The sequence below is a fragment of the Trichomycterus rosablanca genome, chromosome 16 (assembly GCF_030014385.1).
Source record: "Trichomycterus rosablanca isolate fTriRos1 chromosome 16, fTriRos1.hap1, whole genome shotgun sequence".
In the NCBI taxonomy this organism is placed as follows: Eukaryota; Metazoa; Chordata; class Actinopteri; order Siluriformes; family Trichomycteridae; genus Trichomycterus; species Trichomycterus rosablanca.
Genome location: NC_086003.1, coordinates 1,778,698 through 1,839,645, shown reverse-complemented (window position 1 = coordinate 1,839,645; position 60,948 = coordinate 1,778,698). Strand labels below are relative to the sequence as shown.

The 60,948-nt window shown below is 43.7% G+C and overlaps 1 protein-coding gene and 1 pseudogene across 2 annotated transcripts; one reads left to right on the top strand and one right to left on the bottom strand.

Moving 5' to 3' along the window:
• Positions 1 to 858: 858 nt before the first annotated feature.
• LOC134330287 (synaptic vesicle glycoprotein 2C) lies at positions 859 to 26,230 on the bottom strand. 2 transcript variants are annotated; one of them, XM_063011345.1, is made up of 12 exons: positions 25,565 to 26,230; positions 16,977 to 17,157; positions 14,054 to 14,205; positions 6,875 to 7,008; positions 6,588 to 6,677; positions 6,362 to 6,472; positions 6,159 to 6,247; positions 5,509 to 5,673; positions 3,205 to 3,338; positions 2,276 to 2,479; positions 1,779 to 1,938; positions 859 to 1,052 (listed from the first exon to the last, which is right to left on the bottom strand). In XM_063011345.1, the coding sequence occupies exons 1-12, from the start codon at positions 26,148 to 26,150 to the stop codon at positions 869 to 871; spliced, it is 2,190 nt and encodes a 729-aa protein (XP_062867415.1). In that variant the 5' UTR covers positions 26,151 to 26,230; the 3' UTR covers positions 859 to 868. The 2 variants fall into 2 exon arrangements, with proteins under 2 accessions (XP_062867415.1, XP_062867417.1); XM_063011347.1 differs by lacking the exon at positions 2,276 to 2,479.
• A 31,858-nt stretch (positions 26,231 to 58,088) lies between these two features.
• LOC134330093 (ceramide transfer protein-like) overlaps positions 58,089 to 60,948 on the top strand; it is a 43,281-nt pseudogene continuing 40,421 nt past the window's right edge.

The window sequence follows — 60,948 nt, the reverse complement described above, 5'->3', positions numbered from 1 at the left end:
AGTCCACCAACCAAAAATATCCAACCAACAGCGCCCCGTGGGCAGCGTCCTGTGACCACCGATGAAGGTCTAGAAGATGACCGACTCAAACAGCAGCAATAGATGAGCGATCGTCTCTGACTTTACATCTACAAGGTGGACCGACTAGGTAGGAGTGTCTAATAGAGTGGACAGTGAGTGGACACGGTATTTAAAAACTCCAGCACAACACACACTAACACACCACCACCATGTCAGTGTCACTGCAGTGCTGAGAATGATCCACCACCTAAATAATACCTGCTCTGTGGTGGTCCTGTGGGGGTCCTGACCATTGAAGAACAGGGTGAAAGCAGACTAAAAAGGTATGTAGATAAACAGATGGACTACAGTCAGTAATTGTAGAACCATATAGAAGTGCTTCTATATGGTAAGTGGAGCTGATAAAATGGACAGTGAGTGTAGAAACAAGGAGGTGGTCATAATGTTATGGCTGATCGGTGTATATATAGTTTATAATCAGCTGCACTGATTTGCGTCAGAACACGAATCCTGACAATCCGATTTAAAATTCACACTTATTTACAGTAACGCACTGCAGTAACACATTATCACCACAGAGGTCCCCAAATCCTCAACAGTTCCATACTACAGCTTTAAGTTAAAAAAGAAATGATTCATTACATAAATAAATAAATAGTTAAATAAGTAAATAAATAAATACAGAAGTAAATAAATAAATCTAACAGTAAAAAGATCATAAATATTAGGACGGCGCCCCGTGTTCACGATGTAGCCTGTTACACCTGCCCCAACCTGGAGCATCCTCCTTGTTTCCTTGGCAACTCACTGGTTAAAAGTAAGAAATCAGAGGTCAAGAGGTCAGAGGTCACATTAGGACGTTGGAACGCGTGTCCGGGAGCCGAAGTCCCACAAGGCCACCGCCCACCAGCACACACGACGCCAGGAGAATAGGGACGGCCTTAGTGATGCCCACCAAGGAGCCGAAGATCAGGTTACCCAACACGGCCGCCAGCTTACACATGGCGTTACAAAAGCCGAACCCGGTGCCCCTGCAGGAGACAAACCAGGGAGCAGTTAGAAGTTATGCTGGTCTAAAACTAACATCAAACTGGTTATGCTGGTCTACCACTAATATCAAGCTGGTTATGCTGCTCTACCACTAATATCAAGCTGGTTATGCTGGTCTACCACTAATATCAAGCTGGTTATGTTGGTCTACTATCTTGAGCAAGCTAATTATGCTGGTCTACAACAAATATCAAGCTGGTTAAGCTGGTCTACCACTAACATCAAGCAGGTTATGCTGTTTTGCAACTAATATCAAGCTGGTTATGCTGGTCTACAACTAATATAAAGCTGGTTAAGCTGGTCAGCAACTAATATCAAGCTGGTTATGTTGGTCTACTATCTTGAGCAAGCTAATTATGCTGGTCTACCACTAATATCAAGCTGGTTATGCTGGTCTACCACTAATATCAAGCTGGTTATGCTGCTCTACTACTAATATCAAGCTGGTTATACTGCTCTACCACTAATATCAAGCTTGTTATGCTGGTCTACAACAAATATCAAGCTGGTTATGCTGGTCTACCACTAATATCAAGCTGGTTATGCTGGTCTACAACTAATATCAAGCTGGTTATACTGCTCTACCACTAATATCAAGCTGGTTATGCTGATTGACCAGCTTGATTCAGTTGGTAATGCTGGTCTAAAACTAAAACCAAGCTGGTTATGCTGGTCTTTGAATAAATTTAGGATGTGTACGCATGTACCTCCTATCAGTAGGGTAGAGCTCAGCCGTGACCACGTCCAGAGAGTTCCAGGCGGATATGCTGAGACCGTTATAGAGACAAAGCATGGCGATCATCATCGACTCACTGGTACCGAACCACAGGAAGAAACAGCTGATACCCGACAGCACCATCGAGCCTCCTACAGAACAATATAGAATAGATACAATTTTATCATGGAACTGGACACTGACACTCCAACATCAGTCAGGCTGCCCCTACTGGACACTTGTGGGCACTACAGATGTTTACCAATGCCTGGTCTGCTCAAAGTCAGCACACAATGAGCCTTATAATTGTGTTTATGTCCTTATGTGTGAAACATGCAGCCACATGTGGCTTTTCATGGGGTTTCCCAAACCCAAACCGCCCACATTTAGCCCACAGTGGGTCAACGGAGAAGGTATCAGCTCTACTATTATGTTCAATATAGATTAAAAACTACTTGCATGTAGAATTAAAAGTATTGATGGGCTTACCGAGCATGCTCAACCTCCCAACTTTATCCATCAGCAGAGCGGAGACGATGTTGCCTGGCAACACAGCCAGGGTACCCAAGAAGTTGATGAAGTACACCCAGTAAGCACTGTAGTCATCGTCGAAGGTGATCTGGCAGCCGGTCTTATTGTGTGCAAATGTGCTGTTTATCACAGACGTCCCGATCAGTTTGGAGTCGTCGATATCTGTGTGTGAGAGCGGGGATTCGTTATACAAACTTATGTCATTCATAAAAGCAGACTGATTAGTGGTCTAGTATCATATGCACTGAGCTACCACTGCCCGTCAGTGCCCTAAAAGTGTTGCAGGACTACCGGAAGGCAGCGGAAACAACAAACAAAGTAAACAGTAACTACACAAAACACAAACCTTTCAGAGGCTCAAAGGAATTTAGACCAATGATCAGATGAAAAAAACTATAAGCTATAGCTGTAATTACCTAATTATACATACATAATAACTCTATAATACTATATAACTATATACCACAACCACAATGAAGTATGGCGGCGGAAGCATCATGATATGGGGTTGCTAGTCTGCCGACAGTACGTTGTGACACAATGAATAAAACAAAGTGCACCGAATTATATGAGTTTATATATCTATTATATGAATTTCATTAGATAGCACTGCAGCCTTCACAGCAAGAAGGGTTCTGGGTTCGATTCCCCAGCCGGACGGCCAGGGTGTTCATGTGGGCTTTCTTCTGGGTGATCTGGTTTTCTCCCACAAGTCCAAAGACATGCAGTCGGGTTGATTGGTGCTATTAAAATGGCTAAAAGTGTGTGTGTGTGTGTTGTGATGGACTGGCGACCTGTCCGGGTTGTTTTTAACCTTTCGCCCAATGAATCAGACCCACTTCGACCCTGACCGGGATAAAGCAGCAGTAACACACACTGCTGTGTACCTGTATTATAGAGGAACGTATCCAGAAAGGTGCAGTTTTTGAAGTATGTCCCGACCGAAGTGACGTCCTCGAAGTAGCAGTTCTGAAAGACGGAGTTTTTGAAGGTAACCGATTTAAACTTCATACTGATGAACCTGGTGACAGAAAAAAAAAAAAAAAACAACGTACAATTTTAACCATTTTCTAACCATTGAAGTGCAACAGCGGTTCTTAAGACCTGGGTTTGAGTCCTGCCTTCAGTCACTGTCTGTGAGAAGTTTGGTATGTTCTGACCGAGCCTTCCACATCCCAAAACACACTGTTGATAGACTGATTGCTTTAAATTGCCTCTATGTGTGTGTGTGAGTGAAGATTTGAGTTCAAGATGCCCTGCAATTCATTGGTATTCTGTCCGGGGTGTATTTCTACCTCACAAGCCGTGTTTGCGGTTGGCGCTGGACTCCCTGTGCCACCAGGAAACCAAAAGAATATATAATACGTTTATAAATAATTCCTCTTCAATGCCTAACCTCAAAGATTCCGTTTTCATTGATTCTATTGGTTCTGCAATCTGCTCCTGCTGTCTCTACACAGTCTCTGATATAGCGTTTGATAGCATCTCAGAATCAGCGCGACATATTTCTGTAGGTTGTGTTTGGGACCCGCTACAGGATGAAGTATCGGGTGACTGATCAGGGCGAGCAGGAGAGGTGCAAACAGATGGAAAAGCAGAAACTCATGATGAACAACAGAGGAGGAAACCAGATAAGAGTTTTTAATATCCTGTTGTTGCATCAGGTACTGAGCCCTGTGGGACGCTACATTGCCACGGACTGTTTTGGTGGGGGGTGAGATTTAAAAAAAACATACACATTTTAAACTGTAATGCAGCACAAACACCCAAAAATCCACAGACACACCAAACACACATACAGCATTGATTTGAGCTTACTTACATGAAACCCGTGCTTGGATTAACATGCATGTCAAGTGTCATCATTACTACTGGAGGCTAAATATTTGACTTTATTTATAATTCATATTAATATGATATAAAATGATATGAGGGTAACATATGCTAGCTCACTTCTGCAAGATTTGAACCAGCTGTTTGGGCATCTACACAGACTTTATTTGCTGTGTCTGAGGGGGGAAAGACACTGAGAGTTTAACTTGGTCCAAAGCCTGAAGTAAAAAACTCCGCCAAATCAGGTACATCGTATCGAATCTCCCTGTTGCCCTGTTGTTCATATAGGGGTGGGGTATTAAGCCCGATACGGACTCCTCGTAAATGGTTGCGTCCGCACAGAGGCCGGGAGAGAGTGCGGATCAGGGTGTGTCTCTCCGTACACAAGGCTGATTCGCATATATGCACTCGCCTAGTGTGGGTGATAAAATGCATACGGCTGCTGCCCACGTGTCGGCGGGGGCGTGGGTCAGCTTCGTTCTCCTCAAATCAGAGCAGGGGTCGGCATCGGTGGAGAGGAAGCGGGACACAATGGGGCAATTGGAGGCTCTAAAAAGTCGGTGGGGAAAAGGGGAGAAAATGCATAAGCAAAATATATATAAAAAAGATAAAACTTTATTGATCCACTTGGGGAAACCACCATGAACCAGAATGATCCGCTGTGATGCAGCCAAAAGAAAAAGAGATGCATAAAATAAATAAAAATGAATTCATATTAACTATTAGTTATTTAATATTATCAATAATAATAATAAAATAAACACATTTTTGTGTTTACATGTGTCGCTTGTTTATATTCAGTTGATGTTTATTGGTGTAATGAGTTACTCCCACCACTAGAGGGTGCAGTACTGCCGTGTAGTACTGAGTAGTACAAAAAAGCTCGACACTGCTTGCTAACAGTATTTAATAGCTAATTTTTATAGTCACGTTTCCGATTAATATTTGTAAATAAAAACACAAATATTTGGTATCTGTTATAAAAAGTAAGTGGTTTTAGAATTTATGTAGCATTTAATTTCATCCTGACCTCTTGCCTAACATAAAAACTGCATTCTTGAAGCCAGAAATTAAAAATGAAAACCAAAATAAAATATATAAAATAATAATGAAATAAAAATGCTAACCCCATATAAAACCAAAATCACCAGCTTTTACTTCCATAAATCAGAATTTGAGTCAATAATCTGAATAAAAAATGTCATGTAACTATACAAAGTGCTCATTAACCACTAGCGTAAAAAGACTAGTTAATAACCGCATGTTATGGATCACATGTCAACACAAAACAAACTTTTACCAACATTTGAATGCCAGAGCTGACAAACAAGACTTGACCAAAAACGATAAATTATCACCTGTCGTTGATGAAGGCCCCGTTAGAATGCACCTGGTTCTCCAGTGTGAAGTTGAAGGTGAAGTCTTCGATGCGCTCGTTGTTGTGGATCTTCACCCTCGCCGCGTATTCGTCCGCCTGCAGGTGCTTTATAACATCAGGAAACCACACGGACAAACCGTAGAACCTGCACACAGAATATGAAGTCATGTTCTTATAACTGGGGATGTGGCTGTGTTTATGGTTTGTGAGGAGTGGATAAACTATTGGAGGAGTGTGTAGGGAGTGTGTATAGTCTGTGAGAAGTGTGTATAGTCTGTGAATAGTTTGTGTAGAGTGTGTATAGTGTGTGAGGAGTGTGTATAGTATGTGAGGAGTGTGTATAGTATGTGAGGAGTGTGTATAGTGTGTGAGGAGTGTGTATAGTATGTGAGGAGAGTGTATAGTGTGTGAGGAGTGTGTATAGTATGTGAGGAGAGTGTATAGTGTGTGAGGAGTGTGTATAGTCTGTGAATAGTTTGTGTAGAGTGTGTATAGTGTGTGAGGAGTGTGTATAGTCTGTGAATAGTTTGTGTAGAGTGTGTATAGTGTGTGAGGAGTGTGTATAGTCTGTGAATAGTTTGTGTAGAGTGTGTATAGTGTGTGAGGAGTGTGTAAAAGTGTGTTTCTTACCCAAAAGACAGAGAGAACCACACTATAGCCAATTTCATTGTGTTGTCTTTCACAGGATAATCCCAGCATCTCAAAAACGTTAACCAGATCTATAAAACACACACACACACACACACACACACACAAAATAGAGTCAGATCTGAAGGAATATTGTAGGAGTATGATGCGAGGTGCGTATAGAAAGAATAAGTAGGTGGACTCACTCCACGAAGTTCACTCCTAATCCTGAAGAGAACTTTAGCCGCAGGGTTCGCCGACTCCGACTGCATCTCTACAAACTCGTCCAACTGCTTTGGTATCTTTATTCGGTTCACCTGCGAGGACACAGACAAAGTTAAATAATAAAAACAAACACATCACAGAAAGGCCAGCCTGGTTCGTTTTTTCATCTTGTCGTCGTCTCCTTTATTAAGAGTTTTATTTACTCACGGTAAAGACTTTCTCAGGCTCTCCACGTGCACGCATATTGGTATCATGGATTTGTTTCAGCACCATCCATGCCTCATCATGCTTCCCCTTCTGCAGAACGGAGAAAACACAGACGCGCTTAGATATGCTTTCCAGATGGCGCCTGTTTCAGATTAGCATGGATAATTTAAGAGTTAGGAGCAACCCGTCATGTTATATCAAGAGGAAATGTTACAAATTCACTGACTGCTCACATATTTTACTGCGTACATCTAACAAATGAGCAGACCTTGTGTACCACCGCTTACCTCCAGGTAGAAACGTGGACTCTCGGGCATTAATGTGAGCGAGACGACTGCAGAGACGCACGGCAGGGCACAGACCACCACAAACACTCTCCAGCTGTGGAACTGATACGCAGAACCCATGCTGAAGCTCCATCCTGTACACACACACACACACACACACACACACATTAACACTTACATCTGATTACACATACCTCACATCCCACATCACCCCATCAAAATACAGCAGCTACAAGCCCGTCACTAGGAGTTATAAACTATCCACAATGGTGGTGACTAAAAGACCAAGGAACTTCATACTGCTCATTCATTTCTGCTTTACAACCTCTTTATCCTGTTTAGAGTCGCAGTGGGTACGATTCAGTGGATGAAAGGCAGGAAACCACAAACACATTCTCACACAAACACTAACACCTACAGGGGTTGGACAATGAAACTGAAACACCTGTCATTTTAGTGTGGGAGGTTTCATGGCTAAATTGGACCAGTCTGGTGGCCAATCTTCATTAATTGCACATTGCACCAGTAAGAGCAGAGTGTGAAGGTTCAATTAGCAGGGTAAGAGCACAGTTTTGCTCAAAATATTGCAATGCACACAACATTATGGGTGACATACCAGAGTACAAAAGAGGACAAATTGTTGGTGCACGTCTTGCTGGCGCATCTGTGACCAAGACAGCAAGTCTTTGTGATGTATCAAGAGCCACGGTATCCAGGGTAATGTCAGCATACCACCAAGAAGGACAAACCACATCCAACAGGATTAACTGTGGACGCAAGAGGAAGCTGTCTGAAAGGGATGTTCGGGTGCTAACCCGGATTGTATCCAAAAAACATAAAACCACGGCTGCCCAAATCACGGCAGAATTAAATGTGCACCTCAACTCTCCTGTTTCCACCAGAACTGTCCGTCGGGAGCTCCACAGGGTCGATATACACGGCCGGGCTGCTATAGCCAAACCTTTGGTCACTCGTGCCAATGCCAAACGTCGGTTTCAATGGTGCAAGGAGCGCAAATCTTGGGCTGTGGACAATGTGAAACATGTATTGTTCTCTGATGAGTCCACCTTTACTGTTTTCCCCACATCCGGGAGAGTTACGGTGTGGAGAAGCCCCAAAGAAGCGTACCACCCAGACTGTTGCATGCCCAGAGTGAAGCATGGGGGTGGATCAGTGATGGTTTGGGCTGCCATATCATGGCATTCCCTTGGCCCAATACTTGTGCTAGATGGGCGCGTCACTGCCAAGGACTACCGAACCATTCTGGAGGACCATGTGCATCCAATGGCGGTGCCGTGTATCAGGATGACAATGCACCAATACACACAGCAAGACTGGTGAAAGATTGGTTTGATGAACATGAAAGTGAAGTTGAACATCTCCCATGGCCTGCACAGTCACCAGATCTAAATATTATTGAGCCACTTTGGGGTGTTTTGGAGAAGCGAGTCAGGAAACGTTTTCCTCCACCAGCGTCACGTAGTGACCTGGCCACTATCCTGCAAGAAGAATGGCTTAAAATCCCTCTGACCACTGTGCAGGACTTGTATATGTCATTTCCAAGACGAATTGACGCTGTATTGGCCGCAAAAGGAGGCCCTACACCATACTAATAAATTATTGTGGTCTAAAACCAGGTGTTTCAGTTATTTTGTCCAACCCCTGTAGGTGGACCTTAGTAGCTCCAATTAACCTGTCTGCATGTCTTTGCATGTTTTTGGAATGTGGGAGGAAACTGGAGCACCTGGAGGAAACCTAAACAGACATGGGGAGAACATGCAAACTCCACACGGACCATTTCAACTAGGAATCGACTCCAGGATCTTCTTGCTGAGGCAACAGTGCTTTCCACCGTGCCACCGAGCCACCAAGCTGCCCATTTCATACTGTTCAGAATTGTATTTTTCATTACTGGTGCAGGGTGTCAAAGTGATGGCGCTGTTGCCTCACTGGGTTCTTTCTGTGTGGAGTTTGCATGTTCTCCCCGTGTCTGCGTGGGTTTCCTCCGGGAGCTCCGGTTTCCTCCCACAGTACAAAAACATGCAGTCAGGCCAACTAGAGCTAATAAAATTGCCTTAAGTGTGAGTGTGTCTGTTCCCATCCTGTGATAGACTAGCAACCTGTTTGAGTTGTTTCCTGCCTTACGGTCAATAAATCAGACCCACTGTGACCATGACCAGGATAAAGCGGTGGTAAAACAGACAATGAATGAATGAATGAATTATATGAGCGGGGTTAGTCAAGCAAGAACAAAACAAAACATTAATCCTGGTTCTTCTACTACTATCTACTTCTACTTCTATCTACTACTGAACCTGACAGACCATTTGCCGCAGCGCAGCGTCGCTCGTACCTACAGAGACAGAAGAGTCCATTGTTCATCCTGAACTGATAACACATCCCTGTATGCGCCAAACACCTCATCATTACAGATCACAACTCCCTGATAACAACCACAAAAACATTACAGAGAACGGATCACATTACCTGCTGTACTGTTATCTCCACCGGTCAGCCTGAGCGTGATCGGGTCAATACGTGGAACAGTGGACGTGTTCATTATACCTATAGAGCCGCGACGGCTGAGCAATTCTTCTGAGAATCATCATCATGGGTAAGAAATATTCCAAAAAGAGTCTGTTTACGTGTTTGAATACAAAACGCTTAACGTTAATGTGTGTAAAGTACCAGCGACCTACGTTAAGAGATTTTTTTATACTGTCGCCACCTCAATACATTTTAGTTAATTAATTAATTCATTGTCTGTTTTACCATTGCTTTATCCTGGTCAGGGCTGCAGTGAGTCCAATTCATCGGGCGAAAGGCAGGAAACACCACGGACAGGACGCCAGACATTCACACACTCACACTTTACTTTTACATTTACATTTTCAGCATTTAGCAGACGCCTTTATCCAAAGTAACTTACAGGACTGTGACAGTATACAGTCTGAGCAATTAAGAGTTAGGGGCCTTGCTCAAGGGCCCAACAGCAGCAACCTTCTGATCATTAGTTCAGTACCTTAACAGCTAGGCTACAACCTCTCCTACTTTAGTGACTCCAACCCTGACCAGGATAAAACAAAAGTACAAAACTGCAAGTCTTTGGACTTGGAGGAGAACATGCTAAATCCACACCTGGGGAATCGAACCCAGGTCCTTCTTGCTTTGAGGTGACAGCGCTAACCACTGTGCCACCATGTTGCCCTTAACCTGTCATTTAAAGAGCAAAAATACTGTCCACAACATGACCAACAGATTTGGATATTTAGCCAGCACAATGGCTTAATGGGTAGCACTGTCGCCTCACAGCAAGAAGGTCCTGGATTCGATCCCCAGGCAGGGCGGTCTGGGTCTTTCTGTGCGGAGTTTGCATGTTCTCCCCGTGTCTGCGTAAGTTTCTTCCCACAGTCCAAAAACATTCAGTCAGGTTAATTGGAGACACTGAATTGCCCTATAGGTGAATGTGTGTGTGTGTTTTCTGTGATGGACCCCCCCGGACCCTAATTGGAAAAGCGGTTAAGAAAGTGAGTGAGTGAGTGAAATATCCAAAGCAATTTACAACTGTGAAAGTATACTACGAAAGCAATTGAGGGTGAAAGGCCTCGCTCAGGGGCCCAGGCATAGCGAGCTACTGATTACTAGTCCAGTACCTTAACGGCTGGTCTATCAAATCCAGTCTGATCACTGATCTTCACTAATGTATTTGAATTGGGTTAAATTTGAGAATAATGAATGAATGCTTTATTTCTGCTGCACCCACTAGGTGTCGCCACAGCAGGTCATTGCAACCCTCCTATTTATCCAGTCTTGGGATCTGCACTAAGGGTGCACTGACGTGTGTCCCCCAAATTGCTGGGTCCTTGTACTGTATTTGTGCACCCAGTCTAGGATTCGAACCCCCGGAACTAAGTCACTGCTGATACCACCAGCGTGGCTCTTATCTTAACACCACACCAGCTCATAAGGAAATAATGAAAGCATAAATCAAGTAAATCCCCTCGTCCACGTGGCACTGACGCTCTGCTAATTATAAAATGATGTAAATTATATGCTACAGCACTTTTCGAAGAAGGTCTTGGTTCCAGATTGGTTCCAGCCCTCCTGCACACTTCAGTAGACATTAACTTGCAACTGTACGTGTGTGTGTGTGTGTGCCCACTCTCTCTCAGATGCCAGTTTAAGCCCTGTGGGTGTGTGTCAAGCTGCTGCTGTAGAAAATCTCATTACATGGATTAGCCGTATAATAGACCGAAGTGCACGGCTCGCTGCCTCGGCTACGACTAACGCCGATGCGGCGGGTGCAGCGCGACACCCGCACACACACACACACACACACACACATTAATCCACACTCAGATTTACACTACATTACAAACGATTAGTGCTTTAGAGCAGAAGAGGGTTAGAATACACACTCGTTGCAGCATGGCGCATTGCAACATAACAGCATTTAGATTCATACACTAAGTGCCCTGAACTATCTGGGGACCTTTTTAAATGCGTGGGTCCGGTCACTTCGGCCACGCCCGTTGCTCACAGATGCATAAAAGCAATGCGTGCACTCCACAAAGACAAGCATTCCATAGAAATGGCTTCGAGTTCTAATAATGCAGAGGTTTAGTGACTTACAATTATGACTGTATACAATTCGAGCAATTGAGGGTTAAGGGCCTCGCTCAGGGGCCCAACAGTGGCAACTTGGTGGTGATGGGGCTCGAACCAGCAACTGGCTACCACTGCCTGATACAATCATTCACTTTCACTAAGTACTTCATCCTAAATAAGACTGTCGTGGGTCAAACGGCACCAGAAAGTACTGGCCGCAAGGCAGAAACATCAACCGACCAATCCACCTTCTTCATTATCTTATGGGTTGAGAGGAATCTAAAGCATTCGAAAGGAAACACATGGTCATAGCAAGGTGCTCCTCTAAAAACAGATGCTCACAGACAAGACTGGACAGTATTAACTACTGACGGTGCTCACTACTGAGTTCCAGACTGCCTCTGAAGCAATATGGATCATTGGAAAGAATAGTATGAAGCACACCACTGCTGGACTCTGGCAGTATCTTTAGGCTCTGTGGTGCATTAGATAGCGCACTGGACTTCTAGGCTTACGTTTGAGGTCATTCAAAGGTTGTGGGTTCGATTCCCACCAAAGTCGCATGTTTGGTTAGAGTTTTGGGCTATCAATTGGAAGGTTGATGGTTTGAATCTTAGATCTTCAAAGCTGCCACTGTTGGGCCCATGAGCAAGGCTCCTAACCCTCTCAGCTCTTGCGCTCTGACCCCAGCTTCCAAAATTGGAAATGTACTGTATATTGGGTAGCAGGTAGTGTGGGTGCCACATAGCAACATGAGCCCTGGGGACCTGGGTTCACACCTTGCCTTTACCAGCTATGCCAATGTTCCTGCCCAAGTGTACGACAGCACCATATTCTAACCCAGATCTTCTATTTAACACACTGAAATAGACAAACGTATCGAATAGAAGTGGCGTCCGAATACTTTATGCCATGCAATGTACGTGCGTGACAACCTATACAATAGGACACACAAACACACACTCACACCAGCCCTCTATCTGCACCCCTCCCCAACCCCAAGTACGGGAGCATTGCGGCAGAACCACATTAACTCAAACACACACGCGCACACACACACACACACACACACACACACACACTGCCCTGAACGAGGTGTTCAAGCGCCGGCTAATCGATTGACCTCAATTATGAGTAGTTTACCAGGCGAAATTGACGGAAAGATTTCGGAATAAAGGTGTAGTTTAGCCCTCGAGGGAACATAAAATGTGGCGTGTGCAAACGCTACGGCACATTTACTCTTGCTGCAAGTACAAATACACTATGAGGCCAAAAGTATTCGGACACTTGGCCGTGAGCTTGCTGGACGTCCCGTTTATAAAATAAATGGTATTAAAACAGAGCGACCTCTGTGTGATCTACTCAGCTGTAACAACACAGCTTTGCAGTATGTCTGTGGGAATTTGTGTCTATTCAGAAGGGGTACAGTCATGCTGGAACAGGAAAGAGCCTTCCCTAAACCATTTTTGCAATGTTAAAAGCATATAATTTCCTTCTATATTGATTTATTACATCTGTTAGTAATTACTGTGGCTGAAACACACAAGAATTCACGAATTAGACTGAGTGTCCCGATACTTTTGTCCATATAGTGAACATGTGCACCAGCTAAAGTTAATTATCATCGTTAATCGTTAATTAGGAGGCCGCGGAACAAAGTTAAATGAGAGTATTAGACTTTCTACAGCACTAAATTAATCATGGACTTCACTGTTTGTACACAATAATAAAACGCTTTTATTTCCGCTCCCTCTCTTCTCATCTCCACACTTCCCCGCTACCGTCCTCGTCCGGCTTTGTGTTCCTTCATCCTTTAAAAATCCTTAACAGCACCAACATTAATCACGGTCACACTTCTTCCCCACACCCTCCTCTTCCTCTCTCCACGTTCCCGCTCTCTCACTTCTCTTCCTCCGCCTCTCGTTACCTTCGTTCTAAATATCCCGCTGCATCCTTCTCAGTCACCGTTCCTGTTTTCAAGGTCCGGTCGTTTAATCTCACAATAAGAAAGAGGTGACGCTAACCGACCCACGTTAACATTTCTACATCATCTATGTTTCTACGTTTTGCACACTTGGTTCACTTATTACGTTTCTTTTTATATTTGTAATTTTCTAATTTTCTACACTTTGCGTCATGCTTCCTCTCCACCAATGCCGATCCCCGCTCTGATTGAGGAGAACGAAGCTAACCCACACCCCCTCCGACACGTGAGCAGCATCTGTATGCATTTTATCACCGACACTTTGACGAGTGCAGTGCAGCTCAGCGTTGTGTACGGAGAGACACACCCTGATCAGCGCTCTTTTCTCATCTCTGTGCAGGCGCCATCATTCAGCCAGCAGAGGTCGTAATTACATTAGTTATGACAGGGAGACCCCATCCGGCTTAGTCCCGCCCATATCTGAACAACAGGCCAATCGTTGTTCATGTGGCTGCTCAGCCCAGCCCAGGTCTGTCATGAATTAGAAGGTGCTAGAACATCAGTCACACTGTCCACACTGTCGCCACAGGCTTCTTACAGGACATCGCACAAGAAAGTTCCGGTTGGCACACGCTTCTGTTACTCACCGTAGTGCGGGATGATGGCCCAGGCCATGGCCGAGGCATAAATGCCGCCTATCATCCAGAACATGCAGAGCCAGCTCAGGTGCTCGCCACGCTTCTCCCTCGCCAGGAACTCAGCAAAGTATGAGAACACGATGGGTACAGTGCCGCCGATCCTGCACAGATGCAGAGGAAACCCGAATAATCACAAACAGCAGAAGGCAACTTATACAGCAACAACTAGGGGGTCAACTTTATATAATAGCTAATTAACAACCCCCCTCCAAGGGGTCCACATATTGATTAGGAGGGAGGAGGGTCAGACCCGCCCCAGTCCGTCCCATAATTCAAACCATAAATTAACATTTCCCAAAAGTGCTTTGTCTCTATATCAACAGTTCATTGACCATCATGTTTTCTATAACATTATACTGTATAAGCTCATAACTGCCCATTTATCAGACACCATATGACCAAAAGTATTTGGACGCCTGACCATGAGCTTGTCGGATCTTTTCAGCTTTTCTGAGAAGCTCCTCACAAGGCTTTGAAGTACGTCTGTGGGAATTTGTGCCCATATAGTCAAAAGATGACAGCATTCGTATCGCCGGGCGCTGATGACAGTCAAGGAAGCCTCAGTAATGTGGTGCTGAGGTCAGGAGTTTCTTTATAGTGAATGCTGGAACAAGAAAGGACCTTCCCTAAACTGTTGCTGCACAGTTCGAAGCATATAATTTCCTTTATAGCACTGATTTATTGCACTTGTTAGCAACTGTTGTGGCTGAAACACATGAATTTAATAATTAGTAGAGGTGTCCCAATACTTTGTCCATATAGTGTGCTTGATCTCTTAATGTAATGACCAGTGTGTGTGACCCCTGCGTGTGACCCCTCTCCGTAGAGGGGTATTTAGGATGGATAAAGGGGGGACGAGGGGATCAGGGTGGGGGAAGCAGCTCTGCAGAAGATCAGCACTCCACAAGGACAAAGAACAGTGTGTTCATTCAATTAGCAATAAAACACACTGCTGTTCTTATCCCACTGCAACCTTCCCCCCCTCACACACCCGTCCCCGTCCCTGCGTCATCCCTCGTCTCTTTTTAACCAGCCTGCACCGAAATCTTTAACTCAACGTCTCAGGGCACAGTCAGGGCTGCTCTACCCTCTTGGCTTGGGCCCCCAAAACACAGGAACACAAGTCACAGGAAGCATAAAAGAGAAAGAGAAGGAAGGAAATAAAATAAAAATAAATGAGAGACATAAAGCTCCATGTTTGAAACTTTTTTACCTGGTGCAGACGCCCACAGCTGCAGTTTATGTGACGTGACTAAAGTACTACGGCGTACTGCGCCTCTTTTCCTCATAAATATGGAAATGAAGGGGTGCAGTGCTGAAAATAAGAACTCCACACAAAATAAGTGCAGATTGTCATAAATTCTGCTTCATATTTTGGTTATAAGCGGGTGGAGGAGTCTAAGAGACTTATAGTTCGGATTAAGCGCCATCTGATTTCCACCTTTTTGGACGCTGAAGGAAGCTTTAAGGGGAAGAAGATTTTCATGTGATGATGATGTGAAAGTAGCGGCGCATCAGTGGCTACGAGCTCAACCAGAAACATTTTTTGTTGACGGCAAAAAAGTGCAGAGACTGTTTGAAGAACCCTCATATTTAGGTGTCGCCACAGCAGACCTGGTCCACATGCCAGGCTTGGCACAGATTTAATACAACCCTTCTATTTCTATTAACCTTCTATTAGACAATCATGTCCATGCAGATGATTGACCGGCTGATAGCACGGCCGAGATTCGAACCCTGGACCCACAGATCTCAGTAGTAGTGGGCTAGCGACTGGTGTATTTTAGTATTTGCGCCACTCTTTACTAAAAGCTGGTCTGCACTGTTCCTCACTCCAGCCATGAAGCCCACTCTGGTACAGTCTGTCCTTGGTCGAGAAGGTTAACCATATTTAAGACAGGAAACGTACCATACCGTATTGTAGAGCCCAATAAAGAGGACATTAATAGGAGGCACCAGGCTGAATTTACACCATAAGCTACAGCTTTAGTAAGTAGATGCAGTGGGGGTGCAGATCTGCATTAAGCTTTATCACCTCTGTATATTTAGCAGCAGTTTAAATTTGGTCGCTCTCCGTACGCAGCCGGAGCGCGGTAACAGTAAACACGGCAGGTTTATGTGTGTGCGCGTGTATGTGTGTTTACTCCGAAGCACACAGACCCCATAGGGAGACAAAAAAGGCCCTTAATGCCAGTCTGAGGTCAAATTGAGGTGGAACTTTTGCCAAAAGTCAATCAAACCCTTAACTGCGCCCTGTGTGGTCGTAAAGAGCACTTTAGAATTAAGGCAGCTCTGGAGGGGGATGATTTAAGAGCGCCGGAGCCACACGGAGGCTCGCTTATTTCATCCTGCTGCAGGGAAAGAGAAGCGGCGGAACGAAACATAGAAAACAGAAACGATTCAGCACAACAGTGTTGGTTCACAGAGGTAACGAGGGGAGAGTCCCGTGACCACCGTCTCTGACTTTACATCTATAAGGTGGACCAGTGGACAGTGAGTGGACATGGTATTTAAAAACTCCAGCAGCGCTGCTGTGTCTGATCCACTCATACCAGCACAACACACACTAACACACCACCATCATGTCAGTGTCACTGCAGTGCTGAGAATCATCCACCACCTAAATAATACCTGCTCTGTAGTGGTCCTGTGGGGGTTCTGACCATTGAAGAACAGGGTGAAAGCAGGTTAACAAAGCATGTAGAGAAATGGATGGACTACAGTCAGTAATTGTAGAACTACAAAGTGCTTCTATATGGTAAGTGGAGCTGATAAAATGGACAGTGAGTGTAAAAACTAGGAGGTGGTTTTAATGTTATGGCTGATCAGTGTATATTAGAACTGTATATTAAGTATATTAAGAAGCACTGACCCGAACCCGGAGAGCATCCTGCAGAAGAGGAACGTGCTGTAACCCTGCACGAACGAGGACAGGAAGGCGAAGAAGCCGTTGACCGACATGCACACCAGCAGGCACTGTCTTCGGCCCACCTTATCCGACAGGCCGCCCCAAAAAAACGCTCCAAACATCATGCCCAGGTACACCACGCTACCTGCAGAGGAAACAATAAAGGGGTAAAGATTTAACCAGAAAAGATTGAAGGTAAACATCTAAAACAGAACAGTTTAGGGAATTTTGAGCTTGATGTTTAAAAATAAACAAACCACTGATGATTAAAATAAACTATATTGCTAAAAGTATTCACTCGTCTGCCTTCACACGCGTATGAACTTGAGTGACTCCCATTCTTAATCCGTAGGGTTTAATATGATGTCAGCCCACACTTTGCAGCTATAACAGCTTCAACTTTTCTAGGAAGGCTTTCCACAATGTTTAGGAGTGTGTTTATGGGAATTTTTGACCATTCTTCCAGAAGCGCATTTGTAAGGTGAGACACTGATGTTAGACGAGAAGGCCTGGCTCGCAGTCTCTGCTCTAATTCATCCCAAAGGTGTTCTATCGGTCAAGTTCTAGTCAAGTTCTTCCACACCAAACTGGCTCATCCGTGTCTTTATGGACCTTGTGCTTGGTGCACTGGTGCGCAGTCGTGTTGGAACAGGAAGGGGCCATCCCCAAACTGTTCCCACAAAGTTGGGAGCATGAAATTGTCCAAAATCTCTCGATATGCTGAAGCATTAATACACCTGTGGCCATGGAAGTGATTGGAACACCTGAATTCAATGATTTGGATGGGTAAGTGAATACTTTTGGCAGTATAGTGTAAGATGAACAGTTGGACAGAACCTTTGATGTCAGGTTACTGTGATGATGTCCATATCAGTGATTTTGGAGTATATTTCAGGAACCCTAAGGAATCAGCTCATCGCCTGGCATTATACGCACTCGTTTAGCAGCACTCACACCTACGGGCAGTTTAGGGTTTTATTTTCTATAACCACAGATGTACTGACTGCACCTTTAACTGTTGTGTGTGTGAGAACCGACGGTGCAAACTGAGGACGACATGATACACAGGTCCGGTGATTAATTGACTCTCTAATTCATTCGCTCGTTCTGTTACGTACCGGCTTCTGTTAAGAACCTCATCTGGTCTATAACACACACACACACACACACACACACAGCGGCACAAAACGCTGACTGTACAGGCTACGAGAGATTGAAACAGCAAATGTAGCAAAGTGTGTATTTTACTCCCGCTCGGAGAAATTATGGGTCATGTACGGTCGTCTCCTCCGCCGCGCTTTCACCGGTGTGTGCAGTTTTCTGAACGTCATGCATTACTCTGCACCAATCTGTTCCTCCTATAGACGCTTTTTGTAACCATGGTTCGAATTATCGGTCTGAGCCTACTAATCAATACTTGGACACCCAAACCCTCACAGACGTTTGTTCGTTACCTAATATAAAGAAGAATGTATTTATTTGTCATATATACATACACACGTATACAGTACAATGAAATCCTTTTTCTGCATATCCCAGCTTGTTTGGAAGCTAAGGTCAGAACACAGACAGGGTTGAGGGTCTTGCTCAAGGGTCCAACAGTGGCTGCACAGCAGACAATCTTACAGTTGATAACACGAAGCTCTACCCACTAGGCTAGAGGTCTAGCACCTGAGTTGTCACTGTATAATGGGCGGCACGGTGGTCAAGAAGGCAAGAAGGTCCTGGGATCGATTCCCAGGTGGAGCGGTCCGGGTCCTTTCTTTGTGGAGAATTAAATCTTCGACGTGTGACGTCTGTATTGCATTCAATTCGATTCACTCGAGAACGATCAGTCAGTCCGGTCCAGCACAACACACGCCAACTTAATACATCCACTCACAGCTCCTCAGCCTAGACATGCTAATAAAAATGCTAATTTGTGCTAACGGAGAGAAGAAAGCTCGTCTGGTACCCACGACCACGACTTTTGCAAAAGTGCAAAAGTGCAAAACTGCACACTCAGATCTTTTCTCACTGTGCTCCACACAGCCGTCTCACTCTCTCATTCTCTCTCTCTCTCTCTGATCGGAGCTGATATGCAGAGAAACCGGTCCTTATCTGGCTTCGCAGGCGTTGTGGGAGAGCGGGTGATCCATTACAACCTGACAGTAGCTTAGCGAGAGTCTAATACAGGACACACACACACAGTACAGCTAAAGGTTTAAACAGAGACGCGCTGCCTGAGATGATCTACTGTATCCTAGACACCGCGCTACTGAATATTAATTCAGCTAACCTGCTATTAGCTTCACCCAACACTGCCATAACATCCATTAACTGTACGATGCTAGTAAGATGCTAGCTCAGACTCCTAATCAGGGTCTTTGCTTCAAGCCCCTTGTTGGAAAATCTTGGACCATTCTTGATTAAGGAAGCGCATTTGTAAATAGCTCTGGGCGCAAGGCAGGAACACGCTGGACAGAACTGCAGTCCATCGCGGGGCTTCGGCCACCCGTTATCGGAGCCGAGATTCAAACCCAAATCTCAGAGGTTGTGGGCTTCGGCCACCCGTTATCGGAGCCGAGATTCAAACCCAAATCTCAGAGGTTGTGGGCTACTGTGAGGTATTTCAAACCCTGAGCAGAGAAAAACAATAATAACTAAATAAACCATTTTAACAGCATAGAAAGACAAAATGAACTTGCACCTGGGCGCCCCCTTGTGGAGGCTTTATGTTACATCTTGTAAACCACAGTGGGACCAGATTGACAGAGTACATTTACATTTCCGGCATTTAGGAAAAGTGACTTACAGTACTGTGACAGCATACAGTCTAAGCAATTAAGGGTTAAGGGCTTTGCTCAAGGGCCCAATAGTGCCACCCTGGCAGTAATGGGGCTTAACCCCCAGTACACCGCTGTTTGGACGTCCCTGGGTTAGAGGAACACTCGTCTGAGTTTGGGGTTTTTGCCGCTCCCACATAAATCACCAGATGTTAGCGTTATGGAACACATCTGGGATGCTACACAACAAGCTGTGGAACAGAAATCCTTCACCTCGGAGTAGAACAGAACTGTGGAGCAATCATTGCCTGCGGAATATTCCCACAAGCTTGTAGGGTCCATGCCCCCGTCCCGTGGGGGAACTAGTAAATGTTAGACCAGTGTACCAGCTTTTCTGGCACTTGTGTACCAGGAAAATAAAATTCAAGTCGTTCTTTCACCAGTTTCTGCTTCTATTACCTGCAGAACTGAACGTGATGTTGCTGTTGTGCCCAATGAGTTGTGCAGAGAGTAATGCAGAGAGGAAAGCTATCAGTGCACATCATCCCATAAAGCTGATCACTTCTCTGAGGGTCAGACTCGGGTTAATACTCTCGCCCGGGACTCTTTCTGAGAGAGACCCCCCCCCCCCCCCCCCCTTCCCCACGTCCTCCTCAGCCCGAAATAAAATCGATCATTAATCGGAGTGTCTCAAAACGTATTTATTATCGTCAGTATAGGTTATACCATGTCCATCATGGGGCAACACGCTCACATGTTCACTCATTCACTGGACAACCTGGACGCAATTTACAGCACCCGAGCGCCACCATTATATCCAGTATTACTAAATAAATAGGCAAATCATTCATATATTGTCTGTTTCACCACCGCTTCAATCTGGTCAGGGTCGCAGTGGGTCAGTTTCATTGGGCAAAAGCTAGGAAACACCCCGGACAGGTCGCCAGTCCATCACAGTTCACACACACACACACACACACACACTGTATATATATATATATATATATATATATACAGGGGTTGGACAAAATAACTGAAACACCTGGTTTTAGACCACAATAATTTATTAGTATGGTGTAGGGCCTCCTTTTGCGGCCAATACAGCGTCAATTCGTCTTGGAAATGACATATACAAGTCCTGCACAGTGGTCAGAGGGATTTTAAGCCATTCTTCTTGCAGGATAGTGGCCAGGTCACTACGTGATGCTGGTGGAGGAAAACGTTTCCTGACTCGCTTCTCCAAAACACCCCAAAGTGGCTCAATAATATTTAGATCTGGTGACTGTGCAGGCCATGGGAGATGTTCAACTTCACTTTCATGTTCATCAAACAAATCTTTCACCAGTCTTGCTGTGTGTATTGGTGCATTGTCATCCTGATACACGGCACCGCCATTGGATGCACATGGTCCTCCACAATGGTTCGGTAGTCCTTGGCAGTGACGCGCCCATCTAGCACCAAGTATTGGGCCAAGGGAATGCCATGATATGGCAGCCCAAACCATCACTGATCCACCCCCATGCTTCACTCTGGGCATGCAACAGTCTGGGTGGTACGCTTCTTTGGGGCTTCTCCACACCGTAACTCTCCCGGATGTGGGGAAAACAGTAAAGGTGGACTCATCAGAGAACAATACATGTTTCACATTGTCCACAGCCCAAGATTTGCGCTCCTTGCACCATTGAAACCGACGTTTGGCATTGGCACGAGTGACCAAAGGTTTGGCTATAGCAGCCCGGCCGTGTATATTGACCCTGTGGAGCTCCCGACGGACAGTTCTGGTGGAAACAGGAGAGTTGAGGTGCACATTTAATTCTGCCGTGATTTGGGCAGCCGTGGTTTTATGTTTTTTGGATACAATCCGGGTTAGCACACGAACATCCCTTTCAGACAGCTTCCTCTTGCGTCCACAGTTAATCCTGTTGGATGTGGTTTGTCCTTCTTGGTGGTATGCTGACATTACCCTGGATACCGTGGCTCTTGATACATCACAAAGACTTGCTGTCTTGGTCACAGATGCGCCAGCAAGACGTGCACCAACAATTTGTCCTCTTTTGAACTCTGGTATGTCACCCATAATGTTGTGTGCATTGCAATATTTTGAGCAAAACTGTGCTCTTACCCTGCTAATTGAACCTTCACACTCTGCTCTTACTGGTGCAATGTGCAATTAATGAAGATTGGCCACCAGACTGGTCCAATTTAGCCATGAAACCTACCACACTAAAATGACAGGTGTTTCAGTTATTTTGTCCAACCCCTGTATATACAGTATATTTTTCTATTTACTTATGCATTTTTCTCCCGATATATCGTAGTCAATCTGTCTTACACTGCTGTGGATCCCTGATTGCATTCAAGGAGGGTACGTTGTTGCCCACACCTCCTTCGACACATGCCCTTCTTTTTGCCCATGCATAATCAGGGTCCGTGCACAGCGTTTGAAGACCCCACACACATAGTCCGGTCATCCCGCCCCCTAGCAGACACGGTAGCCAATTAGAGTCTGCTACAGGCACTGCCAATTATGCCCGCTAGATGGCGCCCAGCCGACCGGTGGCAACGCCGAGTTTCAAACCGAGGAGTTCAGAATCTCGGCGCTGGTGTGCTAGCGGAATATCCCGCTGTGCCACCTGGGTTGCACACTTGGAGTATTTAAGTAGCTCCAGTTGACCAGACCGCACGTCTTTGGACTTGTAGGAGGAAACCGGAGCACCCGGAAGAAAACCCATGCGAACACAGAGAGAACATGCAAATTCTACACAGAGAGGACCCTGGCTGTCCAGGAATCAAACCCAGGTCCTGTTTGCTGTGACAGAGCTAGCAAAAAGAATGAATAAATAAATGAGCTGATGTTGCTGAGTTCTAGAAATGCGGAAGGTGTGTTTGTGGCTACACTTGAATATTATTTGTTTCTTTTTTTACTCCGTTCTGCCTGGTAATGATCCACGCTGTCAGCATCAGATAAAAATGTGTTTATATCAGTGTTCAAACATTTTATTTAACCAAAACAAAAGGTGCTGTTTATTAAAGCTCATCAGGTCTGAGTGATGTTTCATTTATTAATTTAACTCGACTCGGCGTGTGTAATTAATGCACACTGAGAATCCTGACATCCTCTCTCTCTCTCTCTCTCTCTCTCTCTCTCTCTCATCCTCTCTCTCTCTCTCTCTCTCTCTCTCTCGCATCCTCTCTCTCATCCTCTCTCTCTCTCTCTCATCCTCTCTCTCGCTTTCTCATGGTGGATTAGAGCTCGTCAGCTGATTGAAACATCTCGGTGATGGCGCGTGAAGAGATTATCCGGAAATCCCTCGGATCATTGCTGCTCCCACAAGGGGGCGCCCAGGTGCAAGTTCATTTTCTCCCAAGGAGAGTCTGCCATGTTTACGTTTGTGAGCACTGGGTTGGAGTGAACGGCTCTTGGGGTCACATCAGTTCAGTGGTGCTTTATTGGCATGACAAATGTTTACACTTGCATTGCCAACGCTTTGTTTTATTAAATAGATTGTTGTTTGTTATTTTTATTTATTTATGTTAATTCATTTCCATGCTGTTTTAGGCCTGTAGTTGTACAGTGTCATTGGGTTTTCGGAAAGAGGCTTATACATAAAATATTATTATTATTTGTTAAAAATTGACAAGGTAGGCACGCAGGTGGCGCAGTGAGATATTCCGCTAGCACACCAGTGCCGAGATTTTAAACTCCTCAGTTTGTGAGCACCGGTCGTCTGGGCGTCATCTAGCGCACATAATTGGCAGTGCCTGCAGCAGACACGGTTCTGGATGACACAGGGCGGGATGACCGGACTATGTGGGTGGGGTCTTCAAACGCTGTGTAAGGACCCTGATTGGCAGAGGCGCCTGTGCCGAAGGGGTCGGAGGAGGCGTGAGCAGCAATATACCCACCTCGACTGCAATCAGGGATCCACCAGCAGCGGAGGACAGATTGACTACACTAAATTAGGAGAAAATGCAAAAATAAAATAGAAAATAAAATTGACAAGGTAAATGAAAGATAGACTCAAAAATAAATAATAAATAACAACAGTGAGAACAACAACACCACTACACGTCTATAACATGACATGCAAAAAGAATGTAAACAAACCAGTTTTTTTTTAATCTGCGTTCTCATTTTCATTTAATACAATTATTTAAATTTTTTATTATTCAATTCCAGCACATAGATGAGATTTTGAAGAAGAATTTGGAGTATTTAGAAGTTTAATCTGTGTGAGAAAGTGAGAATTGCTCTGTCAGCAAACTGTGGATGATTAATAATAAGATTAATAATAAGATTAAAAATTACGTTTTTACACTGATTATTAATAATTGTAAGAAATTAAGTCTGAATAATGAAGTGTGACTCGAGCAGACATGGTCATACATCACAGCTGCTGTCCTTTTACTTCTGGCTTTTTTCCTAGTTACAATTTTTCCTCATTTTCGATTCGTATCCAATTACCCGATTACATTTTGCTCCCTCTGCAGCTGCAGACCTTCCAGTCCTGACTGAGGAGAGCCGTGACTAGCACACGTCCCCTCCGTCACATGTGCAGTACCAACCACTTCTTTTCACCTGCATGAGCAGGGTATATATGGAGATCCGTATTGCGCACAGAAGCTCCATTATCCACCACCGAGTTATGACGAATCCCCTCCAGCAATCAAACCCACGGACCAGCCAATCGTTGTCCGTATAGGCGCCCGGCCTGCCGATAGCACAGCTGAGATTCGAACGTATGAGTTTGAGTGCCACCTGCGACGGCAAAATCAACACGAACACTGTATGTACACCTCAACGAAAATGCTTCAAGCGCCCGTCCTGACTCACACATCTGATGAAGAGCAAATCCAAAATAACACCACCCACACACACACACACACACACTCACACACTCCTACTGTACCTGGTACCATGACAACACAATCTATGGTCCAGACCCAACAAGATTACTGAACTAATGAGCAAAGCAACACAAAAACACACGCACACACTCACTCACACACACACACACACACACACATTTTCATTACTGAGACAGAGTGTTTGTGTCGGTGGATTTGAGGCTGCTCCTCTGTGAAACACACACCACACATCAAACACTGCAGGGAAGATCGTCATGCAGGACACACAGACTATGATTTAAACTCCGTCTGTGGAATAATATTAATGATGATAATAATAATAATAATAATAATAATAATAATAATAATAAAATAATAATAATAAAATAATAATAATAAAATAATTATAAATAAATAATAATAATAATAAATAATAATAATAATAATAATGATAATAATAATAAAAATACTACTACTACTACTAATAATAATAATAATGAAAATAAAATAAATAAATAATAAATATAATAATAAAAATAATAATAGTAATAATAATAATAATTATAATTATAATTATTATTATTATTAGAACAATAATACAAATAATAATAGTAATAATAATAATAATTAAAAAAAAATAATAATAATAATAATCATTTACTGTATGTTTTACCACCATTTATATTCTATTCAGGGTCACAGTGGGTGCAAATCACTGGGCGAAAAGTAGCAACAGGTTGCCAGTCCACCATAGGGACCTGACTGCATGTCTTTGGGCTGGTAGTTTGATGTTCTCCCCATGTTCGTGTGATTTACTCCGGTTGCTCCAGTTTCCTCCCACAAGTCCAAAGACATGCAGTCAGGTTAAGTGGAGGAGCTACTAAAATTGCCTTAAGTGTGTGTGTGTGTGTTTGCTGTGTTCCATGCCGTTTTACTCACCTAGCCAGCCGGCCCCAGAGTTGGGCACACACATGTCCGTCTCGGCACTGGGCAGCACAAATCCGACCACAAAAACCTCCACACCGTCGGACATGAGGGCCAAACCCAGCACGAAGAAGAGCTGCCACTGGAACCGCCCGTGTCCGCACTCCTGAATGATCAGTTCGTACTGTTGTGCTAGCTCCTCTTCCTCCGCCTCCCGTTCCTTCTGCAGCTCTCGCCGGTCCTTCGTCCCGTCAGCGACCGGGCGCCCGAGCGCCACCCCGCCTTGAGCGTCTTTGTTGGGCACACCCTGGTACTCGCCCTCATAGATCTCATCTTCATCGTCATGGCCTTCTGTCGCATCGCTCGAGCCTTCGTCGTCCTCGTGCTGCTGCGCCTCACCGTCCTGGTAGTGGTAACGCTCATCATCGCCGCCCTCGTCTTCTTCGTCGTTGTCGAAACGGTGATAGGTGCGGCCGGAGTATTCGTCCGAGGCCCGGTCTATCACCTTGTTGACTTTTTTGGCCGCGTGCCGTTTGGCCTCTTTGGCGATGTCGCGAGCGCCTCGGCTCAGAGACGTTCTCTCCCCGTACGTGTCGTCCATCTTCTCTCGTCTGGAGGAAACCGTAGATAAAAAGTTGTGCAACTGTCTGGATTTTGTGCAAAATTATGTGCAAAACAAGAGCCTCAGTTTGCCTCAGTTTGAACCTGAGGTGTAGAAAGGATCCATCCAAGGGTTCCAATCAAGCACCCTGCAAAAGAACAAAGAAAACATGAGACCTGTGTCAAATAAACTCATCCACAACTGGAAGTCCGAGTGCCACCCAGCCTCGAGCGTCTCTGGTAGGCACACACTGGCACCCCTTCCCCCCCGGACCATCCTGCTCCCACGCAGTACGGTTCATTCATTATTTCTAACGTAATGAAGCACAGAAGATAAAAGAGACAGGAAACAGGAAGATGAAAGGAACCGTTGGGTACAATCAGATCCACCTAGACAGAAAAGCTCCACTCGCTCAGCGGCACACGACTCACGCCGAGGATCACAGGGATGATTTTGGCACTCGTGAATCCATTTCTGCTTTACTATGGCGTGTTTTATGTTTATTCCTACATGACAGGACGAGACACGAGACTCATTGTGTGTGCTGGCACATAGTTGCATTAGAATAGGACTTAACCAGTATTAACCAGTTAGATCTGATCAGTTACTGGGTGAAAATGGGGTGAAAAATGTAGATTTAATTTAGTTTGATTATATATTAATCCTGGGCACCGCACGGTGGCTCATTGGGTAGCAATGTCACCTTACAGTGAGAAGGTCCTGGGTTCTATTCCCAGGTGGAGTGGTTGGTTTCCTCCAGGTGCTCCAGTTTCCTCCCACAGTCCAAAGTCAGGTCAATTTGAGCCCTAATTATGAATGTGTGTGTGTGTGATTGGTCTGTGATGGACTGGCAACCTGTTTGCGATGTTTCCTACCTTTCGTCCCTTACCTTCACCTACTACCACTGGGATCCAGGGTTCAAATCCACAGCCGTGCTATCAGCCGGCCGGGTGTTCACATACAGACCTGACAGGCTACGTCTATGGGAAGGTGGATGGCCAAGGTCCTGCGATGGCGTCCTCTCCGGCTCTGTTACTGCATTGCCATGGTAGCAGGTAATTTTGGGAAAACAGGACCCACTGCAAGCCTGACCAGCATAAAAGGTTGTAAAACCTAAAAATGATGTTGATTATGATGAAGATCATCTTCATCAAGTAGGACTTTCTTGACAGAAATCAGTGCCCTTACAAATGCTCATTTGTCTGAATGGGCACAAATTCCCACAGGCATACTGACGTCTTGTGCTGTTATAGCTGGAAAGGTCACACGGAGGTCACTCAGGGGAACTATTAACAGTAAACCGTGACATCAAAATGCCCTGAAACAAAGCTGCTTATGTTCTAAGCCCATCTGTGATGTCATCAGGAGTGTGATGTCATCAGTGCACCGCAGTCCACCCGCATTCTGATGACCAGAGCGAGGACAGAACTGGCGGAGTGACCCACTGCATTTTATCATCCGACCAAAAGGACAGAGAAGACACTACTGCAGCACTTTGTCCTCTGAATATCACACACACACACACACGCTCGTTTACAATAATGGCCATCTTCATTTAGCACGTAGATGAAGCCGACTCAGCGAGTGGATTGTATTATCTTGAGGAGAACTTCAGTTCCATCTCACTCGATGTTTCCTCGTCTGATTCCATTAGCGAGACCAGACTGGGAGCACTGGGTGGTTGAGGAGCTGAACCTAAAGTGTCCCACAACCCACAAATGGTCCCACAACCCACTTAAACGCAGGACCTCACGGTGTGGTTGTAATTTCCATCTCACTTTGAAATGACACAGCTTCGACTCATCTCCTCCAGTCACTGCGGAGTTTGGCATTTTCTCCCCATATCTGTTTGCATTTCCTCTGCGAACCATGCCAGATGTAGATTTAATTTAGTTTTATTATATATTAATTCTGGGCAGCACGGTGGCTCGGTGAGTAGCACTGTCACCTTACAGTGTGAAGGTCCTGGGTTCGATTCCCAGGTGGAGTGGTTGGATTCCACCAGGTGCTCCAGTTTCCTCTCACAGTCCAAAGACGTGCAGTCAGGCCAATTCAAGCTACAAAAATTGCCCTAATTATGGACTGTCAACCTGTGTTTCCTTCCTTTTTGGTAAATTAACTCGCCCACTACCACTGGGATCCAGGGTTCACCATGCCAGTAGGTGGACTGACTGCTCTAAACTGCTCTTAGGTGTGACTGAGTGAAAGTCTTGGTGTGTTTTGGTGTTTATGCACAGTCGCCGCTTATACTTATTACCCATCATCCCTTCTGTCTTCCTTGACGGATCCCTGCACCCACCCCCTCCCCATTCCCCCTACAGCTCTTCATGTCCTCCAGCTGCTCCAGCCCAACACACACACACACACACACACACTTTTCCTTACAGTCTCATAATCACCCCTTATTCACTGTAATTGAAGGCGTGGCCGGGTATCGTAAAAGTACCTCTGAGTACTCTGATAACCTCATTTCACGCCCTTTTGACCTCTGACCGCTGACCACAGCTGAGTAAACACTGATTGTGATCATCTAGTCAGGACTTAGTGCACGTGGGGGTACGACGGTGGTGTCTGAATGACAGGGTACAGACAAAAGTATTGGGACGCCCATTCTAATTCTTAAATTTATGTGTTTCAGCAACAGCAATTCCTAACAGCTGTAATAAATCAATTATATAAGGGAAATTATATGCTTCCAACTCTGCAGCAACAGTTTAGGGAAGGCCCTTCCTGTTCCAGCATGACTGTACTTCAGTCCTGGCACAGCTTGGTGATTTACACCCAGTTCAGTTCATCAGTTTATTACCAGATCAGGAGAATCACTGAAATGTGTCGGACTCTGGACGTACAGGTTTTTTTTTGCTGAGCAGGGGAAACGAGGGCCAAAACCAAGCCGAAAAAAAGCCGCAGTAGATGGTTTGGCATTCAGCACGACCCTCTCGTTTACTCTCCTTTTCTCTCGGCTTTTCTGCAGCTGCTTTCACGCACCGCAGCTTTCCCTTCACCAGCAGCAACGCAGGGAAACGCATCAATCACGGCTCTGACGCCGACACCGTCCCCTTAATGAGATTTTGTCTCTCCTCGCTGTGTGTACACGGGAATCAATTTCTATCCCCATCCCTCTCATTCTCTATTTTCCTTCTTCTTTACAGTGTGAATACTTTTTCTCCAAGTATCGCTTCAGATCAGCAACATGTTTAGTACAATCAACCAAGACGGGATTTCTTGTGTGTGAGCAAGTTCCACCTTCAAATGGTTCATATGGTTGTCACCCTTTATTTATGGCAGTCTTCAATACAAAATACATTTTAGTGTGTTCTGTAGGTTGTTTGTGAATGCAAGACCCAGCATGGGGTCAGTATATATGAGCAGGGATTAGATATGAAGACCTATATACCTATATACAGAGTCCAATCAGTAATGGTGCACGCACTGTGATGTAATAATGGTCCAATCACTCTTTAACACCCTTCAATCCAGTTCAACTCTACAGCAGTGGTATTCAGAGTTTTTTTTTGGCATCTTAAGGCACATCTACACCCCCTCCATCCATGCCACGAATCCCAATACCCCAATACCTGTACTGGTATCTATATTCTGCAAAAATATTCTACAAAATGTGGAATAAACAGCACATTTGATGCTGTTTATACATTTTAAGATGTGACTGAGCCATTAAAGATATAAAATACTGCCGAACAAAGACTAAATATTTAAAAACATATAACGTTTATTCTAAAAGGGCATGTTGGCACAGCTGGTGCAGCGGGTGCTGCTCAAAAACATGCATCCCTGGGACTTGTGTTTAATCCTTGTGTGGTTTCCTTACAGCTTTCTTGCAGGACTTTTGTCTCTTGTTGATTTTTAAAACAGATCTTTACTTTATTGATGACGATATATTAGCATATGCATATTTTAATGTATAAATAATCTTAAGAATAGTTTAGTTCCTCTGTTTCCTCCCAGTTTCTTGTGTCACCAGTGGCACATGTAGATTTAGCAATATATTAAGGGCCGGGGTTTGATTTCACACCCTGGAAACCAGGGTCCTTTCTGTGTGGAGTTTGCATGTTCTCCCTGTTATCATGTGAGTTCCTCCAGGTACTCCGGTTTCCAAACACTGGTGACCTGTCAAGTTTGTATTTTGCCAATTCCCAATGAATCAGACCCACCGCAACCCTGACCATGCATGGTGCTCAGAGAACTCCAGCGGCCTACACGGAGCCCAGACCCAAACCCCACTGACAACCTTTTATAATAACTGAAACACTGATGTGATCTAGACCTTTTTCAACGAAACGGGCACAGTTTCCCACAGACACACTTCAAAATCTTGTGAAAAGCTTTAGGTTTATATAAAACAAGCTCATGATCAGGTGTCCACATACTGTTGGCCAGAAAGTATGTTTTGCTTTATCAGTGTGTTTGGATATATCCAAATGTTTTATGATTTCACTCCAACGTGAAACCTTTTTGGATGGATCTGCCAGCCAATCAGAAACGAGGATTTGGTTTACGCACACGATACAGGGGCAAATGCTCTTCATGCATGAACAGACTCGTTTCATTCTACAACTAATCACTTGAAGGAAGGTGGGGCAGCTTATAGAGTAAGTGCCGCCTAGTAGCATAAGTCCCGCGGACCTGGGTTCGATTCTCGCCTCATGAGTTTTGCATGTTCTATGTGGGAATCCCCTTTCAATTCTTCGCATTCCTCTTACCTCCCAAAAAACGTGCAGACGCTGGATCTGCCCCTGTGTGAAAGCGAGTGTGTGATGTCATGTGTATTCGAGGTGCGCAGGATTCTCCGCGACCCTGACCATGATGAAACGTAAAGCATGCATAATGCGTAAAAGTTTCTCGTTTGGAAAAGTGAGCGCGGGTAAATCGTGACGGTGCGTCAGAGTCGTGACAGACCAAAAATGCGGATTCGTTCCCTTCAGTTCCGTTACTCACCGAAACACAAAACACAGGGCGAGGTTTAGTCTCCCAAATCTGATCAGTGTGTTTCTTTGTATTTACTGCACACCCCTATCTGTATTAAATAATCAAAACTATATACTTACCGACAAAAGCGGCGGAGAGAAGGCAGCGTGATCCCACACACCCGGCCGGTAATCCCGGTAACAGCCCCGGTGTTCCCCGCTCCACACTGCGCCTGATCCAGCGTCCTCCGTTTATCGGTGCGTTTTCCAACCCGTTCTTTTCTTCTTTATCTTTCTTTCCACCGCAGTAAGCAGCTCCTCTGCGGTAACTGGAGTAAAGAGGAAAGAGAATGAGAGAGCGAGAGAGAGAGAGAGAGAGAGAGAGAGAGAGAGAGATGAATCAATGAATCAAATCGATCAATAGTTGAACAGTTCTTTGAGTCACGATTCTCAGGAGGCGCTGCGTCTTTTCACTCTTCTCTGTTCCCTCGTCTATACAGTCAAACATTCATCCATTCATTCATTCATTGTCTGTTTTACCACTGCTTTATCTTATTCATGTCTTTGGTCTGTGGAAACCCACGCAGACGCAGGGAGAACATGCAAACTTCACACAGAAAGGACTCAAACCCATGACCTTCTTGGACGGCTTCTGTGGCTTTATGCAGGAGCAAATACCACAGACGACCATTTCGACAAGAATGCGTAGTGGGTATTTGGACATCTGAGCGTCACAGTCACCTCACAGCAAGAAGGTCCTGGGTCCTTTCTGTGCAGAGTTTGCATGTTCTCCCCGTGTCTGTGTGGGTTTCCTCCGGAAGCTCCGGTTTCCTCCCACAGTCCAAAAACATGCAGTCAGGTTAATTGGAGACACTGAATTGCCCTATATGTGAATGGGTATGTGTATGTGTGTGTCTGCCCTGCGATGGACTGGCTCCCCGTCCGGGGTGTTGCTTTGTGCCTTGCGCCCATTGAGAGGCTGGGATGGGCGACCCTAATTGGATAAGCTGTTAAGACAGTGAGTGAGTGAGAGTGAGCATGAGCTTGTTGAACAGGAAAGGTCCTTCCCTAACTGTTGCTGCACAGTTGGAAGCATATTATTTTATATACTGTATATATATATATACAGGTATATATATATACAGCATATATATATATATATATATATATATATATATATATACAGTGTATCACAAAAGTGAGTACACCCCTCACATTTCTGCAAATATTTCATTATATCTTTTCATGGGACAACACTATAGACATGAAACTTGGATACAACTTAGAGTAGTCAGTGTACAACTTGTATAGCAGTGTAGATTTACTGTCTTCTGAAAATAACTCAACACACAGCCATTAATGTCTAAATGGCTGGCAACATAAGTGAGTACACCCCACAGTGAACATGTCCAAATTGTGCCCAAAGTGTCAATATTTTGTGTGACCACCATTATTATCCAGCACTGCCTTAACCCTCCTGGGCATGGAATTCACCAGAGCTGCACAGGTTGCTACTGGAATCCTCTTCCACTCCTCCATGATGACATCACGGAGCTGGTGGATGTTAGACACCTTGAACTCCTCCACCTTCCACTTGAGGATGCGCCACAGGTGCTCAATTGGGTTTAGTCCATCACCTTTACCTTCAGCTTCCTCAGCAAGGCAGTTGTCATCTTGGAGGTTGTGTTTGGGGTCGTTATCCTGTTGGAAAACTGCCATGAGGCCCAGTTTTCGAAGGGAGGGGATCATGCTCTGTTTCAGAATGTCACAGTACATGTTGGAATTCATGTTTCCCTCAATGAACTGCAGCTCCCCAGTGCCAGCAACACTCATGCAGCCCAAGACCATGATGCTACCACCACCATGCTTGACTGTAGGCAAGATACAGTTGTCTTGGTACTTCTCACCAGGGCGCCGCCACACATGCTGGACACCATCTGAGCCAAACAAGTTTATCTTGGTCTCGTCAGACCACAGGGCATTCCAGTAATCCATGTTCTTGGACTGCTTGTCTTCAGCAAACTGTTTGCGGGCTTTCTTGTGCGTCAGCTTCCTTCTGGGATGACGACCATGCAGACCGAGTTGATGCAGTGTGCGGCGTATGGTCTGAGCACTGACAGGCTGACCTCCCACGTCTTCAACCTCTGCAGCAATGCTGGCAGCACTCATGTGTCTATTTTTTAAAGCCAACCTCTGGATATGACGCCGAACACGTGGACTCAACTTCTTTGGTCGACCCTGGCGAAGCCTGTTCCGAGTGGAACCTGTCCTGGAAAACCGCTGTATGACCTTGGCCACCATGCTGTAGCTCAGTTTCAGGGTGTTAGCAATCTTCTTATAGCCCAGGCCATCTTTGTGGAGAGCAAGAATTCTATTTCTCACATCCTCAGAGAGTTCTTTGCCATGAGGTGCCATGTAGAATATCCAGTGGCCAGTATGAGAGAATTGTACCCAAAACACCAAATTTAACAGCCCTGCTCCCCATTTACACCTGGGACCTTGACACATGACACCAGGGAGGGACAACGACACATTTGGGCACAATTTGGACATGTTCACTGTGGGGTGTACTCACTTATGTTGCCAGCTATTTAGACATTAATGGCTGTGTGTTGAGTTATTTTCAGAAGACAGTAAATCTACACTGCTATACAAGCTGTACACTGACTACTCTAAATTATATCCAAGTTTCATGTCTATAGTGTTGTCCCATGAAAAGATATAATGAAATATTTGCAGAAATGTGAGGGGTGTACTCACTTTTGTGATACACTGTATATATAATTGATTTATTACACCTGTTAGCAATTGTTGTAGCCAAAACAGATACATTCAATAATTATAAGGGGCGTCCCAATACTTTTGTCCATATGGTGTAGCTTCATCAAAACTGAACGCTGTCTGTGGTCCTGAAAAGCCAAACCAGATCAGCATTACCCCGAGGTGGAATCCACAAGGTGGAGGTTTTATTTTATACGGTTTTACAAATCAATTTATCCTGGTCAGGGTTGCGGTGGCCATGGTGCCACCTACAAACTCCAGTCACGCTTTAAGGTGCAAAATATCTATAAAATTTCCAAATCTACTCCTGACCCAGAGGTCATTAAGCTGCTGCAGCAGAACCTTAAATGGGAAGTTAATTTTTAAGATTTTTGCTTAAAGGAAAGGTTATTAATTCATTAATTCATCGTTGAGCTTTACCCTGGTCAGGGTCGCAGTGGGGTCTAGGTGAAAAGGCCAGAAAACACCTTGGACAGGTCGCCAGTCCAACACGACATACCTACATTCACACACACTCACTCATACCTAGGGGGACTTTAGTATCTCTAATTGTCCTGACTGAAACCGGAGCACCCGGAGGAAACCCACACACACAGAGGAAGAACATGCAAACTCTATTCCCACACCACCTGGAATAAAACCCAGATGTCAATATCACTTGAAAACACAATGTAGTGAGCTTCATTCATTCATACAAAGCGTCCATGGATGCCTGTGCAGGTCACGTTTGCATCTGTGGACGTTTCTGAGCCTGGTGCGATCAGTCTCATCCAGAAGAAGCATCATTTAGTGCTGGAACGATACTCTGGAGAGCTGTAGGGGAAGAGAAGCTCATTGTGACCATCCAGCTGGAAACGACGGCCCCTTCCCAAATAAAGTGAGCAATTCCTCTCCTCCCGCGTTCACTTATGAAGCCATCTGGAGGAGGAAGAGCCCAGATGAAGATGAAGGAAGGAAGACTGGAGGGTTTTCCCCTCCTATCCTCTCTAAATAAATATGCTAATGCGTTCCGTTTGTACCCGACGGCAGCTGTCTCTTTCTGAGCAGTCATGAAGTCTCTGTGACTCACGACGCAGAGTGAGATGTGACATGCACGACCGAATGATTCTATTATTTCTTTACTTCCTGATTCTTCTGTAAAGTGGACATTTGTGATCTTGGGGGACTTTTCTGAAGTTCGGAGCAGCTGCCGTATGTGGCTTCGCCGTGACTCATTAACTCAGACCGCTGCAGCCTTCCTGCTCAGAGAGGCCTGGTCAATAGACCATAGATCACATCTAGGAGCAAAGCATGCTGGGATGGAAATAGATTTCCACAGTCAGATTTATTTCTGTGGCTGTGTGCAGTTGAAAAAGAGACGTGCGTGTGAGGGGTTGGACAAAATAACTGAAACACCTGGTTTTAGACCACAATAATTTATTAGTATGGTATAGGGCCTCCTTTTGCGGCCAATACAGCATCAATTCGTCTTGGAAATGACATATACAAGTCCTGCACAGTGGTCAGAGGGATTTTAAGCCATTCTTCTTGCAGGATAGTGGCCAGGTCACTACGTGATGCTGGTGGAGGAAAACGTTTCCTGACTCGCTTCTCCAAAACACCCCAAAGTGGCTCAATAATATTTAGATCTGGTGACTGTGCAGGCCATGGGAGATGTTCAACTTCACTTTCATGTTCATCAAACCAATCTTTCACCAGTCTTGCTGTGTGTATTGGTGCATTGTCATCCTGATACACGGCACCGCCATTGGATGCACATGGTCCTCCAGAATGGTTCGGTAGTCCTTGGCAGTGACGCGCCCATCTAGCACAAGTATCGGGCCAAGGGAATGCCATGATATGGCAGCCCAAACCATCACTGATCCACCCCCATGCTTCACTCTGGGCATGCAACAGTCTGGGTGGTACGCTTCTTTGGGGCTTCTCCACACCGTAACTCTCCCGGATGTGGGGAAAACAGTAAAGGTGGACTCATCAGAGAACAATACATGTTTCACATTGTCCACAGCCCAAGATTTGAGCTCCTTGCACCATTGAAACCGACGTTTGGCATTGGCACGAGTGACCAAAGGTTTGGCTATAGCAGCCCGGCCGTGTATATTGACCCTGTGGAGCTCCCGACGGACAGTTCTGGTGGAAACAGGAGAGTCGAGGTGCACATTTAATTCTGCCGTGATTTGGGCAGCCGTGGTTTTATGTGTTTTGGATACAATCCGGGTTAGCACCCGAACATCCCTTTCAGACAGCTTCCTCTTGCGTCCACAGTTAATCCTGTTGGATGTGGTTTGTCCTTCTTGGTGGTATGCTGACATTACCCTGGATACCGTGGCTCTTGATACATCACAAAGACTTGCTGTCTTGGTCACAGATGCGCCAGCAAGACGTGCACCAACAATTTGTCCTCTTTTGAACTCTGGTATGTCACCCATAATGTTGTGTGCATTGCAATATTTTGAGCAAAACTGTGCTCTTACCCTGCTAATTGAACCTTCACACTCTGCTCTTACTGGTGCAATGTGCAATTAATGAAGATTGGCCACCAGACTGGTCCAATTTATCCATGAAACCTCCCACACTAAAATGACAGGTGTTTCAGTTATTTTGTCCAACCCCTGTATATGTATATACGGGGCGGCACGGTGGGTAGCACTGTCGCCTCACAGCAAGAAGGTCCTGGGTTTGATTCCCAGCTGGAGTGTTCTTGGTCCTTTCTGTGTGAAGTTTGCATGTTCTTCCTTTGTCTGTGTGGGTTTCCTCCGGGTGCTCTGGTTTCCTCCCACTATCCAAAGACATGCAGTCAGGATAATTGAAGATACTAAAATTGCCCTTAGAAGTGTGTCTGACACTGACGTTAATTACCTGTGTGTGTGTGTGTGTTTGTGTTCACAGATGGTGTGAGATGGACATGAAGTACCTTCCCTGCATCATCTGCAGTTTTCTCAATACAACCCCTGTACTGTATCCATCTATTGCTTAAGGATCCAACATTTGGAGCACTGTGGACAGTCTCGTCCATGTTCCTGCAGGTTCTAATTCATGACAGACCAAGTTTAGGTTGTTAAACAAAACAAACAAATAAACTCATAAAGAACAAACGTTTGGACAAAGAAATATGAGTTCCAATGACTTCCATGAGACAAGTTTCATTTTTGACCTCAGACATATATGTGAGTAAGTGCTTGATGTTTAAAGTAAAAATATTAATATATAAACATTGTTTTATACAACCACCTTTTTGTTTTGCATGTTCTTTATTAAGGCGAGTTTAAAATACATTTCCATGTGAGAGAGAAATCTGACTTTTCCTTTTAAATCCTGAATAAAGGCAGAAATTCACCAGTCAGCCACATTCCTGCGTCCCCGGTGAATCATGAATCTCATATACATGGTAATAACACTCTAATGCCTGCTGACATGTGCTAATGAAAGTCAGATCAGCGAAAAGCTTTTTCACTTACTAAACTGCATAATACACATGGTGAGGAGGGAAACCACTTTCATTCATTAACGTCTACGACTAAACCGTCTGTCCATCCCATCATTCATCACCACTTCATCATCAATTCATCATCACTTCATTCATGGATTCATTTATCGTCCAGTTCAGTCCATTTATTACTGAAACAGCTTCAAAACCTTCCACTCTTAGAAAATGTGATCGTTTTGTGGATATGTACACAGTATGGATTTATGGATATATACAGTATGATTTTGAGTATATATACACAGTATGGATTTATGGATATAAACAGTATGGATTTATGGATATAAACAGTATGGGTTTATGGATATATACAGTATGGATTTACGGACATATACAGTTTGGATGTATTGATAGACATATATGGAGATCTACAATATGGATTTATGGATATATACAGTATTTATTTGTGTGTTTATACAGTATAGATTTATGTATATATACAGTATGGATTTATAGATATATACAGTATAGATTTATGTGTGTGTGTGTGTATATATATATATATATATATATATATACACACACACACAGTTTAGATTTACGGATATATACAGTATAGATTTATGTATATATACAGTATAGCTTTATGTATATATATATATACAGTATGGATTTATGGATATATAAAGTATAGATTTATAGATATATACAGTATAGATGTATGTACTGTATGTATATATGATAGATAGATAGATAGATAGATAGATAGATAGATAGATAGATAGATAGATAGATAGATAGATAGATAGATAGATACAGTATAGTTGTATGTATGTACATATATATATATATATACACATATAAATATAAATATATATAAATATATATATATATATATATATATATATATATATATATATATATATATATATATATATATATATATTGTATGTATATATATATATATATATATACAGTATGGGTTTGTGTGTTTGTCTGTGTGGGTTTGTGACACTAAAATTACACCACTAGTCCAATAAAAGCTACAATTAACAGACAACAGCACGTCATTAATTAGACACGACCTTCGTTCATGTGAGCCGCCCGCGTCCAAGTTCTGTTAGAGAAAATTACAGGGAGTCGAGTTAACAACAAGAGAAGAAGAGAGAAAAGTAAAGAAAACTAAACGTTCCTGATACGCCTGCAGTCACGTTTAAAATAAATTACAATGATAAAGAATGTGATTATTTAACATCAATATTTTATATAAACTGGTTGATGAAAATCCTTTGATTCTTTACAGCTACATTATGGTAACAGATATAACACAAACACTATATAGCCAAAAGTATCTACAACACCTGAAACACATGAATTTAATCATGTCTTAATACTTCCAGGGTGTGTTTATACATCAATCAGGCATAACATTATGACCATCTTCCTAACTGACTGGTCTACAGCTATGCAGCCCCATACGTAACAAACTGCGCTGCACTGTGTATTCTGACACCTTTCTATCAGAACCAGCATGAACTTTTTCAGCAATTTGAGCTACAGTAGCTCGTCTGTTGGATTGGACAACACGGGCCAGCCTTCACACCCCACGTGTATCAATGAGCCTTGGCCGCCCATGACCCTGTCGCTGGATTACCACTGTTCCTTCCTTGGAGCACTTTTGATAGGTACTGACCACTGCAGACCGGGAACACCCCACAAGAGCTGCAGTTTTGGAGATGCTCTGACCCAGTCGTCTAGCCATCACGATCCGGCCCTCGTCAAACTCTCTCAATCCTCACGCTTGTCCATTTTTCCTGCTTCTAACATCAACTTTGAGGATAATATGTTTACTTGTTGCCTAATATATCCCACCTACTAACAGGTGCAGTGATGAAGAGATAATCAGTGTTATTCACTTCACCTCTTAGTGCTCATAATGTTATGCCTAATCGGTGTATATTGTATGATGTTGTATGATCATGATGTGATTGTATGATGTTCCAGTTTGCTCTTGCAGTCTTGGACTCAATAAAGAAGCTAAAACAAGCAGTAACCAGGGAATAAAGAGGTATTTACCTTTTTATTAATCTGATACACAGACTAAATCATGTTTTCTGTTCTGTTTTGGTTTCCTGTGTAACATCATGTTGTGTTTAATGATCTGAAATTAATTAATGTGACAAATATGCATAACAGAGGCAATCAGAACTAGAGCACTGACATGTACCACCTCCGTTTGTGGGCATGTTTAGACTCTGGCTGATGTGGAGGATGATATACATAAAAATATAACTTTATTTTTTTTTAAATATAAAGACACCACTCTGTGTGTGTGTGTGACATTCCAGTAGAATGTTGTGTGTGTGTGTGTGATTTATGGTGTCATTAGTAGGAATGATGGAACGTCACACATGGAAATCCCTCCGCATGAGGAATTCTGTTTGTGTCGTGACTCACGGGATCTGAATCATGGTGAGAGTCGTGAGCGGATGTGGGGAAACCAGACGAATTCGTTTACTAAGCTGCGTGTATAAAACGCATTTCCTTTCTCACTCAGTATAATTAATTATTTTAAAGAAAAGTGTTGAGATCGTGACAGCCTGGAGATAAAAAACAACAACATTTAGGATTCAGTTCACAGACAAGCACACGGTTCTTCTGGAAATAAATTTATGTATTAATTCATTGTCTGTTTTACCACCGCTTTATCCTGGTCAGGGTTGCAGTGGGTCTGATTCATAGGGCAGAAGGTCTCCAGTTCATCGCAGGCAACCACACTCACACTTAGGGCAATTTTAGTATCTCCAATTAACCTGACTGCACAACTTTGGACTTTGACACCCAAGCAGACACAGGGAGAACATGCCAACTTCACACAGAAAGGACCCGGACCGCCTTGCCAAGGAACTGAACCCTGTACACTGCGCCACTGTGCCACCACTGTGAATAAATTGCGTTGGCATTATCTGATCGTGCTGATGAACAGCTGTAATCTCTCCCACTCGCCCTCCTTTGTTCTGAGACGTTCTGAGGCTCCCGTCTCATCGGTGCACCCACCGCTCGCCTCTGATCGAGCACAATAAACTATAGAAGATGAGAATTCAGGACTAAAAGGAGGCATGAAGGAACAGAGAGAAAAGAGAGAAGTACGTCTGTGAATCATCTTTATTATAGCTGAATCCTACACCACAATTAGCTAAATGAACGGGTTCTGAGCACGAAGAGTGTTTACGTATCACGATTCCTGAGGTAAGAGGACGTGTAGTTCCCACTCAGCAAGTGTTTAAACCAAGTGGAATTAATCTGAAGCTTCTCCGGTAAAGGAGAGATGTTTTCTCTGTCTGAGCCTTTAACCGGGGGTGTTAACTTGGCTTAGTTAGGAAACTCAACATGTGCTGGGTGAGTTTGTATGGATAAAACACATCATGGTTTTGTGTTGAAAGTAAGTTTGGGTGATGTTATGGAGCTCTTTCTGCACTTCACTGATGTTTACGTCCGGCTAGCGTCTAGACATCTAGTCTTAGTGGCTTCTATTAAATTTGTACACAATATTATTTACAGTATATTTATCATTATTTTAGTGTATTTTAAAGCAGCGGTCCATAACTTTTTTTTGCACCACAAACCGGTTTCATATAAGATATTTATATAAGAGAATTTGAATGACTTACTGCAGGTCAACGTTACTCATCTGAAATGATGTAGTTGTAGTTGTATCATATAGGAAAACAATACAAATTAAAAAATATTGAACGCTCATGAGGAATTGGAAATGACTAAACTGGAATCAAAAATAAAAACATGCAATATGTGAAAGAATACCCTGTTTTGGGCTGGTGCCCTAAGTTAGGTGTGTTCTTAAACTGTACTGTCAGATCCACCTGGGTGGCACGGTGGCTCGGTGGGTAGCACTGTCGCCTCACAGCAAGAAGGTCCTGGGTTTGATCCACAGGTAGAGTGTTCTGGGTCCTTTCTGTGTGGAGTTTGCATGTTCTCCCCGTGTCTGTGTGGGTTTTCCTTCGGGTGCTCCGGTTTCCTCCCACAGACCAAAGACGTGCAGTCAGGATAATTGGAGGTGCAAAACTGTCCCTGACTGTGTTTGACATTAAACTTGTGAAGTGATAAATCTTGTGTAATGAATAACTACCGAATGACTTGAATGAACATTTTTATTCCAATTGAAGGTTGACTAGTCCAGGAAAAAAAGTCAATCATTGGCAGCCAGGTTGAGGTCGCCGTACTCTTGACTCCCACATGTAACAAAAAGAAAACATCAGACGTCTGGTTCCACTGAAGTGATAATAAACATCCAGGTAATAAATGAAAGCTATTTACGAAAAGCACAGTGACTTCAGGTCATTCTGCACCAGCTCAGTGTCGACAGCCGTCATCGTGATTTCACTTCCTGGCAGGTTCGGAAATGACACGCCCCCCAAACGGCGCCGTTTATCACCTAAGGCTTTCGCTTTTCCTGTCTCTCTTTTCTCTGTCTGCCATCCAGCCATGAGCAGGACTTGTTTCAGTGGTCCAGAGCGTCCACCCACCTGCTCACACACACACACACACACTGTCACACATCCACAGTAATAAAATATTTATTTTCTCCACTAGACTCTGATCTGCTGGGATCTGTTTTAAATGTGCTATCAGGCACATCAGACACAATTAGTGAAGCTCGCCAGAACAAAGTCCCACGTCTCTCTGATGCGCCGAGCTGCCAGCAGAAATCAGGTTTGTAGAAAAGCGCAGGTTACAAACACAAGCAAACACAGATTAAATGAATCAAGGCAAAACACTCTGTATTCTGTGCTCGTATTATCCAAAGCAATAGGGGATTAACGGTCTTGCTCAGGGGTCCAACAGTGGCAACAATGCCTTTATGGAAAGTTATTAGCTGTTATTTTTACATTTTTAATTATTTTACATTACATATACATTTCATTAAAATGATGTAAATTTGGTTGAGGCCTGATGTGAAAACAGTGGCTTGGGGGTTTTTACACCTTCAAGTAAACTCAATAATTTACTGTAATCGTTTGCATTAGAGTTCTAACAAATAAACTAAGAGTGATTTAGCACTGATATTCTTATTAATAGCAACAGATGGGAACTGACGTGGCCCTCTACACCCTTAGAAAAGGCCTAAAAATTCTTTAAAATACAGTTGTAAAAGCGAGTAACTCTAATTTTATTTTATTTACTCATAATTTGACAATCAACATTTAAACAATTACTAATTTAAGCGAATACATCCTTCATACCAGCCTGTTAAATATATGTTGGAATGTGAAGGAAGGAAGAAAAAGGAAGGAAGTAAAGACAGACAGACAGACAGACAGACAGAAAGACAGACAGACAGACAGACAGACAGACAGACAGACAGACAGGTATACAGACAGAAAGAAAGACAGACAGAGGGACAATTGTGGCCTAGTGGTTAAGGTACTGGACTAGTAATCCAAAGGTTGCTGGTTCAAACCCCACCACTGCCAGGTTGCCACTGCTGGGCCCTTGAGCAAGGCCCTTAACCCTCAATTGCTTAGACACTATACTGTCACTGCACTGTAAGTCGCTTTGGATAAAATCGTCCGCTAAATGCTGAAAATGTAAATGTAAGAAGGAAGGAATAAGGAAAAATAAAGAAAGAAGGAAGGAAAAAGGGAAGGATAATAAAAGAGTAAAAGGACTGTAACTGATCTGCTGGCAGATAAACTAAATGAATGAATGAATGAAATGATCACTGCACATTTTTACGCCAGCGCAATCAATATGATTATCAGCACGACTGGCCTGTGGACATTATGCAGCGTCCATGTCATTTTAATTCGGATCAGAATATTAATCAGACTCTCAGTCTGTGCTTGTCAGGATCCTGAATCTGTTTTGAAGGAGCATTTGTACACCAGGGCCTGTAAATGACAGATGAATTTATGAATATCCAGGAAACACTCCAGCAAGGCCGCATTAAACATCGATTCCTGCGCGTCGGGCCGTCCTGCGTGAATTCATTAAACGCGCCCGTGTGCCCGCGAGACGTTTAACTCTTTCTGTTTACTCTGTGTTTCATCTTCGGTCACTACAGACAGATAGGAACCGAGTCCACCGAGTACGTTTTTACCTTTGTGATTGGTATGCGAGGGTGGCACGGTGGTGCAGTGGGTACCAGGGGTCAGATATTTTTCCACTCACAGTGCAGTACATGTTCGGGTTTTTGCCCTGATCAGAGATGCCATATGGGAAACGTCTTCCTCAGCTTTTAGCTGTGTGAGTGCCATAATGTGTAATGCGCTATTAGCACCGTATGTTGGTGATTATCAGAATAAGTCATTTGCTGCATCACTGACACTGTGTCATCAAACACAAACGCTGTTTCATCATCACAGCAAATTTCTGGAAATGAGAACAACAAACACACACGCGTTCGTTTATTTACCCTGAACTCTTAAAACTCAGCTAATCATGAACGAAAGGCTCGTTTGATATGCTGAGCTCTGGGCGATCTGTGTTCACAAAGCGCTTTTATTACTAAGCTAATGCATTCAGCAAACGCATCCCAGTTAGGGACTGGGATGATTTAAGTCTGGGAATTTTATAAAATGTTCAACAATACATGACAAATAAAGATTTAGCACTGATATTCTTATTAGTAGCAGCAGCTGGGAACTGACATGGCCCTTTTCTCTTAGAAAAGGCCTAAAAATTCTTAAAAATACAATTTTAAAAGCGAGTAACTCTAATTTTATTTTATTTACTCATAATTTAACAATCAACATTTAGACAATTACTAATTTAAGCGAATACATCCTTCATACCAGCCTGTTCAATATAAGTTGGAATGTGAAGGAAGAAAAGACAGACAGACAGACAGACAGACAGACAGACAGACAGACAGAAAGAGAAAAAAAAAGAAAGAAAAACAGACAGACGGACAGAAAGAAAGAAAGAAAAAAGAAAGACAGAGACAGGCATACAGACAGACAGAAAGAAAGAAAAACAGACAGACAGAAAGAAAAACAGACAGACAGACAGACAGACAGACAGACAGAAAGAAAGAAAGAAAGAAAGAAAGAAAGAAAGAAAGAAAGAAAGAAAGAAAGAAAGAAAGAAAGAAAGAAAGAAAGAAAAACAGACAGAAAAAAGAAAGAAAAAACAGACAGACAGAAAGAAAAAACAGACAAAAAGAAAGAAAAACAGACAGGCATACAGACAGAAAGAAAGCAAAACAGACAGAAAGAAAGGAAAACAGACAGACAGAAAGAAGAAACAGACAGACAGACAGAAGAACAGACATAAAGAAAGAAAAACAGACAGACAGAAAGAAAGAAGAAACAGACAGACAGAAAAACAGACAGACAGACAGAAAAACAGACAGAAAGTCTGGGAATTTTATAAAATGTTCAACAATATATTTTGGAGCAGGAAGAGTTTAAAAACAATGTTTCTCAACACATAAATCCAAGGAATTTGATTTTACCATCTACTGTCCTTGACATTATTGAAAGTTCATCAGAATCAGGTCAAATCTCTGTGCAAACTGAATCAGCCATGAGTCAAACACGTACAGAGGAACATGCAGTACTCTTCGTATTCCTCGACCACATGTCCCAGCACCTCAACCAGTCAGTTGGAATCGATGCTGCAGCACCAAGGATGGGAATCCCCAACCGACCTCCTTAGATGTATCTAGATGGTATAGGGCAAGTCATAACCTAGTGGTTAGGGTACTGGAATAGTAATCAGAAGATCGCTGGTTCAAGCCCCACCACTGTAACTGTACTGTACTGTAAGACGTTTTGGATGAAGGCGTCTGCTAAATGCTGAAAATGTAAATGTAAATGTTGAACATATGCAGTCGTGTCTGTTAAGTGCCCGGTCAGGCCGATAGCCCCCCCCGAGACTCAAATTTGAGCAGATCAGGGATTGAACCCAGGAACTTGTGCCTGTGCAGCACTCACTCTAATCTATGATCTGAGCTATTATGCCGTCCAGCTCCACCATCATATCTTTTAATTCAGGTTTCACGCCGTACCTCGTTCAGCGGTGAGAAGATTGGCACATGTGAGCCAGGGTGGTACAGGTGGAAGAACACCGTGTTCCCTTCCATCTCAAACCATCGCTGAAGATAAAATAGCAGCTCTTAAAGAGAAAACAGGCGTGTTCGTCTATCAGCAGTACACGTGCAGGCACCGCGGACGTGCCAGATGAACCAGATCTAAACCCGTCACGTCCTGTTCTGTCGTTCAGCTCGTCCAAAAAGAATAAAAGGGACATAATGTGTGAGGGACTGGATCCTCTAACAGCCCCAAAGAGACAATTACATTTATAGAGGGAAGAGAAAAACAAAGGGTTGTGTGTGTGTGTGTGTGTGTGTGTGTGATTACCAGACATAATACAGTATTTCTAACACATTTCCTTTAATATAAAGGGAATATAGACCTGCTCTTTTCCAAAACTTACAATAAAAATCTTATTTAAAACAAAATTCCTGTAACCACAAGTGAAAATGTAATGAAAATTAATAATTATATATAATTAGATTTGAATTTAGAGTGACACTCTCCAAAACGAGATAGAAGAGCAGTATTGTACATTATAAGGTATTTACATGGCAAAAAAACAATGCTGTATGAGCTCCTCAGTGAATCACGTTAAGAGTCGAGTCCTTCTGTGTTGCTATTTTAGCTGGCAGAGGGGGCACGGAGGCATCTCGTGAGTTACATTAGGAGTTGAGTCCTTTTGTGTTGCTATTTTGGCTGACAGAGGGGGGACTGAGGCATCTCGTAAGTTACATTAGAAGTCAAGTCTTTCTGTGTTGCTATCTTGGCTGAGAAAGGGGGCACGGAGGCATCTCGTGAGTTATATTAGAAGTCAAGTCCTTCTTTGTTGCCATTTTGGCTGGCAGAGGGGGCACGGAGGCATCTCGTGAGTTACATTAGGAGTTGAGTCCTTCTGTGTTGCTATTTTGGCTGGCAGAGGGGGCACAGAGGCATCTCGTGAGTTACATTAGGAGTCGAGTCCTGTGTTGCTATTTTAGCTGGCAGAGGGGGCACGGAGGCATTTCGTGAGTTACATTAGGAGTTGAGTCCTTCTGTGTTGCTATTTTGGCTGGCAGAGGGGGCACAGAGGCATCTCGTGAGTTACATTAGGAGTCGAGTTCTGTGTTGCTATTTTAGCTGGCAGAGGGGGCACGGAGGCATTTCGTGAGTTACATTAGGAGTTGAGTCCTTTTGTGTTGCTATTTTGGCTGACAAAGGGGGCACGGAGGCATCTCGTGAGTTACATTAGGAGTCAAGTCCTTCTGTGTTGCTATTTTGGCTGGCAGAGGGGGCACAGAGACGTCTCAAGAGTTTACATTCGCTCTAGGTGGATGTTTTTCTCTCTTATGCTCGCCAGCTCCTTTGTTGGCAAACCTGCTATTTCTCCGAACATGTGATACCAGGCGTGTGATGCCAGCACACTTATCTGTGTCTGGGAACTCATTTAGGGTCTCAGCATTTTTGGGCCCGTCTTGGAGGAGAGGATTGCCCCATAGGTGGCACGACGTCCTGTTTCCAGAGCAGATCCTGTCTGCTAATAAATATTATGCTCAGGCACCGCTAGATGATGTGGTTGAGGTGCCGCTCTTGTGTTGGCAGCCCCAGATGGTTCCAAGAGTTCCTTAAATTTGGAGTTGTAAAGATTGTAGAGTAAAACACAACGTTTTGGATCGAAGTTCATCAGCTATGATAGCAAAGTGCATCAAATAAGGTGTTTAGAGGACTTTAAAGCAGCTGGATTCAGTGGGTGCAGGCTCTTCTTGACCACTGGGTGGCGCCACAGCTCTGGTAAATAGCTTTGCTGCCCAGTTTCCTCCTGATGTTGTGATTTTCTTGTGGAGTGTTTCAGACATGGTGTAAAGACTTCAATACTCTCACACTCACCCATTAACACAAACACAGCCAGTGAGCTTTAGTGTGATAGGCGTCATCCTTCAGAAAGTGCCTCCTTCAGCTGTGCACACGCACACACACACACACACACACACACACACACACACACACACCTCATGTACACACAAACCCAAGCTGCCACTCTTCAGGATGGATGAGAAGCTGATTTTTACCCTGCAGGATTGTAAAACTCTAATGGGTTTCGATGCATTAGTGGTGTGAACCTCCCCGCGAGACCCCCATGGCTTCACTCCACCGCCTTTCGCAGATTTATCCGACGCGCTCCTCGTTTCTCTCAGTTTTTCTCTCACTGACTCTCTCTCTCTCTCTGTAAAATGGCTCGATTTCTATCTATTCCTCTCTCTCTGTAACTCCGTTCGGTCCATTATCACCCACGGTGGGATGAAATGGATTCAGGGTTCCAGGGTTTAGTCGTGTTCAGACCTGACGTGCTTCTGTTCGGCTGTAAGAGCCGTGATTGCACCAGAACTGAATGGGATTAGTGATGATCCCAGACCAGACTAGTCAAAAATCAGAGCTATTTTAATACAACAGATGTGTAACACCTTCTGATCGCTCGGCACCACACCTAACACCAAATTCATCCTCAGTTACTCCAATGTTTGTATTAGGCTCAGCTTCTCAACTCTTCGTCATTTAGGCCTTTAATTTCTATACATTTCTATAGATTTTGTTTACAGTTCCAGCATGTTTTGGTTTAGTTTAAGTAAAAAAATGAAGAACCAACAGTATAAAGATCTTTGCATGTTAAGGTGAAAAGAACTGGTGAGTCAACAGGCAGAGATATTCCGATAGCACACCAGTGCCAAGATTCTGAACTCCTGAGCTCCTCGGTTCGAACTTTGACATTGCCACCGGTCGGCTGGGCGCCATGTAGCGGGCATAATTGGCAGTGCCTGCAGCAGATAAGACTGGTCATCAAGTCTGCTGGGTGGAAAAAGGGCGGACTAAATGTATAACTCCATCAAAGCACGACCAAAATAGAAGGGGTTGAGAGGGCGTGGAGCAGGCAAATATACCCTCCAAAAATGCAATCGGGATCCCCAGCAGCAAGGTAGGAAATGCGTAAATAAATAGGGAATAAAAGTTTAATGTTTACAGGGAATTGATTGAGGTACATTTCAAACTTTGGACAGACCCAAGGTGCCTTCGTTGGGTCTGTGAGCAAGACCCTTACTACTAAAACTGCTTGTGTTGTATTAAACTGCTTTGGATAAAAACATGTGCTAAATTACATGAATGTAAATATATTTTATTATTTTCTCAGCATTGAGGGACGTGTTGGATTATTGGAATTAATTACAGCCCATCAATCGGGTGGATAAACGCTGCAGTATTCGTGTATCAAACCTCCTCTCCTCTGATGGATGCCCTCGCTTTAAAGTGGTGAGATGACCAGGCACATTTTTCACAGTTCCGCATTTTCTCTGGTTCCTCTTTCTGAATAGGTGCTCTGAAGAAGCAGGTATTGTCCGGACCTCAGCTTAGTGTGTGTGTGTGTGTGTGTGCGGATCTATAAAATTGCAGGAACCCGAAGCGGCGGTTAGGATCGATCTGACAGCGTTTCGCTCGAGTCCGAGAGTGTGTTCAGAAGAATAGACATGATTGATGGCGGAGGGTCGGAACCGTTCGGGCGGGGTCGTTACCCAGCGGGACGGAGGTGTTGATGAATGATTAGACTCCATTACACCGTCTACGGAGAAATTCCATTTAAAGCGACTTTCAGTAGTCAACTAGAGCAACTGTGGGTGAAGGGCCGGGCTTAAGGGCCCAACAGAGGCAGCTTGACAGTGCTTCTGATCAGCAATCAATCCACCACTGCCAACACAATCGTTTTCCTGAGATAAGTACAACTCCTAACTGAGGGTTGGGGCCTTGCTCAGGGGCCAATAGTGACAACTTTTTGGTGGAGGGTTCAACAATCCCACTGGGCTACCAATGTACATTACACTCCTAATGGCACTCAAACTCTCTGTGGTGGTGGTCTAGCATATTGGACCACAGCGCCACCTGAAGGCCGCTTATAGTACAGGGAAGTTTATTTTTTATTATTTACACCTTATACACCAATCAGCCATAACATTAAAACCACCTCCTTGTTTCTACACTCACTGTCCTTTTTATCAGCTCCACTTACCATACAGAAGCATTTTGTAGGTCTACAATTACTGACTGTAGTCCATCTGTTTCTCTACATGCTTTGTTAGTCCCCTTTCATGCTGTCCATTGGAGAGGAGCAAACCCAGATCCCAGGACTCCTGAGCTATGGGCCACCTACACCTCCCATATTTGCAGACGATCCTAAGTGTGTATTAAGGTAAATATTTATATTTAACAAGTTTAATCACAATACTGATCTATTAAGACTGGGAGAAGTTTAAAATCTGACTGGTGTAAGGATTAGGAGCTTACTGCCCCCTATGGATGAAAAACAGTACTGCTGTGGTGGAAGAGGACACCAGGGCATAGAAATGGCAGCATAAATCGTAATGTAATTCCTTTCAGAGTGGTACGATCCGTCAAATCCGTCATGCTCTGCCTAAAATGGTCTTCCAATAATAGAAAACCACTGAGAGACGGATTCTGATTCTGGATAAATTCTCTTTGTGTCTCTCCGTTGATCTCGTAAAGCTTTATGACAAAGCTCATTTTAGGGCACTTTGTAGAGGTCGAGCAGCCAGACGTAATAATCATTTATTTAATGCGTTTGCTTTTATTTTTAGTCCTTCATCTCTCAGATCTGTGCAGCAGCTCTAGTGTTTGATGCTCAGTATAAGCTTCATTCATTCATTCATTCTCTTATTCGGCTTTAATTAAATTCTGGTTTGTGCCAACACCAGGTATCAACACTAGCAGCTGCACCACAGTACTGCTGTACAAGGCAGTTCATCCTTAATAAGCCATTTATCCAGGTAAGGCTTGCAGTGGGTCCAGAGACTAGCTGAGGATTGAACCTAGGTTCTTAGGGCTTTGTGACACCAACACTATACAATAAGACTTTCATTCAGTCATCTTCAGTAACCACATTGTGATAAGTGGGGTTGCATTGGATCCAAAGCCGGTCATACTGGGCATAAAGCAAGACCATTCATTCATTCATTCATTCATTCATTTATCTTCAGTCAGCCCTTCATCCTGGTATGGGTTACAGTGTGCCCAGAGCCTATACAAGTCTCAGTAGCATTATACATACATTTTTCTATCTATCTATCTGTCTATCTATCTGTCTGTCTGTCTGTCTAAATAGTTGTATATAATAAATAATAAAGTAATATATACAATCTATACAGTACATGCAAAATCCAAACTGGTCAGGGCTCAGCGCTCAGGAGAGTGAGTACTGGGATTGTTATAGCATTTTCTCAGCTCTTAGTAAAATAACAGCTCAGCAGAACCTCAGGCCTGGTTATTGCCGAGCAGAAAGGTTGCTAATAAAAGCTAAAAGTAAAATAAAAAATAAAGTGCCACTAATAAAACAGCATCTGAGTATCAGCGAGTGTTAATGATTGCTCTATTAATCTGTAGTACTGCATTATCTCATAGAAAATACGAAATGCAGAGCTAAGGCACAGACCGCATGAGCTTCATGGAAAACCAAAGCTGCCCAGTACTAACAAATAACCATTTAACCTGACCTTGTGACCCCAGTGACCCTGGCGTAAGCTACTGGTCTGGTCCGAGGGTCTTTCACTGGCCACCATTCCAGTACTGGGTAGGACCCCAAACTTTCAAACACACCCTTCATTCCTCCCACAGCCTTAACTTCATGTGTCTTTAAAAACACTGTGTCTCATAGCAAGAAGGTCCTGGGTTCGATTCTCTGTGTGGAGTTTGCATGTTCTCCCTGTGTCCACGTGGGTTTCCTACGAGCTGGAGCTACGAAAATAGCCCTGAATGTGAGTGAGTGTGTGAATGTGGCATCTACACACATACAAACATGGTTGGATATGTCTAAGGGTGGGTTGACAGAGGCTTCACTGCACCCAGTGAATCCGGATAAACTAGACCCACAGCAGCCCTGACCAGGATAGAGCAGTTGTAAAACATGAAAATGAACGGAAGTGTTACTCACTCTCTCTCTCTCTCTCACACACACACACACACACACACAGACACACACACACACTCCCATTAACACTCATCACACAGAGTGTTACTCCATGAAGGAATGTTTAGGGCGGGGTAGGAATTCCTTGTGACTCACTCTGGAACGATGAATCACTGAGTGTGGAAGGCAGTGTGGATATAAACCAGCTCTCTCTCTCTCTTACACACACCCACACCCACTCACACACACACACACGCACACACACACACTTCACAGCTATGTGAGTAGATATTAACACTGAGCCGATGGGATGGCCCAATGTAAATGACAGGACGAACATTTAATGTGCTTTTTGAGTTTTCATTCATGTACTCATTTGTAACAACACTTTATCCTGGTCAGGGTCACAGTGGGTCCAGTGTCACCTCAAAGCAATGGGTGCAAGGTAGAAATACACTATAACACAGTACAACACACACTAACACATTCACTCAGTCAGTCAGTTAAACTCCGGGTCAATTTAAAGTAGTCATGCATGTTATGGGTAGGTGAAAGTAAACCTTTCACATGAATACAAGGAGAACATGCCAAATTTCAGACAGTGTCTCAAAGCTCAAAGCAGTACCCAAGATGCAGTGCGCCACCCGGTGGGTCCCAAGCTTTACGTGAAAGGCAGGAAACACCCCAAAGCTGAATGAATGAAGTGTGGCTGAAACATCTAAACTCAGTAAGTTGGGGTGTCTACATACTTTTGGCCATATAGTGTGTGTGTGTGTGTGTGTGTGCGCGCGTGTGTTTAAAACAGATATGCAAGTAAAAGATCAGTTCTTTTCATTACGCAGCTCTGCAGTTCCTCAGTTCCATAAACACACACACACACACACACACACACACACACACCTACCTTCAAACTCAATGTCGTCCTCCATTTAAATAAACAAACTCTCATGGTTCAGCCCATAGTTATACAAACTACTTACTTTTGCAGCTCAGTTCACTTCACACATTTCATTAGCTTCACCATCCCTACACATTTATTTGGATGAACTTTGTGGGTAACCATTACTGACTGTAGCCCCGTCTGTTGCTTTGTGCATCCATGAGTAGAAAGGAACCCTAATAGATCCCACACACCAAGTATCATGTGGTTGGTGAGCCATTCTCAGCACTGCAATGACTTGGACACATGATACTGTATACAAGATCAACCATAACATTAAAACCACCTCCTTGTTTCTACACTCACGTACCGTATATGAATGGGGGCTAACAAAGCATGTAGAGAAACAGATGGACTACAGTCAGTAATTGTAGAACTACAAAGTGCTTCTATATGGTAAGTGGAGCTGATAAAATGGACAGTGAGTGTAGAAACAAGGAGGTGGTTTTAATGTTATGGCTGGTATAAATCGCTGACCGATGCTGAAGCATTACCGCTAAGATCCAGGAGTTAGTGCTAATCTGGAGCATTACAGGAAGAAGTATTAACCCCTGGCCTAATGGAGGTCTTGTGGTCTCTCGTATGAATGGTGTGACGAAATAACGGATGGTGTGAGTGCCGACCCCATGACACAGCCACGGGGCTCTGAATTAGAGCCGGAGAAAAAGAGGAAGCAAAAGAAATGCCATCATTTTTTCTCTCCAAAGAAAGTCATTTAATATGCCCACAATGTCAGCTTGTAGTAACAGATCTGAGAACTACTAGCTAATATTAATCTGAGTAGCACAAGCGAGCTTAATTTTGTGTTATTATTGTGCTAAAGTACATCAACCCACTACTGCTGAGATCTGAGGATCCCGGGTCCAAGTTTTTCAATATGGTTTCAATACTTGTATGTAGCTGAAATGACAATAATGCCTCTCACTCTCTCTCCATGTGAATTCAGTCAGTGCTTTCACACATGGTTCAGAGGAACAGAGGTGTAAAAAGGGGCAGCACCTGTGGAGGCATGGTTTGTAATTCTAATTCTTAGAAATCGGTGGTTCTTGGCTACCAAAGCTACAAGTTAGAGAGCTCAGCCATCGTGTGTGTTTGTGTACATTCGACTGTGTTGTCATGGTGGTTGCTAAGTCCAGGACTAACTCAAACATAAACGAAGCATCACGTCTGTAGGTCCAACCACAACTGAGGTCTTTCTGAGCTGGCACTTTACTGTGGTCGTGTTCCAGTTCCCTCATGAAAAACCAGTTGTGATGGTTTTTACATTCACGCTGTGTAGTAGCTATGGTTACAAACTTTTAGGCTTTAGACCCAGTCATATTGTCATAATAGTAAGGACAGAAGTATTGGGACACCTACCATGAGACTGTTGAACATGCTATTTCAATACACGGGAACTGAAGATAAAACCGCTTCCGTTTCTACATGATTTTGAAAGATGCCTGTGGGAACCTGTACCCATTTAGTCAAAAGTCTCTTATTGAGGGCAAGAGCCTGACCCACCCACGAATCAAATAAAAGCAAAACCTTGTCTTACTGAAGCAATATTTATCATACTATGTGTAATGTGTTTGGGCAAAGAACTGAGTTTTGTAGTATATTCTGGGTGAGCACAGACAGGTCATGTGGTCGGCTCGGTCACCAAGTGCTCACCGTCAAGCCAGTTTAAGTGGTTTAAACATCTCATGAGGGTGCCCCTATCCAGCCACTGCTGGAACTCTCGCAGGCGTGCACAACTGGACGGAGACTACAGTCTGCTGGAGGGATTTTATATCTCACAGCATGCTTGGGAACGTCAGGGAGTCCCCCAGGAACTGGTGCAATCTGGGACAAAGGACAGAGAAGTCTGGGCTGAATGTAATCAGCCTGCTGTCAATGTACGCTCCTTACCAGGAGGAATGAATGAGAGCGAAGTTAAGATTCGATAATGATAATACAACATATTCAGAATGCATTTGGAATCCAGTTTTGAAAGACGATCCCTCCGTGTTGTCGGCCAATGATGTTACGGTGCTCACCAAGGGGACAGTGGCACTGAGTCAACAAACTAGTGCCATAAAATGAAAGCAGAACAGCGCTGGCCAAATTTCACCTGAGCTAAACAGTCAAACGTATCGTAACACGTAGAACTATTTAATTTTATCACAATATACCCATGTTAAAGTACAAATATGAACCGGATGCCCCCCTTATAGGTTTGGTGGCTTCCTCCCACCTTAAAAATAATGATAGGTAGACTGGGTACCAAACATTTCCCCTTGAATGAATAGATGAGTGTTTTTGTCATGATTGACTGCTGCCCTGTCCACGCTGCATTTACACACTGCGCAGTGGTTGCAGGATAGGCTTCACACCCGTCAAGATTCTAACATAACACAAAAAATAAATAAATAAACGAACATCAGTGTCCGGTACCACTAGGAAACACTGGACGCATTTACCCATTTACCAATTAAAAACTGGACACATGGACAAAAGTGGACACATGGACAACATGCCAAACTTGAAAGTTGAGAAGTCTGGGGTCGAACCCATGTCCTCAAGACCCATGTGGCTGTGTGCCTGTTAAACATCACGTCAAAAACACAAATTCCAGGAGCACATGAAGGAAACACACCACGCTGGTTGTGTCCCAAATTGCACTCTAATCCCTTTTCCCTACAAGCTTTAAAGTGTACTACAAAAACTCAGGATCATCCAGCATTCATCGTGTGCACACAACCTGCTATAATGTATTTATAGTTTGCGCTTAACAGTCTACATTAGGCTTTCAGACGACTGGTAAAACTAGTGTATTAGTGCCTAACTAGTGCACTAGAAAGTAAGTCGTGTGTGATTCAGGACACGGACTCTTTCTAGAAAGCGTCTTGTCAGGAGGTGTAATTCATATTACACCGCTTATACAAGCGAAACCAACTCTTCTTGAATTAAATTGAATTCAGTCAAATGGACTATGTGTCTAACGATGTGAATGTGTCAAACAAATGTATTTTTTTAATATCGAGAAGCAAATATGAGCCGCCATCTTCACACTGGCGTAGTTTGGATTTACAAGCTGAAGAAGAGGAAAATCTGCGCGATTACGTCACATAATTAAGCCCCGCCCCCACGTAAATGATTGACATTGTAGTTACGTATAGACGTTTGTATATTCAGGGTCGCGGTGGGTCCAATTCATCGGGCGTAAACACCCCGAACAGGTCGCGAACACACACACACACACACACACACCCCCCACACACACTTTGGGCAGTTTTAGCATCTCCAAAATTAACCTGACTGGATGTCTTTGGACTGTGGGAGGAAAGCAACGCAGACTCAGGGAGAACATGCAAACTTCATACAGAAAGGACCCACACCGCTACCCACCGAGTCACTGTGCCGTTTACATTTACATTTTCGGCATTTAGCAGACGCTTTTATCCAAATCGACTCACAGTAGTGTGACAGTATACAGTCTGAGCAATTGAGGGTTGAGGGCCCAACAGTGACAATCTGGCAGTGGCAGGGCTTGAACCAGCAACCTTCTGATTTCTAGTCCAGTACCCTAACCACTAGTCTACAACGTCCCTAATATAGTTCATTGTAGAAGTTTAAATATTCGTTCATTGTCTGTTTTACCAACACTTTATCCTGGTCAGGGTGGCGGTGGGTGCAAACACACACACACACACACACACACACACACACACAGAGGGCAATTTTAGCATCCTCAATTACCTTGTTGGAGGAAACCGGAGCTCCCGGAGGAAACCCACGCAGACACAGGTGACCATGCAAACTCCACACAGAAAGGACCCGGACCTCTAAGATTAAATATATGAACACCTACATGGATGGACCTGCTCATGAGCCTGGTGTTTCTCAGTGAAACCGGACCTACCGCAACCTTGACCTGAAAAATTAATCCCAACAACACTACTGCACCTGATACAATTACACCATGTACACAAGTACCATGTGATTACCATGTAGTGTCAGTGTCAGTGCAGTGCTGAGAATGGGCCATCAGCCAAATGACTGTATATCTGTTCAGAGGAAGTTCTACAGGGATCTGGGGGATGGGAAAGTGTACAGTCTATCTGTATGGTATGTGTAGCTTATTTACAAATCAATAAATGTACATTAATGTACACATACATTAAAATAAATAAAGAAATGCGTACTGACAGCAGTATGACCACTACTATACTCATCCATAACTATGTCTGACATATTTCGTATCTGATACACAATCTCTATTCATATTATATATATATATATATATACACCCATAACTGATACATTGTAGATATTTATAACTATAACAACATCCTTATCTCTATATTTATTCTTATATATCTGTATATATTCACATCACCCCACTGCTGCGTTCTCTTCACTGGCTTCCTGTAGCTGCACGCATTCAGTTTAAAACACTGATGCTCGCCTACAAAGCCAAAAATGGACCAGCCCCAAGCTACCTTGGCGGTCTAATCAAGCCTCGCTCTGTACCGCGCAACCTCCGAGCCACTAGTCTCGCTCGACTTGAGCCTCCACCCAGGACTAAAGGAAGACGAGCATCAAGGCTGTTCTCTGTTCTAGCACCCAAATGGTGGAACGAGCTTCCTCTGTCTGTCCGAACATCTGAGTCTCTTGCTGTCTTTAAAAAATGATTAAAAACCTTCATCACCTTTTTACTAAACACTTAAGCTGACTTGTACTTATTTACTAACATTTTTTTTCCATTAAAAACAAAACAAAAAACACTCTGGTTCTAACAGGTTTCAGCAGATTCGTGTTCTTCGACTGTTGTTTACTAAAACTTGAGAAATGAAATGTTTACTATGGAAGCACTTCGGCAAGTCGCTCTGGATAAGAGCGTCTGCTAAATGCAGAAAATGAAAATGTAAAATGTAAATATATTGTTTATCAGAATAGATACAATACTGCTTTCATCACACGTACCAGATGCACAATTTGCACATGCTGTTTTTCTATCTATCTATCTATCTATCTATCTATCTATCTATCTATCTATCTATCTATCTATCTATCTATCTATCTATCTATCTATCTATCTATCTATCTATCTATCTATCTATCTATCTATCTATCTATCTATCTATCTATCTATCTATCTATCTATCTATCTATCTATCTATCTATCTACTGACATTCAAGGCACTTCATAATTTATCCCCTGCATATCTCACAGACCTCCTACAGTTTTACACTCCTTCCCGCTCGTTGCGATCTTCCTCAGCAGGTTTATTGGCAGAACCAGCCATTAACCTTAGTACAATGGGTACCAGGGCTTTCTCCTATGTTTCACCTAAACTCTGGAACACACTCCCCACCCATGTTCGAACATTGCAATCCATCGCAGAATTCAAAACAGCTCTTAAAACTCATCTTTTTAAACTGGCTTATTCACTTTAACATATCTTGTACTTTTTGTTTTATGTTTGTGTTGTGATCATTTGTTGGTTGTAGTTGTAATAACTTATTGTATGTTTTATTTCTTGTTTTAGTTGATGTAAGGTGACCTTGAGTGTCATGAAAGGCGCCAACAAATAAAATGTATTATTATTATTATTATTATTATTATTATCTATCTATCTATCTATCTATCTATCTATCTATCTATCTATCTATCTATCTATCTATCTATCTATCTATCTATCTATCTATCTATCTATCTATCTATCTATCTATCTATCTATCTATCTATCTATCTATGATATTCTTAGCTCGGAAACTTTTCGTTACTGAAGTTAAAGGAGCACGTGAATGTAGCATTAACCGTTATTTTGAAGGTGGAGGGGGCGGGGCTTAATCAGGGCTCTCCCCTAAAGCTTCCTCGTTTCAGTGAGAGACGATGAGCTGCACTGAGTAACTCAGCCGCTTTAACCAGCCGTCATTCATTTCTATTCATTTCTATTCAGTTCAACTTCATTATTTAGACCGATAGATTCATGGATTCGATCCAGGGAGCTTCAATATCTACAATCTGATAAAATAAGCCCCGGCCCACCGGAGGATAGTCGGTTAATATCGTTCGGATTTGACAGAATCGAGGGCAGAATGAGCTCCAGTCCGCTGTCCAACGGTAAACACACGTCGGATAACCAGAGCTGGAACTCCTCGGGCTCGGAGGAGGATTTGGACACCGAGCCCGGACCTCATGGCGGCGGGGTGGCGGAGTTCGGCGGCGTCCTCAGCAAGGTAAATCGGCCTGAATTCTCGGTGTTTCCCCAGTTCTGTTTCGCCTACCATCAGACTAACAAACAGTGGCTGCGTCCTTAATCGCATACTACCATACTAGCATACTAGATAGTATGCCAGAACATACCTATCCGTGTTTTATTTCAGCGTACTATCTAGTACGCTAGTTTAAGGATTTGTACCTAACCCAAATTTAAATCTTATTCTACATTATTAGACTATAATGTGTCGCAGTTTGTATGTTGGGACGCCAAATCTGGATGTAAACATTACCCTGTCAAAACTGCACCAGCACCACTGGTTCGTACTTGTTCAGCATACTATCTAGTACGCTAGTATGTGATTAACAGACACAGCATCGGTTCCTAAGTGCATACTAGCGTACTAGATAGTATGCCAGAACATACACAGCCGTGTTTTATTGTGTAAGGGTTTGTATATAACCCAAATTTAAATCTTATACTACATTACTAGACTGTAATGTGTCGTAGTTTGTATGTTGGGACGCCAAATCTTGTCGCAACAGCACCACTGGTTTGTACTCGTTTAGCATACTATCTAGTACGGTAGTATGTCATTAACAGACACATGCTTGGTTCCAAAATGCATACTAGCATACTAGATAGTATGTTAAATAAAATCTGGGTACATACATTGTACTAAGGGTAGTACTGTCGCCTCACAGCAAGAAGGTCCTGGCTTCGATCCCCAGGTGGGGTCCTCTCTGTGTGGGGTTTGCATGTTCTCCCTGGGAGCTCCGGTTTCCTCCCACAGTCCAAAAACATGCAAGTGAGATGAACTGGAGATACAAAACTGTCCATGACTGTGTTTGACAATAAACTTGTGAACTGATAAATCTTGTGTAACCAGTAACAACCTGTCCTGTCATGAATGTAACCAAAGTGAGAAAAACATGATGTTCAAATCCTAATAAATAATCGAATAAATCACACATAACTGCTGTACAGACTTGCTTTGTAGTATGGTACGCTTTTAAATGCAGTCTGTGTGTATAAGTCTTTTACTATCATATTATATAGCGTGTCAGATTGGCTCAGCAGTCCACCGCTGAATTCTAAAGGTGTGCTTATTGACCTGGCTGTGTCTGAGGGAGGGAGGTTGGTCATTCGACTGGGTTCTTCATTGCTGCTGCAAATGCAACCTCTACTGGATGGTTAAATTAATTACGTATGTCGAATAATCGACAAGCTTTTGCATCCAAGTATAAGATAACACGTCAGCATGCTTCATCGGATCGGTATCGGAACAGTACGATAAACAAAAACACAGCAAGCAGAACCAGTTCAGCACCAGAATCTGGAAGCTGGAACACGGTGCTTATCCAGACCTCGATCCTCTTCCCGGAGCGTTGGTGAGCGTGCGGGGCAGTACGAGCTGTGATATACAGTACGTTCCTCTGTCATCAACACGTCGGCTCCTGCAGCTGTTACACAAGCGTCCGTTCTGCTCGGGCGGTCAGTTCACACCCAAAGTGTCGAAATGTTGCTTCAGTCAAGGACTGATTTTTTTCTGTTCGCACCGCTCCACGGTGCCACGCTCGCCCAGCCTCGCCTCGCCTCGCCTCGCCTGCCCTTGACCCTGTTTCCAGCTGGTTGTTTTCAGTACGTGGAGTAGTACTGCAGGGATGCGCTGATACGGGGGAGGTTCTCTGCTGTTCAAGCTTTCAGGCTGGCCAAGTGGCTATATTTGATTTAATATCGTTTATTTAATGCCATCAACTGCTGGTCAGGGTTACTGTGGGTCCAATTCTGCTGGGCACAAGGCAGTGCATTGCAAACAATTGAGGGCCTCGCTCAAGGGTCCAACACTGGCAACCTGGCAGATGTGGAACTTCCAGTTACTAGTCCTGTACTTTAACCACTGAGCTACCACTGCCTAATTTCTGAAATACCCTGGATAAGGAGCGAATCCATCCTCGACCCCGGTTCCTCACACTTAGCCCAACTTCTCTGAGGCCTTCACACTATTTAATCTATAGTGGCTATATTTAAAGCTACTGTTATACAGCGAAAGTATTTGGACGACGTTCTAATGATTGAATTTAGTTTTTTCCGCCCACTTTTAAGAGCTATATAAAATGTTTACGGTAAATGATATGCTTTTAATATTGTGGCAACAGTCTGGGGAAGTTCCCTTTATATTATATTAGTAGTAGGTCAATATTAGTAGGTAAAAAAGAGCCTAAACGCTGTTTTCCTTCTCTGCAGTGGACGAATTACATCCACGGCTGGCAGGATCGCTGGGTGGTGCTGAAGAACAACACGCTGAGCTACTACAAATCTCAGGACGAGAGGGAGTACGGCTGCCGGGGCTCGCTGTGTCTCAGCAAGGCCGTCATCACGGTAAGAACCTCTCGCCGGCGTGATATCGATTCTTACCCGAGCGTATAAAGAGAGGAAGAGAGAGCGGCCCGGGGGGGGGGGGAGGCGGGGACGGACCCGGGACGTCCTCGATTTCAGGCAGCCGACCAGACCCTCACACACACACACACACACACACATC

Excerpts from the sequence above, each read along its gene's own strand:
- LOC134330287 (XM_063011345.1), bottom strand. The coding sequence starts at position 26,150 with ATGGACGACACGTACGGGGAGAGAACGTCTCTGAGCCGAGGCGCTCGC. Across the intron at positions 6,473-6,587 it reads AGCCTGAGAAAGTCTTTACC|GTGAACCGAATAAAGATACC; the intron begins GTGAGTAAATAA and ends GTGTCCTCGCAG. Across the intron at positions 5,674-6,158 it reads TGGTTCTCTCTGTCTTTTGG|GTTCTACGGTTTGTCCGTGT; the intron begins GTAAGAAACACA and ends TTCTGTGTGCAG.